This window comes from Ambystoma mexicanum, chromosome 5p (genome assembly GCF_040938575.1).
Source record: "Ambystoma mexicanum isolate Mex_15411 chromosome 5p, UKY_AmexF1_1, whole genome shotgun sequence".
Lineage (NCBI taxonomy): Eukaryota > Metazoa > Chordata > Amphibia > Caudata > Ambystomatidae > Ambystoma > Ambystoma mexicanum.
Genome location: NC_090930.1, coordinates 644,526,959 through 644,599,047, shown reverse-complemented (window position 1 = coordinate 644,599,047; position 72,089 = coordinate 644,526,959).

Here is a 72,089-nt window from a genome sequence, read left to right as displayed (position 1 = left end):
GCTTCCGTGGTACTAACCTTGACTCCAGTAAGGAGGAACAGCAAGCGGTTCATCACAGCTGTTGAATCGAGGGGAGAGCCGATAAGAACCGGGCTGTGGTGAATGAAAGTCACAAAGTGGCAAAGTGAGAAAGAATAAAATAACTGTAATATTGTAAAGGGGAGTACAGCTGAAAAACAGGGCCGTCTGAATGAAACTACAGATACCAGAAGGTTGTAGGAGAGCTGCCAAGATAGGTCAAAGTGGTAATACAGGAGGTTAAGCAAAATCCCGTACCATCGAAAGCATTTGACCTAAGAACTGTGAGAAAGCAAGAGAAGTGAATCCCACAAACATTGAAAATGAATGTGAATGTGAAATTGGCACGAGTGAACCCAGAAGAGGGATGCTGACAAAGAGGGGGCAAATTCTAAAGTCCCAATAAACTGTGTTCACAAGAGTGAAACCGGCTGAGGGATGTCCACTGTAACTGTTAAAAAAGGCATTAAGATTTGTGAAGGATGGAAAAGCCTCAGTGAGCCCGGTGGAGCGAGGCTGAAAGTAAGGAGGGGTCAGCGCCCGGAGTAGGGGACCCATGGGTGAAGAATCCTCATCTTAAATGAAACCAAGAAAAAAACTTTCATATTTTTGAAGGAACTTTTGTTTTTGTTATTTGAATATGTCAGGCCCTCGAAGACAAGAGACTTTCAAGAGAAGCGAGTCTTGGTTATCAACAGCCCTGATAGCTAAAAGTGGAACTGTTGTCTCATGCTGGGGAAGCTCAAGAGTGTACTGTGCTCCAGGATTACACATGGCCATGTGATGAAAACGTGGGGGAGACCCAAGCTGCCGTATTCTGACATATTATTTCTATTTGACACAACACCACTAGGACTGCCTTATTTTCATTTAATGGTCGATGCTTGCTCCCATTTTAGATATAGTTTATATTAGGTGTGTTTTCCAACCTGCATTCAGTTTAATAAACATCCTTGAACTGTGATCACTTGTGTCTGTCTTTACTGTTGCCACCATGAGTTCGTTAGAGTGATGACTTTTCACACCTGGGTCCCCCTCTTCTGGGCTCAGACCCTTCTCAAATATCAGCCTTCCTCCGTCGTGTTCACTACGGCTTCTCAACACAATCCCCTCTGTGACATTCACACATCTTAATGTCTTTCTAAACAGTTCACTGTGGACATTCTTCTCTCGGGTTCACATTTGTCAACACACTGTTCATTGGGACTTCAGGCTTCACCCACATTTTATTGGCATCCCTCTGATGGGTTCACTCTTGCCAAATTTTGCCAATCACACATTTCCTTCTACTTTCTTACAATGCGTGATTCACTTCCCTTAGCTTTTCATCCATCTGCCGGCCAAAGACTTTCGACTGTACAGAGGATTTTACTAGACCCCTTTATGACCATTTTGACTCCTTTCTCATGCCTTTCCAAAGGCCTTCTAGTAACAGTAGTTTCAACAATAGGGTAATCACCCAGAGTTTCCCAAGTGAGCACCCACTTGGTGCCTGACTCCTCTGTAGCTGTATTTCACTTTCGTATTAACAGTACTTCAAATAGCCGTTTGCTACTTTTTTTCAACACAGTTCAGTTTCTTATTGGCTCTCACCTCGATTCACCAGCTGTGATGAACTGCTTGGCTTTTCTTGTTTCTGGAGTAAAGGATAGTACCCCAGTGGCAAGCGTCATTCCCCGGCTTCATTACCAGCAGAGGAGGGCTTTGTGTACCATTGATATCTGCTGCAACATACGTCAGCTATTGTACCGGTCTTACGATTCCTTCCATGGAGGTTGCATGGGCCTGTGTTGGAAAGGTTGCGTCTCTCGTTGTCACCCTTTTGGTTGTGGCCACCTTTCTCCTCCTCTTGAACTGCCGTGCTGGGTTACCTCTCTCATTGTGCGCTCTGCCTTGCTCCACCTTTCATCCCTGTGGGGAAGGGAGAGGGGCATTAGGTGTGTGTGATTCTGGTCAATTGCCTGACTTTGCCTGACCCTTGTGTTGGTACATATCTTGTGTCTGTCCATCGTCTTTTATGGTGTGCAAAAGTATGCATATAGGATTTGTACTCTATTTGGACTCCTCTGAAAGAATTGCTAGGTATCTTATTGATATCGACAGCCATGCTGTTCTTCGGTGTTAAAATGGCATGCTCACATAACCATTCTGTAGATTTACTTTTCTTTTCTTAATGCCTGAATTTCCTTTGTTCTAATCTGGTTCATACAAAATCTCAGAAACAATCTGCTCAATCTTTTATCAGGACATTTTTTTTATGTATCCTCTCACCCCGTGTAATCTCATTGGGGATGTTGGAATAGATGCGGTCAGAGAGTACCTGTTTGCCATGTCCTGCGTGGCAATCCAGTCCAGTTCGTACATTTTCTTAGTGACAGTATTTGGGTTGTTTACTAATAATTCTTCTTTGCAATCCAAGTTTTGTAGTTGTTGATGGTTTTCCTTCTTCCATCCTTTTAACATCTGGTTTGGAATCTTTGGCGAGCTCTTGCTTGATGAGATCCATAGGTTTAGGTTTCTGAGGACAAAGGAGTTTTCTGAACAGCATTAGTGAGGATCAAGCTTTAGATGTTGTGAGTGAAGGTAGACATAGCTCCCTCCTGAGTAGTGCTATTGGTGTTGATTTTGCCAGACTTAAGAGTTAGCAATTCATTGTAGTGTTGTTTCCATAAATCATTGAGTTTTACAGAATTTAACAGACATTCTTTTTTTTTTCTTTTTCCACCCCATCATCTTTGAATTAATTCCACATGACGTGCATATTATTACGTGAATTATTGTTGCAACACTATCTAGTAACTAACTGAATATGTAAATACGGCTGCACACACACAACAGATGTTCTTACCAATCTATGACAACTTTATGACTGTTTTGCACATGTGGATTTGCATAATGAATCCGTTCTTGGATGTCTCAATAGAAACTATATTGTTGATTGTGAATGATTGTCCTAGATGTAACGGTGACTCTTTATTTGGACAATGAATTGTAATTGTCTGACCTAATTAGAGGATTTAATAGACCCTGATGAAGGACACATAAATCCGAAATGCATTGGCCCTATCACGCATCTGCTTATTAAATGCAAAATAACAATTAATCATGAATACAATCAGTGAATAAATTAAGATACCTTTGGAAGAGTTGATTTATTAATTATTGAACATTTTGAAGAATCCAAAACCACTTATGTGGCTATTGGGAGTGTAGCCCACACTGCTGGCTTCATAGCCAAGGTCCTTTTTTTTGCATTTCTCGTGTGCTTTTCATGGAGGCACCATTTTACTGGGTTTGCAAACCACGCAGAGACTTACACTATTTTGGGACCTTTATTAAGGAACCGCAAGCATAACTATTGCTGTGCAAACTCACCGCTCCCCAGATGAAAAAAATGATGACAGAAATTAGGAAGAACCAATTGTAAATAGCAACGGTGCACAAACAGAAACTATTGAAAGTAAAAGTAATAAATAATGCACTCAGATGTCTCAACTACAAAATCAAGTTCTAATTATGTTAAAAATAAGGTGATACATAATATTGATTTTCATTTCCTAAGACACCCGAGGAATCTAAAGGGGTCTGACTTTCGCCAATCGCCCTAAAATGTATTACACACAAGGCCCGTCAAACTCCAAAAATTAGATACAGAATCACAATTTTGAGACATTCGCCACCAGAAAACCACCGAAATACGCCCTCAACAACACATTTCCTACCGTCCCACATTTCCACATGTGCCCCAAAGAAAATGGTACCTTACATGCATGGGTGCACTTACCTGGGCGCAAAGGGAAAAAGATAAACCACTGGTATGTCAAACACCTTGGGGAAGACTGGATTTTTCTGTTTTTACAACCCACAGATATGGGCCTGGGGTGTCTCAGCCACTTAGGAAAATGGGGAACCCCATACCTTTCTGAAAAGAAGACAGACGGGGTAATCCAAAGAGGTCTGCTTTTCGACAATCGCCCTAGCATTTGTTACCCACAGGGCCCGGAAACTCAAAAAAGTGGAGAAAAAAACTCAATGTTCAGACATTTGCCACCAGGACACCACCAAAACACGCCGGCAACCACATGTCCTACCTTCCCATGTTCCCACAGGTGTCCCGATGAAAACAGTACTTCACATGTGTCGGTGCACTTACTTGGATGCAAAGGGGAAAAGTCTTAACCGCTGTTACACCAAAGGGCCTAGGAAGAGGACATTTTCATGGTATTTGGTGTTGTGCACTGAAAGAACAAAGAAATATTGAGGCTGAGTACTACACAGGAAATACACCGATCATGGGCTGAAAATGTACAAGTATCTTTTATTACTGTACAGTTTACAAAGAAACAGATAGCTATCTGGCTCCCAACACCTCACAGTGTGTACCAGCCGACAAGGAGAGGTGAGAGAGTGCTGAACATCGAAACATTTGTACTTTTATACAATTCCATGCAATATTGTCCAGCCTCTCTTCATGTTAATAATTTGTGGTCTAGAGTTTGTGCCTAGTTCACATACAGATTATAGAATATTATGCAAAGGATTACATAGGGTTGTATTTCCATGAAGACATAATGGTGATGTATGTTCTCGAATCCTGCGGTAAGCCTTGTTCCACATTTCTACACAATGCAGTTCAGCCAAAGCATGCACTCGAGGTTTGTTCTTCATTGTCCCAATGTTTATACAAGGATGAGGCTTGTGAGTGCAGACAACACTTGAATGACAGTTCATATGAAGCACGTTGTCTCTTTGCTCATTTTAAACAGTCGGCTCTCGGACAGCCTAAACATTAACAGAACTCAACGGTCGGCTGGCTTGGCTGCGAGTCGAACACACAGACCACCATTTTAGAATATGGAACACAAGTGAAAATCAAAATGGCGGAAAAATCTTAAAATGGTGGTGAAGTTAAACCCAAAGAATCGGAACTTTGCAACGTGGTTTTCTGTGTAAAGCGATTGGGCTTAGACCAATATAAATACTAAGGAGGCGCTATATAATTACCGTTTAACAAACCCTCCTTTTGGCCTAAGCTAATAGCTTACTAAATATATCCGCTTTACTCACAACTCCACGCTTCTATGTCCATACATCCTGGATCATATTCATCAGATATATTGATTGCCATTAGATCCTTGACAGTAATATCTTCATTGGCACAAAATAAATGGAATCATCTACATACAGAGGTCTGTCCTCACTAATCAAATTTGCAATATTGGTACATCCCTTAAAAGTACCCATTGACTGAGAACCATCCCTTTTTATGCAGAAGGAAACAGAGTAGGGGCTGTGATAAATAGTGTAAGAAGGAGGCGTGGTATCCCGGTTGCCTACGGGAGGCATTTTGAAAAGAGACTAACGATTGGAAAGGTTTAGAAAGTCTATCAGAAGGCCTAATAGAAGCAATGTTAAGCGTGCTCCTATTTACAAAAAGAGAACATCCCAGAGGCGTCAGGACTCGCCTTTCAAACTCATTCAAGTTAGTCCCATTGGAATTCCCTGAGATGCTGTCATTCCAACGACCAAAGAATAATGCCTTTGAGAGGCATAGCATACAGTATTTTAAAGGCAAAGGATGAATATACCAGCCCAACCCTTTTTCCCAGTGTTGTGGCAAATGCAAATATATCCATTAATTAATTCTATTCAAAATTACATGGGTTGCATTCATAATTAACAAAGTGTTTTGTTGTAACCCTGTCTGTGTTGGGAATCCCTAGAAGATAGAATGTGCAGATGCACAAAAGGAAAAGACATAATAGAAACACTTATCAGTGGGTATCAAAGTTTCAAGTTTACACCCCCCCTCAATATACCAAAACCTAAAGCGATGATTACTGTTAGACCAATTTACAAACTCAGGAAAAAACAATAAGTGCTCAAGGACCACGATATATATTTTTTTTATGTCCAATGTCTTTGTTAGCCACACAATCGATCGGTTGCTTCTAACGAGTAGGAATAGCGACAGGCATTGTTCCTCAAAAATTCATTTCGGAAAGTTTCTGCGACTGACTCCTTAAGTTCGTTCGTTGGTGATCTCCTGACCATGTGATGTATCTTGATTGAAGATAGCGTTGCCGGTCCCAGGAACTTACTTATGTTTCAGTGAGAGAGTGGCAAAGGACTAGCTCAACAGTTGCTGTGCTGTAAGTCTAGTGCCGTGGATGCAGATCATACCTTAAGACTCCAGGCACTACGTGATCTGCAAACAGAGTGTTGTTGCTTCCGATGGAATTGGTGAAACAGAGGAAAGATTGCTCAAGGGTGCAGAAAGATCTGAAGAACATTTCAAAGACAAAGCAGGTGTCTCCCCAGGCACCACAGGCTCAGAAAGTATCTCCAAAACACCCTTGATGTTCTTCAAGACAGATTGATCACCAAAAAAAAAACAAGTTGTTTCCTTCTTTTCATCTTGGTCAATTGGCAAAGGAAAAGGTATTTTCTTGATGTGTGTCCCATGGATCCAGTGTCTCTTTCCTGCTACTCGTACAGCAGTCTGTGTGGCCAACGGGACCTGGAACAGTCCTCTCCAGCACGGTGCGAGACTGGATGCTCTCTCAAATGACGTCGTGAGCACCCATTCACCTCGTCGAATTCTGTGACCTGGCCCCTCGTATTTAACTAGGAGGGCTTCTCGCACCTGTTGATAAATCAAATACAAGTTTTGAGTTAACTGGTCATGGTATTCAGTAAGAAGCAAATGCTCCACATCTTTTAACACTTTAGGCTTCGGCAAGCTCCAAGTGTTAGCTGGCCTCCCCACCAAGATTTCATCCGGGGAGAGTCCAGTTCTAGTCTGTGGGGTCATCCGTATGGACAGTAGAGCTATAGGTAGATTTTTCTAGCACGTATGTGAGTCGGACCGTGAGCCATTGTAACTATGGCGATGACATATGCATCGGGTAGCATCCATCTTCCTTTTGAACTGTCTACCCAACACCCTTCCTCATCCAAACATGCTAAACCCTCAGCCAGTGTTTAAGCTCGTCTAAAGTGGCATCAGCTTAAATATTCTTTATCGAGTCAATCCCTTCATCTACTGTACAGATATTTGTAGTTTCTTTCCTGACATACATTTCTGAGTATAAATCAATAGAGGTCTATTTAGCTATCTTGTCAGCAAAAGCTTTTCCTCTCCCTACATCATCTACTACCTTTCGATGTGTGGCGCACTCCATGATTGCTAATTGAGTAGGACGTGCAAGTGCTGAGAGTAGCTGAACTATCAAGGTGCCATGTTGGATTTTTTTTCTTTTTCGTGTGAGGTCAAGAAACCTCGTTCTGCCCATAGTCTACCGAAGTTGTGAACCACCCCAAAGGCATACTGGCTATCTGTAAATATATTTACTCTAAGCCCTTCAGAAAGTTCACAAGCTCAAGTCGGTGCAATAATCTCTGCGGCCAGCGTAGAGTTATGCGAAATTCTCCTGGTTTCCACAATCGTGATTAGTGTAGTGATGGCATAAGCAGAAGTGGGTGTACCATCCGGAAGTTTGAAACAGGAGCCATCGCAAAACAGCTCCCCTTGTGGATCATTCAAAGGTGTATCATTTAAATCAATCCTGCCTTTAGTTTCTTGCTCTGTGGTATAGAGGTAGTCATGTGACATTTCATCACTGCAAGCAATATTATAAGCGAGAGGTAATAATTCAGCCAAATTCAATATGCAACACCTTTTAATGTTCTCAGACATTGCAGCAAAGCACATGCAACAGGATCAAGTGTGGAGGAAAAAATAACCACACGGTCCATTCTTCCCCCCATGTTCCTGGGTTAACACAGCCAAAGCACATTCATCACATTCATGCACATACAACACAAAGGCCTTATCATAATTTGGTGTGCCCAAAACTGGTGCTGAACACAGTGCAGTCTTGAGCAGATCAAAAGCTTTCTGGTGTTTCAAGTTCCACGATAGTGGCAAAGAGATTCCATTCTTTGTCAATACCGGTTACCAGACATTTGGTTGAAAAAAATTGGTCGACCAGACAAATGGTCGAACCAATTTGGTCGAAAACCAAATGGTTGAATTTTTTATTTTTTTTATTTTCACCTCTTTTTTTTTTTTTGGGGAGGTCCCCCCCCAACCCCCTTCTTTTTAAAAAAAAAAACTTTTTTTAAAACGAAAACCGGAAAAATATATATATAAATTAAAAAAAAAAATTCGACCATTTGGTTTTCGACCAAATTGCCTCAACCAAATGTCTTTCGACCAGTTTCATTCGATCAAATGTCTGGACACCGTCAATACCAACATTGGTTTTGGGATCCACTATCTACAGTAAGAAGCCATTCCTTTCAAGGCTCTAACCTTTATCTGTGTATTTGGGACAGACATGCTAGAAATGCTTTTTATTCGTTCAGGTGTCAATCTTCTTCCCTCCTTTGACAGGAGATAGCCTAAATAGGCAACCTCCTGTCAACAATACTGAAACTTTTTAATGAAGCTTTATGTCCATGTTCTGCTAGATGAATAAGCAATAACACAGTACCCTCTTTGCAAGCACTTTCTGAGTCTGCAGCGAAGAGAAGGTCGTCAATGTACTGCACCAATGTACAAGTGGAAGGAAACTTAAGTGTATCGAGCTGCTCTTTCAAAACCCTACTATAAATGCTTGGACTCTTCGTGTACCCTTGTGGTGCACGGGTGAATGTAAACAAGCATTCTCCAAGGGTGAACGTGAACAAATATCTACTATCCATGTGTATGGGAATGCTAAAGAAGGCATTCTTAGGATCCACCACACTAAAATGAGTAGCAGAAGCTGGAATCATTGTCAATATTGTTGTCACATCAGGCACAATTGGAAATTGTGGAGCAACAATCTTATTGATAGCATGCAAATCATTAATGAAAACGGAATGGAATCGCCATTATCCTCTTTCTTATATTCTTCCTGCAATTTCTTCAATTACTCCACGATGTACAAAATCGGAAACTATACACTTCAAAGCTTGCTCACCATCAATTGAAATCTTATATTGTAGAATTCGTGGCAACTTAACTCCTGGTTTCAAAATACTTTTAACAGACTCAATTTGTAAAATTGTAAAATACCAACATCATTGTCGTCAATCACCCATTAATACGCCGGAACTTCACTAAATTCTGGCGGCAAATGTCTAGTAAGAAACTATGAGGAAGAAAATTGTTGTGGTGAAATCGTCAAACGCACTCCATCCGAAGAACAATGGGCCTCATTATGACCCAGGCGCTAAGTGTTTAACCGCGCCGTAAAAGGCTGCAACGCCGTTAAACACTTAGCGCCGAGTTACGAGGTCCCTTTGCGGGACCCGACCTTAACGGCTGGTTTGACCAGCCGTTAAAGTAGGGACCCGCAAAGGGACCTTGGTGCTAATTACGGTACCGCAATTTGTGGTACTGTAATTAGCACCTTCCCCATTCCCATTGAGCCCTATGGAGCAAAAATGATAATGGGGAAGGGCCATGGCGGCATGGGGAATTACCGCCCCACCAACCTCTGAATGGGGTGGTAATTCCCCATTCCGCCATGGCGGACTCCGGCATGGACCATGGTGCTAATAGCACCATGGTTTAGCACCAGAGTCCTAATGAGGCCCAATGAATTACCTCATTTAATTCCTTCAACAGATTCAACCCCAACAAATTCTCTCCACAGATTATTGTCAAAAAGAAACAGACAGTAATCCGTAAATGGCCCCAATGAAATCAGTACCGGCAGAGAAATCGGACTAACCACTGGCGTACAAGAAAACCCTACAGAAACGTTATTCTGCACTGACAGTGGAATGTCTGGAACCCACGAATGATAAATGGAACACTTCTGTGCACCTGTATCTATCAAAAATAGATGCTTCCTATTCCCAACCTTCATCTCAACGTAGGGACCTCTCTGATTAACGGGAATAGGCATCCGTTCCAGACCCTGCTTCGGGCTGTCCTAACAAAACAATATATCATCGAAGACAAGATCTTGAGAAAGATAGGCAGTTGAAGGATTATCAAAAATATTTCTGCTATCTATACTAGGTTGCTGATTATCTTGCGAGAATGACTGTGGATTTTGAGCGAACTGGCTCCTACCAGGACCCCCTACCCCAGGGCAGCCTCTGGATCATCTACCCATGACACCATATTTGTTATCCGACCTCTGCTGAATGATCGGGCATTGTGCTCCTCAATGACCCTCTTGTCTGCAATATGCACATTGATTCACGTATACAGGATCCAATTGTGCATTATTCTGTGGAACAGACTGACCTCGAAACTGCGTATTCCCACCTCTAGTCCCTCCAACTATCTCAATCTCAACTTTAAGAACAAATGTCGGAGGACCCTCCCTCATGGGCATCTGAGAAGTAGGAAACTCCGAACATTTGTTGAGCAATAAAGCCAAATCGAGCGCTAAAAGTAGTAGGAGCAGTATCGGGTGCAAAAAGGCTCTCTTATAAACAATCGTCAATTCTGCGGGAAAACAATCTCTTTTTTTATACGTTCATCCTTCAGGTATTCTACACAATTACCTGTAACACTTTCCTCTGCATTTCTGGAGCATACTGACTTTACGTAGCATATACTTCTATGGGAGATATCGACACATTCAAAATCCTTCTAAGCGCATCCTTTGTGCGCTTCCGTGTTTCTTCACTCATTGACTTACAAGGAGGAAGGAACCGTTTCTGCACATAATAAACGTCCAAACTATCACCATCTATTTCATTGTTCTGTAACTGTTCTAACTCCATTCTTAACTCAAAAACCCTCTCGACATGCTCATTCACTTTCTCCGCAGAATCCCTTGAATCGGCTAAAACATTCAAATCCCTCAACCCTTGTGGGACATCTGTGTCTGTCAATCTATTCCACATTACAGCAAAACGTATCCCCATCCCCTCAATAAAGACATTCTGATTGGGAATACTTTCTAGATTAAGGAGTGTAGCTAAGAAAGTAGATTTTTCACCTTTCTCTATACATTGCTTAGCCCGTTCTTTCCTCTTCTCTTTGGAAACCGTGTCCCGCGTTACAACTTTTGATTCAGTACTCGCCCCTTTATCAGCTACAAGCGAAGCAGAACCGCTTGGGAAAGAGAGAGTAGGCAAATCCTGTACAACAGGTAGTGGAGACACTACTACTGGCAACAATGACGGACTTCCTGGAACAGTAACTGTCGGTAAAGGTGGAGGTACAAGTAGGGGAACAACAATAGGAAGCGAAGCAATAACTGGTGGCAGAGGAACAACAGGAAGAACAGGAATTGCTACAGGAGAAGGAGTAACAGCAGGAAGAGGTAAGACAGCATGAATAGGTACATAAGGAGGTGGTGCAGTGGCACCAGGCCTACGTTCATTTAAGAGTTTATCAGTTAGTTCATCTGAGACATGAGCATCTTTAGACGGATATATTTTCTGTATACCAAGTTGAAAAGCCCTATCCATGTTTCTAACAGGTTTTGACTGTTTTTGTTGATCATATAATGATGTTTTTTTTATCTTAAAATATGACGACGTGCATGCTTCTATTTACTCTTAAATTGCTACATAGCTTCTCTTTTCCAATTCTCTATTACATCAAACACTGCAGGTCTAGCATTTTTTTTTCCTTTAAAATATAGTTTCTAAAGTACTCTATTCGGGCAATCTCAAAACTACCATTGACTGGCCACTGAAATTCGGAAACATGTCTAGTTTTTCTGTGTCAAATATCATTGAATACTATACTACCAAATGCCGTTCTTAAAGTACATAGACATGCCGGCGAACCCTCCTATGGCGCCGGTCGGCCAAATATCAAAGATTGTCTTTCTCTGCGGAATAACGCCCTGGAACAGGTCGACAATTTCCCAGGCATGTCAGATTACTGGTGTTACCTGGCATTGTTTGTGCTCATGAGGACAAATCTGCAAACAAATATCAGGATACTTAGGAATTGGGGCACGACTCACCTGATTAAAAAGGACAAAGGAGGTCCGCTGGGATTACAAAGGACAAAGGACCCTCGTGGTTGGTGATTTCGGCAAAACTGCCCGCCTCGATATATGGATCCTCGTCAAGATGCCGTCTCGGATCGCGTGTTCACCGTCCAGGGATCGGATCGTGCAGTACTGTTGAGGTATCGCATCTCATCCAAAAAGGGGCCCCCTTTTCTCACCATCTGATCCCAGTCCAATAGCCGGGTCTTTCCTTCTACAAGGTGGCATCAATCTTGAGGGTCCCTATTCGGGCGCTATCTGAAAGAACAAAGACATATAGAAGCTGAGTACCACAAAGGAAATACACCAATCACAGGCTGAAAAGATACAAGTATCTTTTATTACTGTACAGTTTACAAAGAAACAGATAACTATCTGGCTCCCAACACCTCGCAGTGTGTACCAGCCGACAAGGAGAGGTGAGAGAGTGCTGAACATCAAAACATTTGTGCTTTTATACAATTCTGTGTAATATTGTACAGCCTCTCTTCATGTTAATTTGTGTTCTAAAGTTTGCACCTAGTTCCATACAGATTATACAATATTATGCAAAGGATTACATAGGTTGGTATTTCCATGAAGACACAATGGTGATGTACATTCTCGAATCCCGCGGTAAGCCTTGTTCCAGATTTCTATACAATGCAGTTCAGCCAAAGTATACGCTCGAGGTTTGCTCTTCATTGTCCCAATGTTTATACAAGGATGAGACTTGTGAGCGCAGACAACACTTGAATGACAGTTCATATGAAGCACAAGGCCTCTTTTCTCAGTTTAAACAGCCGTCTCTCGGACAGCCTAAACTGTAACGCTCACCTGGTATCCACGGGGACGTCACTCAGCCTGTTCTGACCTCTTACGACCACAAGCCCTTCCCTGGAGTCTACTCCACTGGAGACTGGGCCTGAAACACAGGATTGGTAGAGTTTAACTCCCTGTTGTCTCTGTTTGCTTGAACCCCTTCTCCAACCCTTCCCTTTGATCCACAGCTCACCTTGTTTTCTTGGAAAGTGTGCTCTGCGTCCTTCTTTCAGCGCAGGGGCGCGTTGATTGATGCAGGCTCGTTGCTGCCTAGTTTCTTCACTGGCAAGAGTCCGACAGGTAAGTATAAAGATTCATTTGAACAGTTCTCTAACTTTGTTCCTTTCCTTCCTTAGATGATGGCCGGCATCCGGGGATGGCGATGTGCTGCTGAGATGAGTAGCGCTGAAGGTGAGTGAGAGCTCGATGCGCGATGCAACCCTTTTGTATTTGTATTGAACTGAGTTCTTTTTCTGTGTCTTTTAGGTGCCGTGACGTTTTCAGCGTGGATGCCGGTTATGAAGAAGAAATGCAGTGAGTAAGCGCGGTATGCAGCGCCTCTAGATGTTTCCACGCTAACCTGGAGTGTCTTTTCCATCTTGCAGCTGGATGAGAAGTTCCGGAGACAGAGTTCCCCCAGAGCGGCTGGGATTCAGGTAAGCGTTTGAAACTCGTACAGTCTTTAAAAATAAGCAAAGATTTGCTGAATGCTTACTAATGCCTTTTTTCTGTTCTTTTCCCTTTTCCTTAGGAAGCGGTGTGCCGGGATGGGAATGACTTGTTCTTGCAGGAGCTGAGCGCAGAAGAAAGATGCAGGCCTACTGGAGACCGATCCAAACACGGTGAGCGTCACGCTGCAGGTGCAGAAAACACAAAGAATGTTTCTCAGCCTGGGCGTGGCTTAAATAGTCTCTGGGTATCCCAGGTGTCTCTGGGCTGAACCACACCCAAAAGACTAGACTGCACATGCAGTTCTGGGAACCGCAATATTTGGGGGCATCCATCTTGTCCCCATCAATCCACTACAAGTCCAATCCCCAATGTTATCCTATGGGAGTGAGAGAATATGGTGCCACAAGCGCCAAGTCTGACTCCAAGTGGGTCTTTGGACGGATGGAGAGGCCCTTGAGGGCCATGTAGGTGATCATGGCCTGGCTCCAGCCTGACATCTTGAAGGGCTGGGGACATTAGGGGCAGGAATCATGACAGCACTCCCCCCCAAGGCCCCTCTCAAGGTGGCTCTTCTGTCTGGTCCTGGTTTGTTTGGATGGTTTTGATGAAATCGTCTAAGCAAGCAAGGTGCATGGATGTACTCACAAGGCTCTCATGTCCTGTCTTGTGGACTATACCCCTTCCAGTCTACTAAGTTGTATAATTTGGATCTGATGTACTTTGAATCCAGGATGTCCTTGACTTCGAATTCTGGCTCCCCGGCGACTACTACTGGCTGCAGTGGCGTTGCTAGCCGAGTCCCAGGTTGAACAGGTTTAAGGAGAGACACATGGAACACAGGATGAATCTGCATGTTTGACGGCAAAAAGCTAGTCTGACCGCCACAGGATTTATCACGGAGGTGACGGTGAATGGACCCAGGTATCTTGGACGGAAAGTTTGGGTTCCTTTAATGGACACGTGTTTAGACGCCAGCCAGACTTTGTCTCCCACTTGGTAGTTGTGGGCCTTTGCTCGGTGTTGATCAGCAAACTTCTTTTGGCAATTCTTAGCTTGAAGTAGGTGTTCAGCTGCCCTTTTAAAGGTTTGAGAAATGGTTGTGTGCAAGGTTTTGACTGCTGGCATTTCCAGGGTTGTAGGAACGTCCAACTCAGAAGTACGTGGGTGCCTGCCATACAGCGTATAAAAGGGTGTCTGCCCAGTGCTGGTGTGTAGGGAATTATTATAACCATATTCAGCTATCCATAATAGGTCGAACCAGCTTCCTTCAGCTTGGTGTAACATTCAACGCAGATACTGCTCGAGCGTCCGATTTGTCCTCTCAGTTTGACCATCCGTTTGGGGATGGTGACTGGTGTATAGCCGGATGTCGATCTGGGCCGTAGAGCAGCATTTTCTCCAGAAGTTAGATACAAATTGAGTACCTCGGTCTGAGACTAAAACTGAAGGAAACCCATGGAGCCGTACGATGCCTTCAAGAAATACCTTTGCCAGAGTGGAAGCCTTTGGGAGCCCCTTAAAAGGAATGAAATGTGCCATTTTTGAAAATAGGTCCACGACCACAAGAATAGTGTTAAACCCTTGAATGGGTGGTAAGTCAGTAATAAAATCGAGGGACAACGTGTGCCAGGGTGCTGGTGGGATTTCCAATTGTTGTAATAGCCCAGCCGGTTTCTGTTTGGATGACTTGTTTTGAACACACACTCCACAAGATAGGATGAATTGGATAATGTCTTTACGCCACGTGGGCCACCAATAATTTTGTTTTACCTTGGCTAGGGTTTTAGCGATTCCAGGGTGGCCCTCGATCAAGGAATCATGATAACCAGACATGACTTGTTCTTGTAGTTCTTGGTTTGGTAAGAATAAACGATTCCTGAAGTAGGGCAACTGATCTTTTATCATGTAATGTTCTCCTTGTGCACTCCACGCTTGTAATTGCTCTGGACTCATCAGGTTTTGGATTTCTTCATGTAATTCTTTCTGAGTTATGGTTGCTGTGATTCCTAGGAGCTTGTCACTCGGGATGATTGCTATTGGGTCAGGGGTCTGATACCCTTGCTCTTCCACCCACATACGGGAAAGGGCATCGGCCTTCCCGTTTTTCACCCCTGGTCGAAATGTAATCACGTAGTCATATTCAGCAAAAATAAGAGCCCAACATAGTTGTCGTGAGGATTGGGCCTTTGCCGTTTTTAGGTACTGGAGGTTCCGGTGGTCGGTTATTACGGTGATTGTGTGTCTGGCGCCCAAGAGGTAGTGCCGCCATTCCTTCAAGGCTAATTTAATGGCCAGGAGTTCTTTGTCTGTGATAGCGTAATTGAGTTCAGGGGGTGTGAATTTACGCAACCAAAAGGCAACAGGGTGTAACTGGCCCGTTTCGGGGTCCTTTTGTGATAGGACGGTTCCCATAACCATGCTTGAGGCGTCCGTTTCCACCAGGTATGTCAGATCAGGGTGAGGGTGGTGTAAGATTGGGGCAGAAGTGAATCTTGCTTTGAGTTCCTGGAAAGCTTCCTCGGCTTCTGTTGTCCACTGGAACTTTTTGTTGCTTTTCCTTAGCAATGACATGATGGGATGCACAATTTGCGAAAATCCTGGGATGAACCGGCGGTAGAAGTTCGCAAAACCCAGCATACTTTCAACCCCCTTGAATGAATTTGGGGATGGCCAGTTCAGGATAGCATCTACCTTGTGTACATCCATTCGGATTCCATTCGGGCTGAGAATAAAGCCCAGGAATTCCAGCTCAGAGATGTGGAATGAGCACTTTTCGAGCTTGGCGTAGAGCTGGTGTTGACAGAGTTTCTCCAATACGGATCGGACGTGTTTAGCGTGGTCCTTCTTTGATGCAGAATATACTAGGATATCGTTGATGTACACTAGAGCACAGACATCAATCAATTCCCGTAGGACATTGTTCATGAAGTATTGAAATGCTGCAGTTGTGTTACAAAGGCCAAAGCGCATTACTTGATATTCGTACAAGCATTATTTGGTGCGAAAAGCGGTTTTCAATTCGTCCCCCTGTTTTACGCGAACAAGATGATATGCCCCCCTCAGGTCTAGTTTTGTGTAGATTTGGGCATCTTTGACTTGATCAAACAATTCAGGGATCAGTGGCAGGGGGTAGCGTTTTTTTACAGTAATGTGTTCAGTGCGCGATAGTCAATGCACGTTCTCAAGTCCCCCTCCTTTTTCGGTACGAATAATAGAGGACTGGCTGCTGGAGACTTCGAGGGACAGATGAACCCCTTGGCCAGGTATTGGTCAAGACAGGCGTTCAGGTGCTGGTTATCTGGTTCCGTGAGTGCGTAAATTCGCCCACAAGGGATTTGTGCGGCGGTTATCAGGTCGATTTGGCAATCGTATGGTCTATGCGGTGGCAGGGTATTAGCCTGTTTTTTCTAAAAGACATCTTGAAAGTCCTGGTATTCACTTGGTAGGGTGCTGATTGCCACAGTCGCAAGCGTGGAGGTTCTGGTGTCTATTGGTTGTTTCTCTTGGCGATAACATGTGTGGGCGCAAGTCTCGGGAAAGGCCAATTCTTTTGCTTGCCAATCGATTCAAGGATTGTGAGTTACCAACCATGACATTCCCAAAATCAACCGGAACTGTGGTGCCTTAATGAGGTTGAAAACGATAGATTCTTGGTGTCCATCCTGGCACAGAAGGGTTAATGCTGCAGTGCATTGGGATACTGGACCAGAAGCTATTTCCGTGCCGTCGACAGTGGTAACAGTGTTGGTGGTTGATTTAGGGCGTAACGGAAGCCCCATCTTTGCCGCAAGATCCTGGTCGGTGTAATTCCCAATGGCTCCACTGTCAATGTACGCTCTTACTGCGTGCATCCAAGATAGATGTTGGTGATTGATCAAGACCACAGTGCAAAATGGGAGGTCTGTAGTTCATTTTCTTCACTCGACAAGTGGACCCCTACACTTGCCGGGCTGGGGAGTTTTCCGATTCCTTGATGGTATCTTCCTTGTCCATGGCCCCTACTGTCCTCCTCGGTGGCTTCACAGGTCACTCTTTAAGGAAATGACCTGAACTTCCACAGTACAGACATAACTGCTGCTGTCTCCTTTTATCCCTTTCCGCTTTAGTCAAGGGGGATCTGACCCCCCCGATTTGCATTGGTTCTCCTGAACCTTCCCTTGTGCGGGCAATATTGTCCTTTGAACGCACATACATAGGGCGAGGGTCCGGTCTGGTTCGATCTGCTCTTCGGTCCTGCAACCTATGATCCAGTTGAACAACAAGGTCAATGAATTCTGAGCAGTCTTTTGGGGGGTTCACTACTAGTGTGAGAATATCCTTGAGCTCCCCCCGCAACACCCGATGAAATAACGTGGTTCTCTTCTCCACTGGCCATTCTGCTTCAACTACGAGTCTATTGAACGTGTCTATGTATGTTAATAGGTCTTGATTCCCGTGGCGTAGGGACTGAAGTTCGTTGTCTAATGCCTGCCCATGAGTACGACGGGCGAACAGCTTTTCCATCTCCTGCTGAAAGCCCCTGAAGTCATGCAGCAAAGGATCGTCTTGGGCCACAAAGGGTACAGACCAGTCCGCGGTGCTACCACTCAGGTAGGATAGTACAAAAGCGACCTGTGATTGGTCATTCAGAAAGGCCCCTGGTCTACAAAGGAAGTGCAAGCGGCACTGGTTCATGAACGCTGCAAACCTCCTGGGATCCCCGTAAATCGTTCGGGCGGGGCCAAGGGAACTGCCCCAGGAAGGGTTATCTAACGAGATTGGCTGATGGTGCTGGCATCGAGGGCACGATTCCCGGCAATGGTGCATGCCCTGCTTGTAACTGGAGAAGTTGCCCGCTTAAATCATCAGTGCGTTTTTTGGCTACTATCAGCTCTCTCCTCAGGGTGTTGGTCTCCTGCCTGGCTGCATGTACTTTGGAACGTAGCTGTCCCAACATGTGGGCTAACTGGTCGGTTTCTGACGTTTCCATGACGCCCAGGTGGATTTTGATGTGAGGCTTTGTGTTCTGTAACGCTCACCTGGTATCCACAGGGACGTCACTCAGCCTGTTCTGACCTCTTACGACCTCAAACCCTTCCCTGGAGTCTACTCTACTGGAGACTGGGCCTGAAACACAGGATTGGTAGAGTTTAACTCCCTATTGTCTCTGTGTGCTTGAACCCCTTCTTCCCCAGGGTCCAACCTTTCCCTTTGATCCACAGCTCACCTTGTTTTCTTGGAAAGTGTGCTCTCTGTCCTGCTTTCAGCGCAGGGGCACGTTGATTGATGCGGGCTCGTTGCTGCCTAGTTACTTCACTGGCAAGAGTCCGACAGGTAAGTATAATGAGTCTTTTAAACAGTTCTCTAACTTTGTTCCTTTCCTTCCTTAGATGATGGCCGGCGTCCGGGGATGGCGACGTGCTGCTGAGACGAGTAGCGCTGAAGGTGAGTGAGAGCACGATGCGCGATGCAACCCTTTGGTATTTGTATTGAACTGAGTTATTTTTCTGTGTCTTTTAGGTGCCGTGACGTTTTCAGCGTGGATGCCGGTTATGAACAAGAAATGCGGTGAGTAAGCGCGGTATGCAGTGCCTCGAGATGTTTCCTCACTAACCTGGAGTGTCTTTTCCCTCTTGAAGATGGATGAGAAGTTCCGGAGACAGAGTTCCCCCAGAGCGGTTGGGATTCAGGTAAGCGTTTGAAACTCGTACAGTCTTTAAAAATAAGCGAAGATTTGCTGAATGCTTACTACTGCCTTTTTTCTGTTCTTTTCCCTTTTCCTTAGGAAGCGGCGTGCCGGGATGGGAATGACACCGCCGAAGATGCCTGCAGAAATGAAGAAGCAATGAATGATGGGCAGAAGCGCTGCAAGGTAAGGCTGTACCTAACAGTGTTCTTGTTCTTGCAGGAGCTGAGCGCAGAAGAAAGATGCAGGCCTACTGGAGACCGATCCGAACACGGTGAGTGTCACACTACAGGTGCAGAAAACACAAAGCATGTTTCTCAGCCTGGGCATGGCATAAATAGTCTCTGGGTATCCCAGGTGTCTCTGGGTTGAACCACACCCAAAAGACTAGACTGCACATGCAGTTCTGGGAACCGAAATATGTGGGGGCATCCATCTCGCCCGCATCAATGCACTACAAGTCCAATCCCCAATGTTATACTATGGGAGTGAGTGAGTCTGGTGCCACAAGCGACAAGTCTGACTCCAAGTAGGTCTTTGGAGGGATGGAGAGGCCCCTGAGGGCCATTTGGTGATTGTGGCCTGGCTCCAGCCTGACATCTTGGAGGGCTGGGGACATGAGGGGCGGGAATCATGACAAAACATTAACAGAACTCAAAGATCGAAAGGCTTGGCTGCGAGTCCAAAACACAGACCACCATTTTAGAATGTGGAACACAAGTGAAAATCAAAATGGTGGACGAATCTTAAAATGGCAGCAAAGTTAAACCCAATGCGGTTTTCTGTGTAAAGCGATTGGGCTTAGGCCAATATAAATACTAAGGAGGCGTTATATAATTACTGTTTAACAGGACAACCCACAGATTTGGGCATGGTCACAGCCCAAATACGGGGAACCCCATACATTTCTGAAAAGAAGACACATGGCCTAGAATGTATTACCCACAAGGGCCGGCAAACTCCAAAAATTCAATACAAAAATGACAATTTTCAGACATTTGACACCAGGAAACCACCAAAACACGCCATCAACATCAAATTTACTACTGTCCCACATTCCCACAGGTGTCGCTACAAAAACAGTACTTCACATCTGTGGGCACACTTACCTGGGCACAAAATGAAAAGACTAAACCACTGGCACCTTCAAAACGCATTGTTTAAGAATGGATTTTGTAGTCTGGACAACCCCCATATTTGGGTCTGGGGTGTCGCAGCCACCAAAGAAAATGGGAAACCCCATACATTTTTGACAAGAAGACATGGGGGGAATCCAAAGGGGTCTGACTTTCACCAATCGCCCTAGAATCTAATACCAGCAAGGCTTGGCAAACTCCAAAATGGGCCGAAAATGACACCACTTCCAACCATTTGCCACCAGGAAACCACTGAAACACACCAACAATATCACATGTCATACCTTCCCACATTTCCGCACGTGTCCTGATGAAAATGGTACCTCACATGTGTCAGTGCACTTACCTGGATGCAAAGGGAAAAGGCTAAACCACTGATACACCAAAGGGCCTAGGAAGAGGATATTCTTATGGTCGGGGTGATGTCCCTGGCCTTGTGCGGCCCTCTCCTATGTGTGTCAACCATACCCAATGCCAGCCTGGAGCACTTGTAAAGGACATGGACCCTGTCGGGGCTCCCTGGAACCGCTGCTGGGCTTGGGGATGGTCGACCCACATACGAGACAGCCGCCCAAGGCCAGGGACATCATCCCCGGCTATCCTGGAGCACTGGCTGGCCTTCGCTACAGCTTCTCCCTCCTGGAAAGTACAGGGACCCTGCCAGGGCTCCCTGGAACCACCACTGTTCTTGGGGACAGTCAACCCACATCAGAGACAGCCGTCCAAGGCTAGAGTCATCACACCCAACCCTCCTGGAGCTCCGGCTGGGCTGCATTACAGCTTCTACCTCTGGGAAGGGATGATGACACCGCTGGGGCTCCCTGGGCATGATCTCCACACCACTCATTCCCGCTCATACCACTGACACTTCAGCCACAGTCCCGCCAACCACACTAAGATTACACTCCCAAATTATAATATAATTATAATAGTTATAATACAATAACAAAAGGACTGTAAATGAAACAAAAAGCATTCATTATATGTGGTCAAACAACCAAAAACAAATCTGCACTATCATGCTTGTATCCGACCCACCCCTTTCATATAGCCATCCCGGGTGGGTGATGTCCCTGGTCTTGGGCAGATGTTTCCCATGTGTGTCGACTGTCCGCAAGCCCAGGCTGGGGCTCTGGCTGGACTTTGTTGCAGGTTTTGCCTCTGGGGAGGAATGGGGACTCTGCCAGGGCTCCCCAGTACTGCTGCTGGGCTTAAGGGTGGTCAACGCACATGGGAGACGGGTGTTCAAGGCCAGGGACATAACCCCTGAACATTCTGGAGCTCTGGCTATGCTGCGTTACAGAAATAACCTCCAGGAAGGGATAGGGATCCTGCCGGGGCTCCATAGGACTGCCGCTGCACTTGGGGATGATCAACCCAAATGCGAGACAGGTGCCCAAGGACAGGGACATCACCCCTGACTATTTTGGAGGTCTGGCTGACCTGCGTTTCAGCTTCTCCCTCCAGTAGAGTACAGGGACCCTGCCAGCGCTCTCTGGTGTGGAAAAGTTGTAACACAGAGCAGTCAGAGCTCCAGGATAGTCCTGGGTGATGTCTCTGACCTTTGGCACCCATCTCCCATGTGGGACGACTATCCCCAAGTGCAGTGTCAATCCCAGGGAGCCCTGGCAGGGTCTCTATCCCTTCTCAGAGGGAAGTTTTGTAATGCAGCCCAGCCAGAGCTCCAAGATAGTGGGCAGCTATCTCCAATGTGGGTTGACTATCCCCAAGCCCAGAAGCAGCTGCAGGGAGCCTCGGGGCTCATAGCTCGGGGGGAGGTTTCCTTTGCAGGTCCTCTCTGGATCAGTCCTTGGGAGATACGACAGTTTTCGGATTAGTGGAGAACTGCAGCAGCAGAGTTCTCTTCCAGCTGGGCTTCAAAGAGCCGCTTCTTCTTGCTAAATTTTGACTTTGCTACTGGACAAATTGGTAAGGGGGGGTCCCCAGATATACACATCTGTCGCTCATTTACTCTGACTGAGCCATGCTTAGTAAGCCAATCACACAATAGGGCATTCATGCAGGCAGACACCCATAACAAAAGATGTGGATTGGGGCAAGTACCCAGCCTTTCAGCACACTACACTGCATTCTTGTCAGTTTCAGGCAGGGTGGTCTCATTCCTTGTGTCACACATACAGAAACCAGACTCCCATAACAGAGAATGTGAGTTTGCTTCAGACTCCATTCATACAGGTCCCCCCCCAAGGGTGCACCCAAAACACATAACACCTGGAAATGATCTGGTTAGTCTGACAGGAGGCAGCCCACGAGCCATATATGATTTTTCCACCCAACAGCCAGTCAGGGGGAATGGGAACAACAGGGGCATATATGGTGTTTCCACCCACCAGCCATTCAAGAGGAAGGGACAGGGTCAGGCCTTCCCAGGACTTTGGGAAACAAGGTAAAAAGCAATAGAAGATGTTAGGAAAGATTTCTTTTTACTGAACCTTCCCTTCCATCTTTATGGAACTCCCAAACTTCTTGCTTTTATTTTTGAATCTGACCTGTACTTTTTGCAGTACAGTGAAACATTAAGCTTCACTCCACTAGACTTTGCTCATATGTTATGGGGAAAATGATATGTCCTTCAGGCTGTCAGTACTGGGAAACCTTGTTTCCCTTAGTCATGTTACTGTGTTACTACTTTTGGTTACTTCTGTATCACTTGTGGTAACTGTTTAGAATTGTGGACAACAGCTTACTCTGCAGTACAATGGGGTGCATTTTTGTTTTTGCCCAAGACTAACAGATGTTTGGTTACTCTAGGTGTGCTAAAAGGATAGGCTGGTGGCAGTAGTGACCTTTCCCCACTTTTGGGGGATTTTTGCTTTAGATTTATTGCATTTACTGCATTTGGCTACTAACTGTAGCTACTGGTCAAACATGGCCGTACCACGAGACCTTTCACCTGTTCTTTTGCCATCTTGTCATTTAGCCTTCTTCCTGCCTGGGAAAGCAGGATCTTTTGGTGGGCTACTGGAGGGCTGTGTGTGTTTGCTGGCAGGATGTGAGCTGGGTCTTTCTGACCCCAATCCACAAACTAGTTTCAGTGTGTCTAAGTGGTATGCATGAACGTTCCTGCATTGGACCACTACTGGTGTGTGTGTGTGGGCTAGTCCTGCTATTGGCTATCTTACCTGGCTTTTAGGATAAGAAGAAGACCCCTGCACACATTCTTCAGAGATCCTGGAGAAACCTAAAGGAGTCAAGTATCCTATCCAGCTGTAAGACCTGCAAAGAAACCTGAGACCCAACTGAATGAGGCTTGACAGCCAACTTCTGCTGCTGTCCTCGAGGAGCCCTGTCTTGCTCGTGATCTTTAGTAGTCCTGTGAAGGAGCTAAAACCCTTGGAGTGGAGGAATTATCCATTCCCGATGTCTGCTTGGTGCCCTGTCAAAAGAAGCCTTCGGAAGTGCCTGGGACTGTCCTATGGCTGGCCAGCTTTGTTTTTTGGGCTACAGTGCTGCTGTCGTCACCATACTGAGTTTTGGCATGAAACCTGGGGGATCCTCAGCTGGCCATACAAGGCTAACCTCTGCAAAATGTTGGCATCCTAGCCTCGAGGTGCCCTGAGATAAAAGGAAAAGTCTGACCACATATGCTAAATACTTTTACGTTGCCCTGCTGCTGTGAACACCATCTGAAATAGCTTACCTGACCCGCGTCCGTTACTGAGATGGGTGCTGCATCAAGTTTTTCTGCATTCTTCATTCAAGAGTCCCTGCAACAGTAAAAGACACCAACTGAAGATCAGCTTGAATATGCAACCCCTGTGAATTGAGCATTGTGACTTTTGGCAGGAAAATCAATTCTGGACCCTCTTTCTTTGTCATGCCAAGTCTAGAACAGAATCAGAGTATGGGGTAAATTACAACGTTTTTAACTTACCCCTATGCTCCCTCTATAAGTCAATGGGATTTTAATAAAGCTTATTTATAACAATATTGGATTTTTCATTGCTTGTTTGTGCAAGACATCTGACTGTTGGCACTACTTTTGGGCATTAGTCTAACTTGAACCCTAACTGGTGTAAAGGTGTAACTTTACACCTGATTACTACTCTTCCCCGTAGACCACCAAAACAAATTAGAATACTACAAATTATCAGCAGAAGCTGCTACTGAACTATGCAGAATTAAAAAACAAGTGAAAATGATCCTAATAGATTAAGTAAGCATTGTTTCCAACCTCATGTTGACTTTAATTCATCTCAAAATGCAAGAAAACCCAAAAACAAACTATAAAGAACTGTATGGAGGAAAACATGTTACTGTTTTCGGAGACCTCCTACAGTTAACACCAGTGAAGGTTCAACCTATTTTCAAAACAGGACACAAACAATGCTGCAATAACCTCAGTAGCATTGGAAATGTAAATCTCTGGCAACATTGTCACTACAGAGAACTAATTCAAAACATGCACCAGTCTGCAGACCTCACATATGCTAACATTTTAAAACATTAGAACTGGTCTGATTACTAAAGATGCAAAATACATCTTAAATAGTAGACTAATCCATGAGCAATATGGACAAAACACATCTGCTTCTGATGTCATAGAACAATTAACTCGACAAAATATAAAATGCATGTCATTAATGCCAACCCTTGCAAGCTATAGTCAAATCAACGAGACAATATTGAAAAAATAAATGCAACCCATACTGCATATCAGCTCCAGAGACAAGCTAGAAGTGCATGGCATGACACTTCCTTTGTGTCAACAAGAAAAAGCACAACTAAATAGCTTCGAAAAATGTTTCTCCAACACAGCTGTATTGTAGAAAATATTGACTTTGTGTCTAAACTGCAGGGTAATTCTAAAATGTAACCTTGCTGTAGAACAAGGTTAGTCAATGGAGCAATCGGTACTGTTGTTGGCTTCCAAACATATCCACATGACAACATTTTTCAGTTTGTCAACATCCACTTTGACAAACTTACAGAAGTTAATAAAATTGGCCAGACAATAGCATGTTTCGCTCTTTCAAAGACATGTGCGTACACAGAGAGCAATTTTCTCTATCTCTAGGATATGCTGTCACTATTCACAAATCACAAGCTCTAACCACAGATCAAGCATTGATTGATGTTGGGACACAGTCTTTAAAGAAGGCATGAGTTACATAGAACGTTCATGTCTGCGTAAACTCAATGGTCTATTGTTAGTTTACTGTGATGCAAACAAAGTCAACACTGACATTCCTTGCATCCTGGAATACAACAGGCTACAGGCACTATACACCCCCCAACTAGATATGTACCCTGTACCTCAACAAAATAAACCTTTTAAAAGACATGTAATACAAACAGAAGCTATAGCAGTTCTTTAACAAGCAACTAAAAAACCACAACCAACTGATTCTGCATCAGACAATACAACCACAAACTGTCTAGTACAAACTCAACTGCACATCCATCAGAAAAGAAAGACACACATGTCTCTTCTTCAGAAAGATCTGCAGGCCCAAAAAATGTTCCACAACAGAACTCTTTGGTCCATTTAAATTCAGCAACACAACTGGAGTAAATTGTAATGCTAATGACTCTTTCAATGGCCACCAATTTTTAACAACATTTACTTAAACGGCTCAGACCAGTTGTGTTTGCAAATGCTCGTCCTTCATGGACATGCCACACATAATCCTGAGAACACTTACAGTGTCTCAGGTATAAGGCGAGAATTGGACTACTGGGCAGGAATGGTAAAATGTACTACACATACATAGAGAGATCCACAAGAATTCCAAATGTACTTACTACAAGTACTGGAAACCAAAACATCTCTATAAATGAAATCTTCCAGAATTCATGCGTATTTGTTTATTTATTTATTTTTACATTTGTATAGCACACTTAGCCCATGGGCATCAAGGTGCTGCTTGTTAAAAACCAGTTACACATAGCAGAATCAGAATATATACAACAGTGATACATTGACGTACATAAGAACGAGTTGCACCAGTGATCGATACAGGAGAATGGTGGTTAAAATTGGTTGCTCTTCTTTGCTTGTCACTCGGCCTCAGGGGGGGAACAGTAGGAGACAGGGTTTGGTGAACAATATTGTTTTTAATGCTTTCCTTAAGGTCCAGTAGGATTATTCGGCCCTGAGGGTGGGAGTGAGTAGGTTCCATTGCTTGGACGTAAATGTTGGAAAGCTGGATCCTCCAGCTTTTTGCCATTTGAATTTAGGTTGGGTGATGCAGTGGTGTAGGCTGCTCTAGTTGGTCTCGAAGAATTTACTTTGATGATTTTTTGAGATAAGTAAGGGGGGCAGTGGGCATGTTTTCTTGCTGCAGTGATGTGGTCAGCTCTATGGATGTTAAGCGCTGCTCTAAGAGCGTTTTTTTTGATGGCTTGCATTTTTTGAATGTTGGAGTCTGTGGTACATGGAAAAAGGGCATTGCAGTAGTCAAGTCTGGACCCTATTGTGGTGCGGGCTATAGTCATGCATTTGTCTGAGGAGAGGAAAGGTCTAGTGGCATTGAGTGGTTTGGTCATGTAGGCAGCACTGGAGGCTATGGCACTCACTTGTTGTGTTAGCAGTCTTGACGCATCCAGATATCCACTGAGTGTTTTCACTAGCAGGGAGACTGGGATTGTTATTTTGTCAATGTTCAATGGGGAGTTTTGAGGCTTCGTTTTTTGATTACTGAGGGGGGCCTATTATGAGAAGCTCAGTCTTCTCATCATTAAGGCTTAGACAGTGTGTGGCAATCCAGGATTGGATTATCAGATATACAGAGTTGAGAGAGGTAGAAACCTCTTTGTAGTTTCCAGAGAGTAGGATCTGCGTGTCATCAGCATAATTTGTATAGGATATGCCAATGGTGTCCAGGAGAGTGACTAGTGGTTTTGTGATTTTGTGGATATGTTATGTAAGGTGGGTGACACAGAGGGTCCTTGTGGGACCCAGCAGGAGATGGGTGCTGGTGGTGCAAATACCCTTATGGATCTGTTTTCTAAGAAGGAGGATATCCAGGCTGAGGCTTCTGGAGAAGTTGGCTGATGTTGTTAAGTGCTGATCTAGGATTGAGTGCACGTCTAGGTCAAATGCAGTTGGGAGGTCTAGGAGTAGTAGCAAGGTGGGCTTGCCTTCATCCCTTATTTCATCTATTTGGATTTTTAAGTCAATGAGGGCCGGTTCGGTTCCATTGCCTGGGTGAAAATTTTAAGTAGGAAAGGGACAGTTGTGGTTGGGCGGTAGTTCGTAGGGATTGTTGGGTTAGTGTGGGTTTGTTGATAAGTGGGAGGACCCAAGCTTCTTTGAGGCATGTAGGGACTAATCCAATTGAGAAGGACAAATGGATGAAGGCAGTAATGAGCAGAGTTAGGTGGTCTAAGCAGTCTTTATGAGACTTACAGGACAAATGTCCCCTTTGCAGCGGTACCGCTTGAGGCCCATGAGGATGGCTATGACTTCATTCGCAGAAACATTGGTGAAGTGGAACAGCAGAAGGTTATGGTGGATGTTGGTGGGTGAGGTCTGGTCAGTTGGAGGCCTTAGTAGCAGTTGGATCATGTCTTGTTTGTAGTCAATGATCTTTTGCAGTGTTTCAATTTTAGTAAGCATCTTTGGTTAGGCTGCTGGGCAGGGTGGTTGGTGTCTCTAGTTCTCTGAGAATTGTGAAGATCTCATGAGTGTTTAAATTTGCATTTGTGATATGGGTATTGTAGGTAGAAGATTTGGCAGCAATGATGTTTTGTATCGGTTGGCTGCTGTTGTGTACTGGAGCTTAATGGACTCAGTTCGTGATTTCTTCCAGTTAGCTTCAGCTAACCGCTTTTTGGTGCAAATTGTTTAGAGTTCCGGGATAAACCATGTGTTTTTGTGTGCCGAAGTTTTAAGTTTATGGGAATTTAGAGGCGCTATATGTTCATGGCTGCAGTTAGTGTTTCCGTGTAGAGGTTGGCAAGGGTTTTTGGGTCATTAGGTAAAGGAGGATAGGGTAGCAGTGAGTTTAGCAGGTGGGCTAGGCTTTCTGTTGTGAGGTTTTTGGAACTATGGGCTGAGGTAGCAGGCAGGAGTTGAGGGTAGGCAGTATTTGGGTGGCTGGCAAGATGCAAAATTGCACAATGTATTGGTCTGAACATAGCCAGGATATTTTAGAGAGGAGAGATACCTGTGAATTAGATCAGTGATCCAGTCAAGAGTCCTTCCTTTGTTGTGAGTGGGGCTGTTGATAAACTGATTTAAGCCAATGGCGCTAAGTGAGTTAGCCAGAGACAGGGCTGCTGGGTCATCCGGGTCATTCAAACCAGGATTGAGGTCTTCCTTAAGGATAGTTTTAGAAGACAGTGTGATGTGAGCATTCAGACAGTGAAGGAGGTTCTCTTCAAAGGTCTTGGATGGGCCTGGAGGTCGGTAGATGTTGTGAAAAGTGATAGAGATAGAGTCGGTCAGTTTTAATTTCATGGATAGTAAGCCCTGTTTGCAAGGGCTGTTCTGAGGCTGGACTGTGGCTGGACTGTGGCTGGACTGCTGCGTTTTTCCTTCCCGTGGATTCCAGGACGTTTTGTTCGCTGCTGCAAAATATAAAGAGCACAGTGACATTCATTCATCAAAGTGTCTTTATTGGTATTACCCAAATTGTTTGTTTACAATTGTTCGAATGAACAATTGACCGATTTTAAAGGTCACAATTTACCTTTTCACAATTGACCGTATTTTAGCACCATAAGTGCAGAGTTATTTGAATTTTTTGCTGCTCCCGGCTCATTCACTTTTTACAACGGACCTGGGTGGATTTGTGCATTATTTTGGCAAAGTCCTTCAGCCCCCGCCCCATTTTCCGACAATCCCCATAAATGAAGTGGTGCTTGCGCCTGTACGCGCACACCTGTAAGTAAGCCCTGTTTGCAACGGCTGTTCAGAGCTGGGCAGGACTGGCAGGTGATTTTAGGTCATTATGATCTGTGTATTTGTTGATTGCTGGTGAATTATATCAATCATTGTAATTGTGTAAAAGCAAGTGTTGCAGTGCATGCAAAAAATTATGACTGTCAATCTGTATACTTTAAAAACAAGCATGCCTTCTAAACTTGAAACACTGAAACTAATTGAGCGTTTAAAATGGATCCACTGTAAAAATAAACACTACATATCAGTTAAAGGACACTATCCCAAAGAGTAAAGAAAGGGTGTATTCAGCTTCTGCTGACATACGCATGTTCTATTCTAAAAATGACACAGGTGAGAGTAAAGCAGTGGCTGAATTCCCTGCTGGTGTGGTGAATTCTGTGGCTGACTCCCCTTTAATAGATGTGAGTGATCATAAGCTGGCATGTATCACCGCCTTAACAGAAGGAGCTACGCGTTTGACTCCATCAATTGAAATAGAACAATATGGGACTCCTGTGTAGGTCCCACCAGAAATGCCAGCACATTTATAATCATCCTCCTTGGGTTCTAAATCATACCAAGTGACTAACTTGGCGAATGGTAATATGCTTGTACATAGTCGTCGGCAACAGGACATTTTTACCTTTAGTAATTTACCAAATGTGGAGACAATTCAGGCTGAAGCTCGACTCAATCTACCAAATAACCCTGGTTTAATTATGGAAATTAGAGAACTCCCTGAAAGCCAGCATAGTCAGCAGGGTGATTGTCAATATAACACAGCAGACAGTGGGTGTGTGAATGAAACTCTGTGGCCCATTCCTTTGTCACAATCTCCAATTTGTTTGCTACTGCCTTTGCAAACTAATCTCCTTTATCCATTGTTTTTTCTGATCATACACAAAATAAAACAATGGAGGGTGACAAAGCTTTGCTGCATCTTTCCACTACTAATGCATTATTAAAAACAGCATTGCCTTCTATGAATCTTGCACTTTCTTATATGAGCAAACTCTATAACACTCTTCAACAGAAACAGCTCTCGCAATCGTTATTGTTAGATCAAATTCTTAGGCATCAACTAGAAACTAAACAACTACTATTAGATACAAATTGTTGACATTGCAAGAAAGAGTGTTTGACTCCAGAAATATTTTTAATAGAGTAGTCTGGGCAACTTAGCACAAATGCTGTAATCGAAATTACAACTGGTTTGAAGGAGAAAATATCTAACTCCGCAAGTGATGTGGTTGTAAAAAAGCCACTGGTCGATGATTCTGTCCAAATATTTGAGACTGTAGATGAAGCTACACGTGGCGTAGAAACAATCACATCACCTGTTCGGTGTAAGATAAAACCGATAACAGAATTTTATATATTCTCTAATGTGTCTAAAAAGCAAGTTTGCAAACAAAAGACAACCATACAATTGAACAAGACCAAGAATATAAAAAAACTTTGCCCACTGCTACGTCTGCTAGAACAAAGCAATTTGTAAAAAATCTCACAAAACCAAGTAAACAAAAACAAATTGCAAGTGATGCAATAACTAATAAGTACAAACAACTAGAAAAACAGAATCAAATGGGGAAAGTTTCTGTACAGTTAACAAGAAGTCAATCTATGGTGCATGACCCATAAGATGAATTAGTAATAGTCCTTGAATTACAAAACGTAAAACAATCGCAACAGAAAATACAAATATAATCGCATACTCAGAAGCCTGTATTGGGATTAATTCCTCCTAGCCAATCCTCTGATGCAGTAATACAAATATTTGAAACAAGATTAGCTGACATGGAGAAAGTTATACGACGTTCCCTTATTGTAGGATCCACAGTGTCAATTCTGAAATTGCAAGTCGCATCCACCAATGAGATTCCTAAAAATCAAAAAAGTCAGCAATCTTACATTGACACCTCTAATAAAATGGTTCAATGTATTATGTCCTCCTTGCAGCCACATTAGCACACCGTAATTACAAGTTGTCGATCTGACAAATCAGAAAAATATGACCTAAATCGGTCGTCTATTCTGAACATTTTTGTAGAGATACCAGCCTTAGAAGGCTTGTCATCTATTGATATAGATCAAGTTGAATTTTTGCATGACACTGATTTAACCTACATAAGGTTATGGATTCAATCAGGTGCCATTTTGAACTTGATCTGGCAATCCCATTCCTTGATCTTTGATATAGGTTTCACGCTTGAATATGAGTCATATGAGCAATATAGCACAGTCAAAATGTTGAAAAAAACAGCTGATATAAATTTAAGTTCTGATGTTGGTGCAAAAGCTGGGCAAAATAGAGTGTATTCTGACATAGTCATGCATTCATTGCGAAATAACAACACCCACACCTATTTGCGAAATCAGCAATGATGTGCGATGGACACCTGACCTATACACACAACTTTGAAATTGATCTCGTGGAATACCCATGGCCACTCGCATTTATTTAATCAAAATGATAACAAGCTTAGTGATTAAGATATCATATTATTACCGGAAACCTGGCTGACGCAATGCCCAGTTTGGTAGGACCATACGACCATACTATCCTCATCAATCCGGCCATTGTGAAATCTAGAGATAGACCCTTTGCAGGTCTTTGGTGGCCACGAAGAACTCCACAGGGTTAGTTTTAAAGGCTTGGACCATGACAAATTGCTATGTTCAACTGGTAAAGATTCGATTTCAATGCCAGTGTATTGCAGTCATCAATCTTTATTGGAATCATTTGAGCATGACTGATGAAAAATTCTTTACTGATATGAACAAAATGCTTGATCTCATTTCTATAGATAAAGATGTTACAGCCACTATTATAGCAGGAGATCTAAACCTACACAGTTTACATAACTCCAAACAATCTCATTCAGTTAGGGCACAGAGATGGATTAATCTGCTGTATAATCGTCAAATGGTGATGCTTAATGGCAGCATTGAAGGTGACTTTCCTGCCAATTCTACCTGGTATTGTGACCAACAAGTATCCATTATCGATTATATTTACATGGACTCCATTTTATTTAGGCATGTAAGTAGCTTTTTGGTTCATAACCAAAGTGTGAGTGATCATGAACAATTGTTGGTTACATGGTCTTGGCTCTCTGGGGAAGTTGCAAACAAGCAGTCTCGTTACAATGGGGCTGTTATGGTCAGTAATGTTCGTAATTGGCTTAATTGTAATCCGAAAAATTACAAGTATTGCTCATTTCCCTACAAGTCCATAGTGAAAATGTAACATCTTCTTGTCCTTATCAGAAGGATTACACTTCAAGCTTGTACTTATTACATGAGACATTCAGCTCAGCCAATAAGACAAAAATCTCACAAAACCAAGTAAACAAAAACAAATTGCAAGTGATGCAATAACTAATAAGTACAAACAACTAGAAAAACAGAATAAAATGGGGAAAGTTTCTGTACAGTTAACAAGAAGTCAATCTATGGTGCATGACCCATAAGATGAATTAGTAATAGTCCTTGAATTACAAAACGTAAAACAATCGCAACAGAAAATACAAATATAATCGCATACTCAGAAGCCTGTATTGGGATTAATTCCTCCTAGCCAATCCTCTGATGCAGTAATACAAATATTTGAAACAAGATTAGCTGACATGGAGAAAGTTATACGACGTTCCCTTATTGTAGGATCCACAGTGTCAATTCTGAAATTGCAAGTCGCATCCACCAATGAGATTCCTAAAAATCAAAAAAGTCAGCAATCTTACATTGACACCTCTAATAAAATGGTTCAATGTATTATGTCCTCCTTGCAGCCACATTAGCACACCGTAATTACAAGTTGTCGATCTGACAAATCAGAAAAATATGACCTAAATCGGTCGTCTATTCTGAACATTTTTGTAGAGATACCAGCCTTAGAAGGCTTGTCATCTATTGATATAGATCAAGTTGAATTTTTGCATGACACTGATTTAACCTACATAAGGTTATGGATTCAATCAGGTACCATTTTGAACTTGATCTGGCAATCCCATTCCTTGATCTTTGATATAGGTTTCACGATTGAATATGAGTCATATGAGCAATATAGCACAGTCAAAATGTTGAAAAAAACAGCTGATATAAATTTAAGTTCTGATGTTGGTGCAAAAGCTGGGCAAAATAGAGTGTATTCTGACATAGTCATGCATTCATTGCGAAATAACAACACCCACACCTATTTGCGAAATCAGCAATGATGTGCGATGGACACCTGACCTATACACACAACTTTGAAATTGATCTCGTGGAATACCCATGGCCACTCGCATTTATTTAATCAAAATGATAACAAGCTTAGTGATTAAGATATCATATTATTACCGGAAACCTGGCTGACGCAATGCCCAGTTTGGTACGACCATACGACCATACTATCCTCATCAATCCGGCCATTGTGAAATCTAGAGATAGACCCTTTGCAGGTCTTTGGTGGCCACGAAGAACTCCACAGGGTTAGTTTTAAAGGCTTGGACCATGACAAATTGCTATGTTCAACTGGTAAAGATTCGATTTCAATGCCAGTGTATTGCAGTCATCAATCTTTATTGGAATCATTTGAGCATGACTGATGAAAACTTCTTTACTGATATGAACAAAATGCTTGATCTCATTTCTATAGATAAAGATGTTACAGCCACTATTATAGCAGGAGATCTAAACCTACACAGTTTACATAACTCCAAACAATCTCATTCAGTTAGGGCACAGAGATGGATTAATCTGCTGTATAATCGTCAAATGGTGATGCTTAATGGCAACATTGAAGGTGACTTTCCTGCCAATTCTACCTGGTATTGTGACCAACAAGTATCCATTATCGATTATATTTACATGGACTCCATTTTATTTAGGCATGTAAGTAGCTTTTTGGTTCATAACCAAAGTGTGAGTGATCATGAACAATTGTTGGTTACATGGTCTTGGCTCTCTGGGGAAGTTGCAAACAAGCAGTCTCGTTACAATGGAGCTGTTATGGTCAGTAATGTTCGTAATTGGCTTAATTGTAATCCGAAAAATTACAAGTATTGCTCATTTCCCTACAAGTCCATAGTGAAAATGTAACATCTTCTTGTCCTTATCAGAAGGATTACACTTCAAGCTTGTACTTATTACATGAGACATTCAGCTCAGCCAATAAGACAAAAATCTCACAAAACCAAGTAAACAAAAACAAATTGCAAGTGATGCAATAACTAATAAGTACAAACAACTAGAAAAACAGAATAAAATGGGGAAAGTTTCTGTACAGTTAACAAGAAGTCAATCTATGGTGCATGACCCATAAGATGAATTAGTAATAGTCCTTGAATTACAAAACGTAAAACAATCGCAACAGAAAATACAAATATAATCGCATACTCAGAAGCCTGTATTGGGATTAATTCCTCCTAGCCAATCCTCTGATGCAGTAATACAAATATTTGAAACAAGATTAGCTGACATGGAGAAAGTTATACGACGTTCCCTTATTGTAGGATCCACAGTGTCAATTCTGAAATTGCAAGTCGCATCCACCAATGAGATTCCTAAAAATCAAAAAAGTCAGCAATCTTACATTGACACCTCTAATAAAATGGTTCAATGTATTATGTCCTCCTTGCAGCCACATTAGCACACCGTAATTACAAGTTGTCGATCTGACAAATCAGAAAAATATGACCTAAATCGGTCGTCTATTCTGAACATTTTTGTAGAGATACCATCCTTAGAAGGCTTGTCATCTATTGATATAGATCAAGTTGAATTTTTGCATGACACTGATTTAACCTACATAAGGTTATGGATTCAATCAGGTGCCATTTTGAACTTGATCTGGCAATCCCATTCCTTGATCTTTGATATAGGTTTCACGCTTGAATATGAGTCATATGAGCAATATAGCACAGTCAAAATGTTGAAAAAAACAGCTGATATAAATTTAAGTTCTGATGTTGGTGCAAAAGCTGGGCAAAATAGAGTGTATTCTGACATAGTCATGCATTCATTGCGAAATAACAACACCCACACCTATTTGCGAAATCAGCAATGATGTGCGATGGACACCTGACCTATACACACAACTTTGAAATTGATCTCGTGGAATACCCATGGCCACTCGCATTTATTTAATCAAAATGATAACAAGCTTAGTGATTAAGATATCATATTATTACCGGAAACCTGGCTGACGCAATGCCCAGTTTGGTACGACCATACGACCATACTATCCTCATCAATCCGGCCATTGTGAAATCTAGAGATAGACCCTTTGCAGGTCTTTGGTGGCCACGAAGAACTCCACAGGGTTAGTTTTAAAGGCTTGGACCATGACAAATTGCTATGTTCAACTGGTAAAGATTCGATTTCAATGCCAGTGTATTGCAGTCATCAATCTTTATTGGAATCATTTGAGCATGACTGATGAAAACTTCTTTACTGATATGAACAAAATGCTTGATCTCATTTCTATAGATAAAGATGTTACAGCCACTATTATAGCAGGAGATCTAAACCTACACAGTTTACATAACTCCAAACAATCTCATTCAGTTAGGGCACAGAGATGGATTAATCTGCTGTATAATCGTCAAATGGTGATGCTTAATGGCAACATTGAAGGTGACTTACCTGCCAATTCTACCTGGTATTGTGACCAACAAGTATCCATTATCGATTATATTTACATGGACTCCATTTTATTTAGGCATGTAAGTAGCTTTTTGGTTCATAACCAAAGTGTGAGTGATCATGAACAATTGTTGGTTACATGGTCTTGGCTCTCTGGGGAAGTTGCAAACAAGCAGTCTCGTTACAATGGAGCTGTTATGGTCAGTAATGTTCGTAATTGGCTTAATTGTAATCCGAAAAATTACAAGTATTGCTCATTTCCCTACAAGTCCATAGTGAAAATGTAACATCTTCTTGTCCTTATCAGAAGGATTACACTTCAAGCTTGTACTTATTACATGAGACATTCAGCTCAGCCAATAAGACAAAAATCTCACAAAACCAAGTAAACAAAAACAAATTGCAAGTGATGCAATAACTAATAAGTACAAACAACTAGAAAAACAGAATAAAATGGGGAAAGTTTCTGTACAGTTAACAAGAAGTCAATCTATGGTGCATGACCCATAAGATGAATTAGTAATAGTCCTTGAATTACAAAACGTAAAACAATCGCAACAGAAAATACAAATATAATCGCATACTCAGAAGCCTGTATTGGGATTAATTACTCCTAGCCAATCCTCTGATGCAGTAATACAAATATTTGAAACAAGATTAGCTGACATGGAGAAAGTTATACGACGTTCCCTTATTGTAGGATCCACAGTGTCAATTCTGAAATTGCAAGTCGCATCCACCAATGAGATTCCTAAAAATCAAAAAAGTCAGCAATCTTACATTGACACCTCTAATAAAATGGTTCAATGTATTATGTCCTCCTTGCAGCCACATTAGCACACCGTAATTACAAGTTGTCGATCTGACAAATCAGAAAAATATGACCTAAATCGGTCGTCTATTCTGAACATTTTTGTAGAGATACCATCCTTAGAAGGCTTGTCATCTATTGATATAGATCAAGTTGAATTTTTGCATGACACTGATTTAACCTACATAAGGTTATGGATTCAATCAGGTGCCATTTTGAACTTGATCTGGCAATCCCATTCCTTGATCTTTGATATAGGTTTCACGCTTGAATATGAGTCATATGAGCAATATAGCACAGTCAAAATGTTGAAAAAAACAGCTGATATAAATTTAAGTTCTGATGTTGGTGCAAAAGCTGGGCAAAATAGAGTGTATTCTGACATAGTCATGCATTCATTGCGAAATAACAACACCCACACCTATTTGCGAAATCAGCAATGATGTGCGATGGACACCTGACCTATACACACAACTTTGAAATTGATCTCGTGGAATACCCATGGCCACTCGCATTTATTTAATCAAAATGATAACAAGCTTAGTGATTAAGATATCATATTATTACCGGAAACCTGGCTGACGCAATGCCCAGTTTGGTACGACCATACGACCATACTATCCTCATCAATCCGGCCATTGTGAAATCTAGAGATAGACCCTTTGCAGGTCTTTGGTGGCCACGAAGAACTCCACAGGGTTAGTTTTAAAGGCTTGGACCATGACAAATTGCTATGTTCAACTGGTAAAGATTCGATTTCAATGCCAGTGTATTGCAGTCATCAATCTTTATTGGAATCATTTGAGCATGACTGATGAAAACTTCTTTACTGATATGAACAAAATGCTTGATCTCATTTCTATAGATAAAGATGTTACAGCCACTATTATAGCAGGAGATCTAAACCTACACAGTTTACATAACTCCAAACAATCTCATTCAGTTAGGGCACAGAGATGGATTAATCTGCTGTATAATCGTCAAATGGTGATGCTTAATGGCAACATTGAAGGTGACTTTCCTGCCAATTCTACCTGGTATTGTGACCAACAAGTATCCATTATCGATTATATTTACATGGACTCCATTTTATTTAGGCATGTAAGTAGCTTTTTGGTTCATAACCAAAGTGTGAGTGATCATGAACAATTGTTGGTTACATGGTCTTGGCTCTCTGGGGAAGTTGCAAACAAGCAGTCTCGTTACAATGGAGCTGTTATGGTCAGTAATGTTCGTAATTGGCTTAATTGTAATCCGAAAAATTACAAGTATTGCTCATTTCCCTACAAGTCCATAGTGAAAATGTAACATCTTCTTGTCCTTATCAGAAGGATTACACTTCAAGCTTGTACTTATTACATGAGACATTCAGCTCAGCCAATAAGACAAAAATCTCACAAAACCAAGTAAACAAAAACAAATTGCAAGTGATGCAATAACTAATAAGTACAAACAACTAGAAAAACAGAATAAAATGGGGAAAGTTTCTGTACAGTTAACAAGAAGTCAATCTATGGTGCATGACCCATAAGATGAATTAGTAATAGTCCTTGAATTACAAAACGTAAAACAATCGCAACAGAAAATACAAATATAATCGCATACTCAGAAGCCTGTATTGGGATTAATTACTCCTAGCCAATCCTCTGATGCAGTGATACAAATATTTGAAACAAGATTAGCTGACATGGAGAAAGTTATACGACGTTCCCTTATTGTAGGATCCACAGTGTCAATTCTGAAATTGCAAGTCGCATCCACCAATGAGATTCCTAAAAATCAAAAAAGTCAGCAATCTTACATTGACACCTCTAATAAAATGGTTCAATGTATTATGTCCTCCTTGCAGCCACATTAGCACACCGTAATTACAAGTTGTCGATCTGACAAATCAGAAAAATATGACCTAAATCGGTCGTCTATTCTGAACATTTTTGTAGAGATACCATCCTTAGAAGGCTTGTCATCTATTGATATAGATCAAGTTGAATTTTTGCATGACACTGATTTAACCTACATAAGGTTATGGATTCAATCAGGTGCCATTTTGAACTTGATCTGGCAATCCCATTCCTTGATATTTGATATAGGTTTCACGCTTGAATATGAGTCATATGAGCAATATAGCACAGTCAAAATGTTGAAAAAAACAGCTGATATAAATTTAAGTTCTGATGTTGGTGCAAAAGCTGGGCAAAATAGAGTGTATTCTGACATAGTCATGCATTCATTGCGAAATAACAACACCCACACCTATTTGCGAAATCAGCAATGATGTGCGATGGACACCTGACCTATACACACAACTTTGAAATTGATCTCGTGGAATACCCATGGCCACTCACATTTATTTAATCAAAATGATAACAAGCTTAGTGATTAAGATATCATATTATTACCGGAAACCTGGCTGACGCAATGCCCAGTTTGGTACGACCATACGACCATACTATCCTCATCAATCCGGCCATTGTGAAATCTAGAGATAGACCCTTTGCAGGTCTTTGGTGGCCACGAAGAACTCCACAGGGTTAGTTTTAAAGGCTTGGACCATGACAAATTGCTATGTTCAACTGGTAAAGATTCGATTTCAATGCCAGTGTATTGCAGTCATCAATCTTTATTGGAATCATTTGAGCATGACTGATGAAAACTTCTTTACTGATATGAACAAAATGCTTGATCTCATTTCTATAGATAAAGATGTTACAGCCACTATTATAGCAGGAGATCTAAACCTACACAGTTTACATAACTCCAAACAATCTCATTCAGTTAGGGCACAGAGATGGATTAATCTGCTGTAGAATCGTCAAATGGTGATGCTTAATGGCAACATTGAAGGTGACTTTCCTGCCAATTCTACCTGGTATTGTGACCAACAAGTATCCATTATCGATTATATTTACATTTACATGGACTCCATTTTATTTAGGCATGTAAGTAGCTTTTTGGTTCATAACCAAAGTGTGAGTGATCATGAACAATTGTTGGTTACATGGTCTTGGCTCTCTGGGGAAGTTGCAAACAAGCAGTCTCGTTACAATGGAGCTGTTATGGTCAGTAATGTTCGTAATTGGCTTAATTGTAATCCGAAAAATTACAAGTATTGCTCATTTCCCTACAAGTCCATAGTGAAAATGTAACATCTTCTTGTCCTTATCAGAAGGATTACACTTCAAGCTTGTACTTATTACATGAGACATTCAGCTCAGCCAATAAGCCAAAAATCTCACAAAACCAAGTAAACAAAAACAAATTGCAAGTGATGCAATAACTAATAAGTACAAACAACTAGAAAAACAGAATAAAATGGGGAAAGTTTCTGTACAGTTAACAAGAAGTCAATCTATGGTGCATGACCCATAAGATGAATTAGTAATAGTCCTTGAATTACAAAACATAAAACAATCGCAACAGAAAATACAAATATAATCGCATACTCAGAAGCCTGTATTGGGATTAATTCCTCCTAGCCAATCCTCTGATGCAGTAATACAAATATTTGAAACAAGATTAGCTGACATGGAGAAAGTTATACAACGTTCCCTTATTGTAGGATCCACAGTGTCAATTCTGAAATTGCAAGTCGCATCCACCAATGAGATTCCTAAAAATCAAAAAAGTCAGCAATCTTACATTGACACCTCTAATAAAATGGTTCAATGTATTATGTCCTCCTTGCAGCCACATTAGCACACCGTAATTACAAGTTGTCGATCTGACAAATCAGAAAAATATGACCTAAATCGGTCATCTATTCTGAACATTTTTGTAGAGATAGCAGCCTTAGAAGGCTTGTCATCTATTGATATAGATCAAGTTGAATTTTTGCATGACACTGATTTAACCTACATAAGGTTATGGATTCAATCAGGTGCCATTTCGAACTTGATCTGGCAATCCCATTCCTTGATCTTTGATATAGGTTTCGCGCTTGAATATGAGTCACATGAGCAATATAGCACAGTCAAAATGTTGAAAAAAACAGCTGATATAAATTTAAGTTCTGATGTTGGTGCAAAAGCTGGGCAAAATAGAGTGTATTCTGACATAGTCATGCATTCATTGCGAAATAACAACACCCACACCTATTTGCGAAATCAGCAATGATGTGCGATGGACACCTGACCTATACACACAACTTTGAAATTGATCTCGTGGAATACCCATGGCCACTCGCATTTATTTAATCAAAATGATAACAAGCTTAGTGATTAAGATATCATATTATTACCGGAAACCTGGCTGACGCAATGCCCAGTTTGGTACGACCATACGACCATACTATCCTCATCAATCCGGCCATTGTGAAATCTAGAGATAGACCCTTTGCAGGTCTTTGGTGGCCACGAAGAACTCCACAGGGTTAGTTTTAAAGGCTTGGACCATGACAAATTGCTATGTTCAACTGGTAAAGATTCGATTTCAATGCCAGTGTATTGCAGTCATCAATCTTTATTGGAATCATTTGAGCATGACTGATGAAAAATTCTTTACTGATATGAACAAAATGCTTGATCTCATTTCTATAGATAAAGATGTTACAGCCACTATTATAGCAGGAGATCTAAACCTACACAGTTTACATAACTCCAAACAATCTCATTCAGTTAGGGCACAGAGATGGATTAATCTGCTGTATAATCGTCAAATGGTGATGCTTAATGGCAACATTGAAGGTGACTTTCCTGCCAATTCTACCTGGTATTGTGACCAACAAGTATCCATTATCGATTATATTTACATAGACTCCATTTTATTTAGGCATGTAAGTAGCTTTTTGGTTCATAACCAAAGTGTGAGTGATCATGAACAATTGTTGGTTACATGGTCTTGGCTCTCTGGGGAAGTTGCAAACAAGCAGTCTCGTTACAATGGAGCTGTTATGGTCAGTAATGTTCGTAATTGGCTTAATTGTAATCGAAAAATTACAAGTATTGCTCATTTCCCTACAAGTCCATAGTGAAAATGTAACATCTTCTTGTCCTTATCAGAAGGATTACACTTCAAGCTTGTACTTATTACATGAGACATTCAGCTCATCCAATAAGCCAATGTTTAAGCACAAGCACAGTTTTGACCTACAGATCAAGGAAAAGAAAGCTGAATTGCGGAAAGCAGTACGCCATGTGGCAGCGAATGACAAAGATAGAGTACACAAAATTAAGATCCTAAGAACTCATTACAGAAATTGGGTAGCCTCTCGAAGATCGCTATCATACCAACATGATGGTGAAACAATGCTTAGTGCAGTTGCTGCAAGAAGCTCAGGTGCAATATGGTATTTTCTTAATACCGGCACCCTAACTTCTCAAGTATCCTTGCAGGTTAATGCCGTATCAGAAAGCATCTGCGTCGAGCACTTTACACATCTTTATGCAAAGGAGAACTCCATAAAATCTTATTGTCTATCTGTTCCTTTTTTGTATCCACCTCTAGAATTTGACAAAGAGGATATTAAGATGTTCATAGGTAAATTGTCACAGTCCAGAGCTGTTGGCCCAGATGGTTTATCCAACTATCATTTCAAAGCAAATCCAGATGACTGGGCTAATATACTATTTGTAATATTTCAAGAAGTGATGCAAAGCAAATTCTGCTAAATTGGAAGAAGTCGATTAGTATACCAGTATTTAAAAAGGGGGTACTTATAAATCTGGGAAGCTATCGTCCTATTGCATTGTTAGATGCCCCAGGGAAATTGTTTTCAAGGCTAATATTGAGAGATTTAATTGTATGAATCAATCAAAATAATCGTTTCGATCCTTAGCAGAACGGATTTATTCCTGAGATGGGTACCGCAATCAACCTGCTGACTGTGTCAACCTGCTGACTGTACAACAATACATTGATTCATTTAAGCAACCAATATATATGGCTCTCATCGACTTTAAATTGGCGTTTGATTCAGTCAGCAGGGCACTTTTGTTTCATAAATTGGTGATGGCGGGATGTCCGGCAAACTTGTTAAATCTAATAATTCACCTTCATAGAGATACTTCGATTATGGTACGGCTATCTTCAGATGGTAAGCTTTCTACCTCAATAAGTACTGAGCGAGGGCTGAAACAGGGGTATGCCCTTGCATCCATATTGTTTAACTTTTTTATTTATGATATGGGTAAATCATTCTCCTCCATAATTTCTGATCCTCCACGCATAGGGAAAACCCAATAGCCTGGCTTTTCTATGCTGATGATTTGTTATTGTTATCTAAAACTCCTATTGGTTTACAAAAGCTTTTGAAAGAATTGGAAAATTATACCGTGTTCTAATTTATACAACAGCGAGATGTAAATGTATGTAGGAATGGCAACTTGATGGTAATGAACTTGATGTTGTAGTGGAATATAATATCTCGGGATCAATATAAGGGACCTCAATTCAGATATTGCTTACATTCGAGATTTACAGTTAAACATGCAGACTGCTATATCCCAGGCTCTGGTAATAAAACATAAGTATGCTAAATTTTCCTATGGTTCATTGACAAATTTCTATTCACAAAAGGTAACTGTGATCATTCTATATGGTTCCGACACTAGGAATCCAAAGACACAGCAGTTCTGGTCACACTTTGAAAGTAAATTCTGGAAGAACGTTCAGGGCTTTCCACAGTGTATACCGATGTTTGCCATACGACATGAATTAGGACTGTTGTCCTTATATGCCTTGTTCTGCTGCAAGGTTCTAGGCCTTTACAGGAAATTAATTGTGACATCTCCTAGTCAACACTTGATTAGTATTCTTGCTGAATACATGCTTTTATCGGATCATAATTTTCCCTGTAAGTGGCGACAATTTGTAACAACAGTAATGGCTGATATCACGGCACAAACACTAATGACCAATCCAAACAAAGCAAAGATGAAGCTGTGGCGAATGGATTTGATCCGCACTGTTGAACAATGCAAACAGCTTAAAAGCTATTATGAGATTGCAAAAATAGACAAATCATTTAAAACACCAGAGCAATATTTATTGAAATTTCCTACACCTGAATATAGACACATTTATTTACTTGTTCGATTCAATGTGATTAAATCAAATCAAATAATGGCACAAAGTCACCTGATAAAAGAAGAGCAATCGTGCTGCCGATTTTGCAATATTCCAACATGCAAGGAAACACTATACCATCTTCTTACAGAATGCAATACTTTAATGATTAAGCGACATTTGTTCTTCCAACCTTATTTTGAACAGTATTCTATTTTAACATCTCAAAATCTATGGAAGAGATTATATCATTCAAAGTTAACTATGATTCAGGTGGCAATAGCTAAGTATATAAAACAACTGGCAATAGGAACATGGTCTAAGTAAATCGATATATGTCTTGTTGGTGAGCTGCAGTAATACTTGCAAGATGTTGTAGATGAACTATGAATTGTTATTATTTTTGTTTTGATATTGATATTGTATAAGATGTAAATATTGTTATTTTATGATTTCTTAACCTTTGCGAAAAGTTCATGTGGACTGAAACACAATAAAAACAATTTTAAAAAAGTATGTCAATGTTGTTAGGGAGGGAAGTGCTCAATTGTCTGATTGGTAAGGTCTCCTTGGCGATCAGTGCTGCTACCCAGAATCTGGCCACTGGCCTCAACCACCACAATACAAGTAACTATATAACAATTAGATACCATACACTGTCAACTAATAAAACTCACCCTAACCCCCCCCCCCCACCGCAATCAAAATGATGTCCGTGGACACCAAAATTGACTGCAGACTTGGTGGCATTTCAAAACCCTTTTCCACATATAAAAAGAGCTCCACATCACCTTTATTTCACTTCCCTACCATTTCTATGCCCTCTTCCAGCCATCAAATAACCCTAAATGTCTTTTCCAAGCTTTTCGTTCACGCCCTGTCTGCGAAATACCGCAGTGTGTGTGGACAACTACAACATCTGCCTAACCTTTTTTAACCAACAAAATAGCTCCCTATCATCTTTTTTCTACTCCCCCACCCTACCCAGCCTCTCTTTCCTCCACCAAATAACCCAAAATTTGATTTGACTGTACTATCCGAAGACCTCGGCTGCTGTCTGTTAATCCAACATGGCGGGCGTTTCCAAAAATGTGACGCCCCTCATGCTGTTCACCATCCAACCAGTGGGCGTGTCTGAGGTCTGTGGACATCATGTCATCCTCTCGGCCAATCGGAGGCCCATCTGTGGACCAAACAGGGAAGTGAGTCCTTGGTTTAAACCCAGATATCACTAATTTTTTGTAACTACTTTTGTTTAAAAAAGAAACTACTGGACATATTTACACCAAATTCACAAAAGAATGATTTCAGGACCAAGCCGCTACTCCTGCCACAAATTTGGTGAAAATCCATCTAGCGGTTTAGCCTGTAGGCGTGAGTCCATTTTCTTTTCCATTGTGTCTATGGGAAAAACCACACATTATGGGACCCCTCTATAACTTTGCCCCCCTTAACGAAAACATTACCAAACAGGATCAATCTGACAGGACCAAATACAGTTTTTGCAAAGTTTTGTGAGGATTCATTCAGGGAGAATCTTGTTTAAATGAATTTGTAATAGCTTTTGGCTCATGCCATGGATTTGGCCAAAAATGTGGACGAAATATTGAAGTCAATTAGGGGTGCGCAAGCCCTCACATGCTGCAACCTCTAGACCAGGTCTGAAACAACTTAGGCACAAAGGGTTGACTTGAAGATTTTTTGTGGTTGGGGTTATTCCGTGCAGTCATTTTTCTTTAAATATTTGATGGAGAAGAAGGTGCCCGCTTCTCCAAAATAGGTAGTTATATCTCGGGTACATTTGCAAAGCAGTTTTTTTTCGAAATGAAATAGCCATCATCTTTGTTTTTCTCGATGTGAGAGATAGCCGCAGATATAGCCAAGGGTATCGAAAAATAAAACACAGGAAAAAATAAATTTCCAAAGAAACATGCACATGCCATCAGTCTAGAGGTCGGGGGAGTTAAGAGGACAATAAGTGAAACTTGGGAGTTGAATAGGGGTCTAGAAGCTGAGTTTGCAACATATAGCTTTTCAGTAGCCTCGCCGATGGATAGAATAGCCGTGAATAGTCAACATTTGAAAGCAAAGTGCATCACAGAAACAGCGTGTGTGTGGTGGAATGGGAGGAGGCAGGAGCAGTGAGGAAGCCACCATGGGTGTTTGGGGAGCAGACACAGAGGAGGGGTCACTTGGTGAGGGGCTGGAGTGGCAAGAAAGCATTGTTTTCCAGTTGTTTTTCTGATATTCGTGGTTGCAAAACGACTACAGATAGCTGAGGGTATCTGTAGTTCTATACTTGCAGCAATAGAAGAAATAAATTATATTTATACAGCTACAGGGGGGCTGAAGGCCATGGCCAGTGACACAATAGCAATCCAGTGACCAGGACAGAACTTGCTCAGCTTCAAAGCAAGGAAGGGGCCAGCCCCCTCTGGCAATTTTGGTTTGTAAATGAGCTCAAGTTAGAAGACCACTTAGAGTAATATTGCCTGAGGAGGCTGTCCCATTCATTATTTTGAAGCTAAGCAGGGCTCAGGCAAGAGTTTTTGAAATCCTGGACACATGAATGGGTTACAGTCCACAGTCCCAGATGCCTTGCGTTTTCTTAGTTTTAAATATCTCGTAACACACTAAGAAAATACACAGCTTCTGCATTCTTTTTTTTTAACCTGTGCTACTGCCAGTAGTTGAATGTTTTGCCCTCAGAGACTATTTTCTTTCCTTTTGCTGAATTGCATTCTGGTATTTGTAGCCTCCCAGTTAAGATGGGAGGAATGATGCCACAATTGTATGTGTCACTTTTAAGTTATCTTTATAAAGCAAATAATTGTTGAAAGCCAGACATAGGGGTATGGAGGGGAAATGATATGAGGGCAAGAAAATCATGTTATTAACCACGATGTGGCAAGAGAGTTTGAAATCCTGGACATATGTGCAGTTATTTCCCCCTGATTGCGGCTGATTTTCGAAGCACAAGTAAAGGACACATGTGGGTGGACAGCGTGCAGGTGCAACCACTTGTTTTTGGCTTCTAGGATGTTAGTCAGGTTTCCATGTTCCCAGTGCAGACGCTCACCCCCAAGACCACAAGCAATTGTTTCATCCTGGGATTTTGTTTTCCAGGGAATATTTCATGACAGATTGCTGGGTTTAAAAGATGAGCACTTTTTATACTTAGCCAGCATATATACATTTTTTATTCTTTATTTGCATATGGTTTATAAAAATACACTATATAAACAGTTTATATATACAATTATAAATGTTTTACCATTCCTTGTGTTTTACTCTATTTTACAGACTTTGTTTTTACAAATGCTTGAAGTCTTAACTTCAAAGACATCGAGTTCCAGTGTATCAGCGTTAACCAGAACCAATCTCTCTCAATCCATTCCGTGTTTACAAAATCTCCAAAATAATATATATACATATATATATATATATATATATATATATATATAAATAATGTATCCTATTAGACAGGAGCTCAGGACAAACCACTACCAGGTGGAGTAATTATTCAATTTCCCGCTGGTTAACAGCATTAACAGCGTGAACCAGAACCAATCTCTCTCAATCCATTCTGTGTTTACAAAATCTCCAAAATAATGTAACCTATTAGACAGGAGCTCAGGACACACCACTACCAGATGGAATAATGATTCAATTTCCCACTGGTTTTTACAATATCTACATATACCATATACCACTTCTTTTTTATTTCAAATACAGTTTATTTCTTTTGATGTCATTACATTGAGTCTAAATCTTATGAACCCAATTTTTACTTTCTTACTTGGGAATTTACACAGGTATGATTCCATTACACCGGGAATTTTTTGTGGTGAAACCACATAACCATAAATATGACGTTCCATGTTCTCCAATCTATTCCTCTCCCAATCCATATACATATTGATTGTTTTAACCTTCATCGGGTTAGTTTTCAATAACCTCATGGATAACACAAGATTTTGCAAGAAACTCCCACAATCTCCCTTTAGACCCTTCATGAACCCTACTGTGTAATTTGTTCCCAGTAGTGTATATAGAGTCCCCTTGCATGCGGTCTCACACTTACAAAGCAAGCATAATTTCCTCCACACCACTAGGCTGGCAATAGATTGCAGCCCGATCTCATAGCAGATTACCTGCAATGGCACACATTTAGGGAGAAAGTAAAGAATACATCTCCATATCTTGCTTTCAATGCCACCATATTCCGCCTCCAGTTCTTTTGGCCAGAATTCTAATTCATAGCAGATACTAGGAAGAGCTTTACTTCTATAGAATTCTCTACAAGGGATCAAAGAAAATTTCCCAAATTTGCGGTCGAGTTGCTTCATTTGATTTCTCATTCCGCTTCAGATTTCAGATCATTTTTATAAAATATTTTCTTATATTTTGCCACAATGGGATATCCCTAAAATTGCAGATTATCCTTTACTGTCATCACATTGTTATCCCAAGTCCACTTTAGCTTTCTCAACCTGTTCTCTTTCCTTTTAGCTATTCTCATTATAACTGTTTTAGCCGGATTGATTTTTAACTTCATAGATGACATATTCTCCCAAGGCTACAATTAGGTTTTGCAGACCCACCGGGGTGGCGTCAATAAGCAGAAAGTCATCAGCATATGCTGCCCAGTTTACTTTTAGTGCCCCAATTTTAGCAGAGGCGAAGGTGTTTTGATCTAACTCATCCCCAACATCCGACACATAGAGGTTATATAAGGTGGGTCCCAAGATGTACCCTTGCCTTATTCCTCGAGCCGTTTGACATTCCCCGGATAATAAGCCTTCTGAGTTTAAGCTAATCTGAATTTTTGATTCTTTATGTAGATATATTACCATGCTTAATAAACGCTTTGTCATTCCGTAGTGATCCAATTTCGTCCACAGGAGATAGCTATTAACCATGTCAAAAGCTTTACTAAGTCCATAGATGCCACATATATTACTGAGTTTGTTGATGACCAAGCAGCATTCTGCAAGCAGCTCACCAATAATCACCCACAATCCATGCCAATGACTTTTACGAAAACCAATTTGCCTGTAGTCCAGTATATTACTGGACATACTACATTCATTTCTATTTTCCAACACAATTGAAGCAAACATGTTTGAGTCTGCATCCATTATTCAAATTGTTCTGTAATTTACTGTTGACAGTCTAGAACCCTTCTTAAAATGGGAACCATATACGATCTTCTCCATGAGTCAGGTATCGTATGGGTATCCAATATATCCCAAAATTCAATATGTAAAATCCTAGCCCACAACCCTGAATTTTGCTTTAGAATTACATTACTCAATTTATTGGGCCCCGCCGCCCCTGATGGATTGGAATGCTTGATTCTTGCTACAATGTTATCCACAGAAATATCTAAATCCCACACTTGGTCCAGGTCCCCACTGTCGAAACTGGCATCCTTCCTTACATTTAAAACTCTCCTCTATGTACTGAATCTGAGTCTCCTCTAGTAAGGTTCCTTAGTACCAGCAAATATTTCTCCCAAAAAAAGCCCTAGCAGTTTTTCCTTTAATGCTTTCTAGCATTCTTTCTCTGTCGTCCTGGGTCTGTCTTACATGTTCATACTTCAGCCAATTTGTATATGTTTGTATTAGGTGCCGGATAATCTCTCCTTTATTCGACCCATTCTCCTTAGACTTTGAGATTTTTCTATTCTCCCTATGTAGTACGTTTTTCTGTTCTTTTACTTCTATATTAAACACATGTCTGTTCTTTTTATGGGGTTGAGCATTTTTGCATCCATCTAACATCAATTCCCCAAACAGTGGTTCAAGTTATTCCGGCAAACCACTTATAGAGTATCTTTCCACTTTCTCTTCCAATGTACTTGAATAAAATTCCTTCAACATAGTAGAGTTAAATCTACTCACTTTCTTATCAGACCATCTAAGTCGGTTTCCCCTATTATTCACAGTTAACTCTCTCAAATCCCTATCCCACACTTCTGAATTAGGCACCCAATCTAACTGCACCCACAGCTGTGCATGATCACTAACTTCTGACTGTTTAATATCATATGTCCTTGTGCTTGAATTCAGGTTAGTTGAAATAAATATATAGTCTATCTCCAAAGACAAACCCCTTGCAGCCCATGTTGGACTCTCATTCTCCAGGCAAAACGACTCCCAATTTTCAGCAAAACTTAATCACATGCCCTTCTGTTGTTTTTTTGTACCTCTTGTTACCTGTGCATAGTCAGTTATTCTGTCTATGCCATCAATATTACAACTGTCATGCACGTCTCCTTCCAAGATCACGTCCCCCCTCATGCACAGCAAACCATTCCTCCAGTTTCTGACTTAATTTCCCTATCACTGTCTCCAAGTTGAAATGATATGTCCTGTACATATTAATTAGTAAGATGGAATCTATTGCATTCACTCCCTTTACTTTATTCTCCATTCTTCACATCTTTCTAAAGCCTTCCCCATTTTTACTGCTGTAGTCACCCCACCTTTTGGTCTACCTTTAGCCCCTTGGATGGCACATATACTTGACATATTATATCCATCTCATGTTAGTTTTGCTGTTGCTCACATTTCTTGGAGAAATATTACATTTTTGATTTTAATTTCGTCACATACTTTTGGATTATCCAACAGAAGTTTATTTCCCCTAGAATTCCAATTTAGGAGCTTCAATGTACAGGTTCTTCTAAAGTGGTTGACTCAATGATTTTAGGTGTTCAATTGATTCTTTTACTGGGAGTACTAACCACCTCCAGTTCGGCCCTTCACCTACGTTCTGCTTTGATCTCCACTGGTCACCATTCCCTCTACCTCGCTCTTAAAAATCACAGTCCTCCTTCTCCATGATTTCCTCTTGCTTATACATCTCATTAATAAAAAATCACAATGTCATAGCCATATTTTTGTAAACTTATGGCTTCCTTCATTATTATATTCCTTACCAAATGTGAGGGTATTATTAGTCTCACGTGGTCATACCTGCATGACCTGTATATACCTGTATACATGGCTGTATGAAGTCAACCAATTCAATATCGGCCGAGGTGATTAGTCTTAAGGCAGGAATTTCATCAAATAGTGCCAATATTCCTATCCTGTGCAGTGAATTCGGGCCACCTTCGTTGAATAGGTAGTTCAGGATCAGACTGGGAGCCTCCTGGTGTTTTAGAGGTCTTAGTTTTGAGAGTTAAGTCGGTGTCTCTCCCAAACCCTCCCCCTGTGATACCCTTCGTTAACCCTTTAGGCCCTCCACCTTCTAAAGGGTTAACATTCTCAATGTGCTCCATACTCTCTTTTCCTTTACCATGATCACAAATCACTTCCTCTTCCATTTTTTCCCTTGGACTTGTCCTACCTCTCTTTCCTTCAGTATATTTCTTACTATATTTCTAACATCCTCTTCAGAATAGGGGAGGTTTATGTTTGTGTCATCACCTAACACCTGCACATCCTCTTTCTCCAACCACTTCCCTTGTTATCTGTCTTCGCCCCCCTCTAGTTCCCTAGATGTGCTCGTTCCTTTTAAACTCAATTTCTGCACTCCTACATTTTGACACTTTTCTACCACCCAAACACTTTTCAAACTCATCCTTTGAGTTGAGAAATGCAAACTCGGGAGCATAGTCTATAGATTCAAGGGTTGATTAAATATCACAAACAATTATACACCTTCATCATCCTTGTTTTGAATCATTTCCATGTAATTCTCTCTTTTTTTCTGTTTAAGTACATCTGCTAATCTCTTTTCAGCATTCAGATAATCCTTCTGCTTCCCACCTCCATTTTTATTCTCTTCTAGATCTTCACTTCCAATAATCTCTCCCTCCTTACTCGCTCCCAAATCTCTCTCTTCCTCCAGAATAGCCTGTTTGGAATGTATCCCCCTTCCCTCTTTACACAAACATTTTAGAGAAGAGGCCTTAGTGTTAATTAACTCAGCTGCTTTTAACAGTCATTTTCCTTGTTTCCCTTTTGTTTGAATTTTCTGAGGAGACAATACAGAGGGGATCCTCTTCTTGCCTTTCTTTCCTTCTCTCTTCAACTTCCTCATCATGCACCACAATTACCTCCTCCGCTCCTTCCTCTTGTTTTTTGCCATTGTCTTTTCCCTTCCCGGTTAACAACCCTCCCTTTTATTGAAACGTTCAACATTAACTGACAGCTCTATTTTCACCAACCTCTCCATAATACTTCTTAGGCAGCAAGTTTTATCCTTTACTTCTTTCTTTACCCATGATCTTGTTTCTAGTAGTGTAAGTAATATCAACTTTCTGCTCGAATTACCATTACTCAAATCCGACCCTTCCTCTTCATGGTTTTCCTCCTCCCCCTCTCCCTACTCAATTGATTTAACCATCCTTGCCATTTGAGTTATTACATCTTTTGGCCATATCGGCGGGGTATCCAATAAGGAATTGTATGGATCACCCTTCGCCTCCCCCACATCTCTCGCAAAGTCTCTCCCACACCTCTCCTATTCTGTTTCCTCTGTCCCGCCCCCCCTCCTCTTCATAAAGTGATTGAGTGTATTCGGGCACACCTTCCACTGCTCCCTCACTACCCTCTTCTGTTTCCGGCATGACCTCCAACATTTGTGCATCCGTTCCCTCCACCTCCACCCTGTCCCCTTCTGGTTTCTCCAGCGTGGGTTTGATGTTGAGATTGAGGGAATGGCGTTGTCAGTGCTCTGGCTAACGTACTCTTCCTGGTTGTAAAAACCAGGGGAGCAAGAAGTGTATCCTTCCTTGTGATTATTATTTTTTCCTCATTCCTTATATCCTTTCAATATCTTGGTTTCCCTTTTTCTATAGCACATTTGCACAGGTTCAATTTGAGATTTATATTCACCTTTCCCTCTATTATTGTCTCCAGATTTTGTACCATACAATCCACTGGTTATCACACTGTCACAAGGTACCACACAGTACAGACACAGTGTATATTCTTGAAACCTTGTATACCCTTGTTCCCATTACCAAGAGTCCATTCATTAACAGATTTCATGAATATGCTATCATTTTCACGAGTGGGAAAGCTTTCAACTCAACGTTAATGTTTATGCTCTTTCACTAATAAAAGAACAGATGATCAAAATCTGCCTCTATTCCACAGATGTACTGCAGTCTTAACTATACCAGAGACCGTGGCACAATAACACCCTTACGCCTTCAGTAGATTTTAATTCTGTATCCCCTTTCCCTTGACAACCACACTCCTACCTTCCCAAACCTTACAAATGATTACTACAGTACAGTACAGATTGTGTGTGCAGAGGTCCCAAGTGAAACAAACTAAAACTAAAACAAAGGAAGTAACTGGCAGTCCAACAGTAGGGGTAGGAGCCGAATATGGCATGTGTCATATGCCAGTGACACGTGCCACTGCGTGTCACCACTACAAGTGACACGTGACACTGGCAGGTGTCACATGCCATGCCCCAAAAAAGGTTTCACGTGTCACGGTAAGTCTGTCTCTTAGTTTTTCAAATTATAATCCTCCCTTTTTAAAAATAAAAATACGAAGCGCCAATAATAATCCTTCTTTAAAAATAAAATTGAGAGTTTCCATGGCGGATTTGAACTCAAGACCTCATGCTTTTGGGCCTAGCTCCATTAAGCATTACTCCACTACGTCTCACACCAGATACAGGTCAAATTCTATCTCCAATGTGAACTGTCCCATGGTTCAATGATGCTCTCTTTTTTATTTTAAGTTACATCTTAAAATAAACTGCATGTGTGATTCTGAAAGTTTGAAGGATAGAAACAATTTACTGAAAGTATGTGCATCTTGTGCTTTTCTTGCATAATACTAAAATTTAAAAACAGTTCAATCCAAAACCTATTACTGTGTAATGCTTTAAATGTCAAACATGTATTGTATACATGTTTTCCAAAACAGTATGGACGCAATATTAAAGTGTGTGTGTTTGTACATTAATTCATGCATTTCACACTTGATTGTACGAACTGTGAAAAATACAGTACAACCATATCCTACTGATAATATTTATAACTTATATATCAGAGTATATGCACGATCATGAAAACATAATTTACAAATGTTGCTAAATCTTCCGACTTAGGGCCCAATTCATAGAATCCAGCACAGAAGCAGAGCAAGTGCCGTACGCCGAGAAGGAGCATGTGCCACACGTGCACCAGCTGTGGCGCAAACTAGCAATTGTGCGGCACGCGTATTCATGGATTTTCCGAGGCATCAGTAGCCGTGGCGCAATGAACACCAAGCAGCACCAGTAACACCCCCAACATTCCCCATTGTGCAGGCAAAGCCAGTGAAATGCCCAATACGGCACAAGGCCCGCACCATCCGTGACCCAGCACACAGCCCACCCATCGTGATCGCGTGAAAAATCAGAGCGTAACCTGCTCCCACCAGCCAAATCGCGTAAAAAGGCCTGTGCGTAACCCATCCGCGCCCCAGCTAAATCGTGTACCCCGCTTGCATCAGCCAAATCATGCGGGAAGGCCCGAGCGTACCCCATCTGCACCCCATTGAACTCACATACCCCACCCGCACCAGCCAAAACGCATGGGAAGGGCCGTGCGTATCCCGTCCGCACACTAGCGAAATCACGTTCCCCGTTCGCGCCAGCCAAATCACGTGGGAAGGCCCACGTGCACCCCGTGATACACAACTCCCCTGGAAGCAGACGCCTCCTCACGGGACAGCCAGACAGTGGACCATACCCTGCAAGCAGCCCACACCACATGGCCCCCCATCACCCATGACCACACCCTGCAGGCAGCCCACACCACATGGGATCTCCACCATCACCCGTGAACATACCCTGCAGTCTGCCCACACTACATGGCCACCCCATCACCCATGACCACACCCCGCAGGCAGCCCACACCATATGGGACCCCCACCATCACCCGTGACCACACCCTGCAGGCAGCCCACACCACATGGGACCCCCACCATCACCTGTGAACATACCCCACAGGCGGCCAACATCACATGGTTCCCCCATCACCCGTGACCATACCCAGCAGGCAGCCCACACCATATGGGACCCCCACCATCACCTGTGAACATACCCAGCAGGCAGCCCACATCACATGGGGCCCGCACCATCACCTGTGAACATACCCAGCAGTCAGCCCACACCACATGGGGCTCCCACCATCACCTGTGAACATACCCCGCAGGCAGCCCACACCACATGGCCACCCCATCACCCGTGACCATACCCCGCAGGCAGGCCCCGCCTCATGTCTTCACCCCCCACCAGTGACGGCAACCTGCAGGCAGGCCAGCCTCATGTCACCACCCCCACCAGTGACGGCAACTTGTAGGCAGGCCCTGCCTCATGTCCCTACCCCCCACCAGAGACAGCAACCTGCAGCAAGGCCCCACCACAATTCCCCACCTGTGACGGCAACCTGCAGGCAGGCCCTTCCTCATGTCCCGACCCCCCTACCAGGGACGGCAACCTGCAGGCAGGCCCCGCCACATGTCCCCGGCCCCCACCCCAAAACACATTGGACCAACATACAATCACGCAGCACATGCCAACTAAAAAGCCACCACACGCTGCATCCCCCTGGTGCTCCTCAACACCCATCCATTGGTCATGCTCCCTATGTCATGTGAATCCAAATATCACATGTTCATGCATGTGCACACATATGAACAACATTGGTGAACAGCAGAGACACACAAATGAGTCATGGAGGAGTGAAATATGAACTAAACTGTTGAGACCACATACCACTTCGATTTCAATGCCAAAAAATTATATTAAAATACATATAAGTCACACACAGTAAAAACAACAAATTAAAAATGCATGAACCAAATCAAAAACCAAAAGAAAGTGAAAACTAAATTCAATGTGATTTAAAAAATGGAAAAGTCAAAAATGTGGTCCTTGTCCATTAACGTATGTGCAAATGAAATCACATATCATGTGAAAACCATTCCTTCATGGTTAAAATAACTGTTAAAATTAAAATCCAAACATTTACAAAGATCCAGGCCAGGGTCCATGGTCCCAAAGCATGTAGAAAAATCTTAAAAATACAATACAAAAATAACTATATACAAGGAACTCTGCCCGCCTCTCTGCCCGATGCAGTGAATTCTCTGCCCTGGCCATGGTGAGGTGCGCCTCCTGTGCCCACTGCCGCTCTGCCCCGATTTGCTGGGCCAAACACTCCAACACAGAAGACATCCTTGTCGTAAGGTCCACGTTTGCCTCCTGCCCGATGGCCCATACCTGCCCCTCTGATGATGAAAGCCTGAGTCCTGTTGCATACTACCCTGAGCCTGCTGCTGCCAAAATGCCTGGTGCCTGCACCACAAGGACATCCTCCGGGATGATGACACCACCCGGGGCCGTCATGCACGTGCCCTACTGCTTGGTGCCTGCACTTCCTCCATTGCCATAGATCCTGTCGCTGCAGTGACAACCTCTGCTGATCCTCCTTCGACTCCCGACTGTGGCAGGGATGTGATCTACACCAGACGGGCTGCCAGGGTTGGGACAGCAATGCAGGAGGCCCTGGTGGTAGCTAGGGCAGAAGACGGCAGAGAGGATGACTGATGCACAGAGGAGGAAAAGGAGGAGGGGGGGTTGCAGCAGTGGCCAGCACACATACCAGATTTGTGATCAGGAACTGAGCTAGCCAGTTAATGAGGCAACAGACCTCATCTTGATGATGTGCAAGCCCCTGATTGGAAGCCTGCACATCATCACGAATGCTGGCTGTACGCCTCGCAATACCGGCTAGCAACGGTTACACCCTGTCACGAATTGCTTCATCCGCAGGTAGTGGAAGATCTATTTGTGTGGATACATCTGCCACATGCGGATGGGTCCGTCCTTAGGCTTGCCCGCAGGTGCACAATGGTGCAGTCACAGTTCCAGGTACAAGATCAGTCACAGGCCCCTCCACAGTGAGCTGCACTGCCTCCGGCTCCTGATCCTGGACTGCACCAGTCACACCTACCTCATCACCCTTGCTGGGCCCCATGGGTTGGGCTGATGTGGCCTCCTCCTCCTTCACCAACCTGGATGACTCTCCACTGTCCTCCGCATCGGACTGCCCCTGTGAGGGCTCACCTGTCCCTCCCACTGCCGAGGTGCCCACAATCAACTTCACCCTCTTGGGCCTCCCCTCAGCAGCTGCGGCCGTTGTCGTGGACGCGGCACCAGTCTCCTCACTACAGGAAGATAACAGTACCTGGGAGGAGGACTGGGCCCTGCGTCTGTGCCTGGTGGAGGCATCCCTGCTGCGGTGCTCCACAGCGCCTTCTCTGCCCTCTTCTTCCATCGTTGCTGTGGATAGAGAAACATAGAACACAAACATCAGGCTACTGAACACATGTGGGTATGTGTGTTTGTCACAATGCAAATGTACATCAGTGGCACTGTCAAAGGTCACAACCATCATCACCCTCCAATACACACAGGGAAGTGCCATTCACACATATTCACAAACATGTTTGTCATTCACAACAGGCATTCACATCCATGGACAAGGCACTGACACCAGATCATAATTGTGTATTCAGATCACACACATCATGGGACATACACATCTCATTCACACACATCAACTGACAGTCCTGAGGCAGGCCATGGAGCTATCACGTCACAGTGCACTCAAGGGCAAATTGGTAGCGGGAGGCAATCACAAATCAAGAACTCAAGTAACGTACATGCTGAGTGTTGGGCAGTCACACACACTCACTACTCAGACACATGCACATGTACACCATGCATGTCCATGATGGTGACATAAGCACCCATGTGTCACACCTCTCGCATGCCCCAGACCAGACACAGGTATGCAAACATGTGCGCATCGTTACATGCCGTGCGCTTCATGCATTGCAACACAGACACCATCGATGTAGGACACGCTTGAATGGATTCACATGCAGCACTGTCAGGGACATGCACACAGACATCTGTACAGGATGCATGCCAGCCATAAGGCCAAGGTGCACACTCCAGCAACACGAAAACATGCACATGCACTATGGTGGACAGGAACACATGAACACTTACCAGTCAACTCCAGACGGAGCACTAACTCCAAGACCTGGAGGTACAGCGCTGGGTAGAAGCGCTCCAGGACCCTCATCACGACGGTGGTCAACTGGCCCCGGCAATTTGCTCGATCATCAACTGCCTTGAGGAGGTGTCAGGCCTTGTTGTGGGTCCTGGACTTGAAGTCTTCACAGAGCTTGTGGACATGATGGTAGTCGCGGGGTGCCACCCCCTCAACGATGATGGCACCCACAATGTCCTCCCAGATCTTCTTCCGTCCTTCATTGCCGACTTGCGATGGGCCGTGGAAGAGGGCATCATGATGCCCCAGGACTTGCTCCACCAGGATGCCAACTTTCCTGGGTGAGAGGCTGACAGTCCTCTGCCTCTCTGCCGGGGGGTTGCCACTTGCCTCAGATGGTGTGGTGTCAGACATGGCAACACCCGAGGCAGGTGTGGGTGGGCAAGGTGGTACTGGGGCTAGGCTGTGGAGCGGTGGTATGGCAGTCGTGAGTCTTCAGGATCAGCAGAGGTGGTCACAACAACAGGATCACTGGCAATGGCTGATGAGCAGGGCATGTGGGCAGCAGGCACACAGAGTGGGCTAGCATCAGCAGATGGCTCGTAGGAGGCAGCTTGGGAAGTTGGAGGCAGCTAAATGACCTTGTAGGCAGGAGCGTGGGTTTTCCGCGTTCTTTTGCGTGGCTGGCCGGAAACAGCGCGTTAGCGTGTACTCAGAGGAAAGGCCCTAAGCGCATAAGTTATGAGACACTCGCTGGATGTTGGGCATTGCCGTTCAGTATGGGTTAAAGGTCTGCATAGAACAACAGTGCACTGTATGTGCTTTTCGTGGGGACGGACGCGTGAACTTCATATATTTGTGGGTTCACGCGCGAATTGTTCACTACTATGGCAGTGCGTACTTCTTGTTTTGGGAGGAGAGTTGCCTACACGCGTTTTATTTTTTTTCATTCTACGAGACAGAAGGTGAGTCTTGCATGCATTTTACCCTCTGTGGTTGCCCCTTTGTGTCCCGTACCCCATTTTCGAGTTCATAGTAGCCTATGTGTTCCTCGCATATTCATTTTTTGTGTTGCTGGGTGACACAGCGTATTGCAGGATGTTTTTTGCTGACACGTGGGCTACCGAGCAGTCACGTACATGTTGATTTTTGTGTTTGGGGTGCCTGGGCATTGCAAGAGCCGTTTTTTTTCCCCAGGGGTCACATAGAGCATTTCTGGAGCACAGTGGTACGTTTTCCATCACATACCCTGCCCCCTCACTCCAATTGCCCAGGACAATTGTTGGCTGCACCTCCCATTGCGCTAGTACATCAGTACCATGACTGGGAGGGCAACAAGTGGGAAGGGAGGCAAAGGTAGGTGACTTGCCAGAGGTGGCCAAGGTGGGCGACATGGCCAGGGTGGCCAAGGTGGCCAAGGTGGGAGACATGGCCAGGGTGGCCAAGGTGGGCGACGTGGCCAGGGTGGCCAAGGTGGTCCACATGGGCAAGGTGTCCAGGACCATGCAGGGAGAACTATGCCCCCCACCCAACCAGGGCAGGGAGATGCAACAGCTGTTGACATACCCAGTACCCGTGGTCCCGGACAAGCAGTGCCATCTGCTTTCCAGAGCAGCCAGGGTGTGGAAGCTGCAGGGGCAGTTGTGGCTACCACTATCCAGGCTCAGGGTCAGCCAGCCCGGACTGTAGTGGTCCTGGCACAGGGACAGGGTGACTCAAAGGCTGATTTCCATGTCCCGAAGCCCAAGACTGGTGCGGTGCAAGTTCCAGGCACCGGCACCCGGGGATCTGGAGCAGCGGTGTCATCTGCTGTTCACACCAGCCAGGGTCTGGAAGCTGCAGGGGCAGCTGTAGCAACTGGCACCCTGACTCAGGGTCACCCAGCCAGGACTGGATTGGTCCCGGCCCAGTGTGACTCAGGGGCCAAGTCCCTTGACACTAAGACCAAGACACGTGTGGCGCAGAAGCTGACCTTCTGTAGTTACATTGGTGGCTGTTTCCATAGGCCATTCCACCTGCACTCCAGCCCCTACCGGCCAGAGTGGTACCACTTAGGGTGTGCACCACCTCACAAGAAGCAGAAGCACGCTCCAGCGGTACAGGCTAAAACCCCAGACACGGCACAGGAGTCCCACACGTCGAGAAAGAGGAGTTTCTGTGATGAGGAACTGGACATGCTTGTGGACTACATGTTGGAACACGGCTGTGACATGCTAGTGCAAGGCAGGGAGCACACATACACCTGCTCAGCGTATGACCCACTGGCAGTGCCTCGCAGACCATATTAGCACCTTGGGCTATGAGAGGTGCACAGCTGGTGATGTTGTGAAGCGTTGGAATGACCTCCGACACCGAGAAAAAGACAACTTGGCTGCAAAGTTCACCTCTACTCTGGTGACTGGCAGTGGGTCACCACCAGAGGACGATGAACTCACTGGACATGAAGAGATCACTAGTGATTTCATTGCAGTGGAGCAGATCCAAGGCGTGGGAGACCTGCCTACGTATGAGGGAATGTCCGGTGAGTGGTGACGCGTGTGTGTACAGGCCATGTTTATGTTGCTTGGGTGATGTGTTATGATTGTCTGCCAGTTCAGGCTACATTGTCATGCCTGCCATGTGTGACCCATGTGATGTTGGACTGATACGTGCTTGTTGTCATGCAGACTGCATACAAACCATGTGCTACACACAGAGGCAATCCTCATCACCACACCTGCTATCCTTCCATGACACTCTCTGTCCAGCCTCTCTTGGGTCTATTCTTGCTCGAACCTGTGGTCACGGATACCCTGTGATGATCTTCCACTCAACAATCACCTTCTATCGTCAGATGACTGACGTCTCTGTGAGGTCACCCTGTAAGTTACTCCTCCTCAGAGGCATTCTTCCTTTCATCTCCATCCCCCAGCAGCTCACTGTCTCCAGAGGACTGCTAATTCCTATGGTGGACTACTGCAACAGGCTTAACCAGGATTTCTGTGATTCTACACTCTTCCCTCTGCAACTCTGCCAGTCCTTGACTGTGTGAAACGTCCTTTAGGCTTGGTGCAAGGTAGCTCTCTAGGACTGTGATGATGGCACAGGCTCACAGTGGCTATGAGTGTTCATTCCTGAACCCTGTGCATTCTTAGCAAGTCCCTATGGGTCCTGGGCCAGCAATTCCTTCAACTCCATCTCCAGTATTTACTTCATTCTCATGGTCTTTGATCATCCCTTTCTTACTCCCTAAGGGTCAGTTGCTCCTCATGGAAATCAGTTTGTGGTTCACGTCTGTGTTGAGCTGGGGCCTCCCTCTGGTACAGCCTCCCTGCCTCTATGTAACTGGAGGCGTAGCTTCTCCAGGTCTGCAGGCACTTCTGATGCTTTCTCATGTGTTGTGCTTTCTGTCCTCCTCTCCCCTGCTGTAGTCCCAGATGACTGAGTGAATGCATTTGCCACCTGCCCACACTGTCTGCTACGACACGGTCCTCTGAGCAACCATTGTAACCCATGCACTGCCTCCCAGCCACCCTCCACCCTTGGGGGTGGGGTTTACTGTATCCCTACAACCCACTACCAACACCTTACACATGATGACGGCACTTACCCTTACAGTGCCATCAGGCCACGACATTGACACTACTGGATCTGTGTTTTTATTCATAGTTGAGGCCGTACCCAGGTACGGCATTGCACCCACACACTTCTAAACCCTGTTATCCCCTTCACTAGGCCTATTCACTTGCGTGATGTCAATGTGACCTAGCATTATTGAATCCGTATTCCTGCCCTCACTGTATTACAACACCCTAGCATTGTTGCACCCTGTGACACATGTGTGTTTTCTAATAGTAAATTCCATGAAATGTCATCTGACATGTATTGTACATGGCTCATGGTCAGTAGTATTCAACTTCCATCTGAGGCTGGTTGACAATTCTGGCATGGCTATGCTATGTGCCATCTGTGTGTTGGCATCAGTCATGTTTGTGGAAGGACTATGCCAGTCACATGCTTGTGTATGATGCAGGTGCTATGCATTTTATGTGTTATTTTGCCCTTTGACACACATCCATGTCTGCTTTCAGGTTCCCCTTCCCTTTCATTGACACTGTGTGCGTGCCTGACTTTGTGTCATGTGTGACATAGCCGGTCCATGTGTTGGCTGACAACCTTGTAATACCTATGTGTGTGGCCTAAGCTATTAAAATTTGTATTCATGTTTTTTTTATTTGTGCAGGTGATGAGGCACTGTATGCATTGGAGGAGGACATGGTGTGGTAGCCCATGAGAATCCATTGGCTCTAAAGACCATCCTGGCTAGGGGTGTCTCTGAGTACACCTCTGAGGAAGCCTAAACCTCTGGTGCTGAAATGTACATGAAACCCTCATTGCTGTCGCAGGTGAGTGATTCTACTGTGGATGCTGTTCAGAGGTCGTTTGGAGCACACCACAACTGAAATGCAGCCAGACAGTCAGGTATTAGTGAGGAAGAGGAAGAGGCGTAGGGTAGCCTGAAGGAGAGCTGTGTGTCATCCATGTAACACTGAACGTTGGAGGTGAAGGTGGCTATTATACGGGGCAGGAGGGCCATGTAGCCATTGACAATCCAGGGGGGTATGTCAGATCCCTGGGGGAAAAAGCAAGAAGAGGATGTGATAGGGGAGAGGAAAGACCCCAGTTCCACCTGGGATGGGCTCTTGGAGTGAAAGGAGGTTAGCCATACCAGGACCTGATCAGTGATGACCAGGGTATCACAGAGATGTGCGATGAGTGTGTTGTGGTTCACCGTATCGAAGGCAGAGGAGAGGTCAAGTAGAATGAGGACAGAGGGAGAATTAGAACCAAGGTTTGAGAGCATATCTTCCTGGGTGTTCAGAAGAGCAGTTTCCTTGCCTCTGGATGGTCTAAAACCAGAATGGTGGTTGTGGAAGGAGCCAACAGATTCAGTGTGGGGGGTAAGCTGGGAAATAGCAAACTTCTGCAGGAGTTTGCCCAGGAAAGGAGTGATAGAGATCAAGCAATAGTTTTCCAGGAGAGAGTGCACAAGGGAGTGTTTATGAGCAGTGGTGGAGAAACCTTCCGTGGTGAAGGAAAGGTTGCAGAGGTCAGCCAAGGCTGGAGCGAGAGAGTCAATGTTGTCCTTGATGATTTTGGAGGGACAGGGGTCCACCTGTTTGGAGGAGGATTTCATAGACCAGACTTGTCTAGTAACCTCCTCAGGTGTGACAGGGGAGGCAGAAGGGGAGGGGTTGAGGTGGACAAGGGTGGTACAAGAGATGTTGCTACATGAGGTGGTGAGGAAGAGAGTGAGCATAGGATATCCACTGTTTTTGAGGTGAGTGTGCAGCCAGGGCCGAGCAAATTGCCTGGGTGGGTGCAATGGTGGAGGAGGCTGCGGTAGGGTTGGCTAATTCCTTGCAGACTTTGAAAAGTGTGTCCATGTTATTGGATACCACAGAGATGCAGGCTTGTATAAAGACTCTTTCCTGGGAGCAGAACCAGATTCTATACTGCCTTTGGAGGAGGCGGCAGGCCAGTTTGTCAGAGGGTGCACTAGAGGAATCCCATTTACATTTGGCTGCCCTGCACTTGTGTTTAACAGAAGCTGATTTGGAGTCATACCAAGAGTTGCACTTTTTGGTAGGCTTCAGTCGTACCCTCATGAGAGAAGAAAGAATATAAAGAGTATTGGAAACAGAGAGGTTAAAGTTTGAGAGGGCTGTGGCAGGGTGGGAGTCAGTCGCAGGAGTGGAAGGAGCATAATAGGTGGAGGCAAAGGCAGCTACTGAGACTCTTTCCATGGGTCGGATGACCTTGTAGACGGGAGGCAGTGCAAGGCTTACCTATGCAAGCGGAGAAGAGAGCTTCAAGTGAGAAGAGAGGAAAAATGATCAGTCCAGGAGAGAGAAGCAGTGAGAGGGATAGATAGCGGAATGTCAGTTGAGAAGAGAGCATCCAAGGTGTGGCCAGCGTTGGGCCAGACGGTAAGATGGAAAGAAAGGGAGAGTCGAAAAGGTTACATAAAGGTCTTAAGAAATCAGGTGAGTCGAGATGGATATTGGGATCACCCAGTAGGAGGAGATGAGAAGAAGAGGAAAGGAGAGAGGAGGCCAGGTCAGCCCATTATGAAAGGAAGAGGGAGGGCTGACCATGTGGCTGATAGAAGGTGGCCAGCAGGAGTGAAGAGCTAGGAGAGAGGCAGAGCCTGCAGACCAGTCACTCAAAGGATGAGTAGGCCTGAGTGGGAATGACAGACACAGGGATACACTCAGGGAAGATCAATGCTACTCCCCTGGTCTGTTTGGTCTAGGAAGAGAGAGTATTGTGTAGCCTTCTGGGAGAAGTGTATCAAAACTTGTGACAGAGCAATCCTTGAACCAGGTTTCAGTGATGGCAAGAACATCACAATCCAGGAGTTCAAGGAGTTTGCAGATGTCAGAGGAGTGTTTGACGGCTGAGTGAGTGCTTACCATGGCAATGTGGAGCAGATTGCAATCAGTGAAAGACTTACGGGGGATGAGGGGGCAGTGGGGCCCCCTAAGTGACGATAGTGCCTGAGGGACAGAGGTAGAAGGGGATAGAGGAGCCAAGGCCGGTAAGGGAGCCGGCACCATAATGGGTGAGGAGGAAGCCAGTGCGGGAGGCACCACAGGGGGAAAGGTAGCCCCAGATACAGTGTTGGTGTATGACTGGTTCATCCAAGAGGAGAAGGCAGACAGGGTTGTCAATGTGTGGGGTGGTGGCAAGAATGCCATGGCGAGGGTAGAAGGGTGGTTAGGAGGTGACAAGGGAGCCAAGGTGGGCACAGCTGGCATGGGACCCAGGGCAGCTGAAGGAGCTGGTGCAGAAGGCGGAAGGAGGTTGATAAAGCGGGGGAGGAGCCTATCAAAGAGTAGAAAGTTGGGTTGAGGACCCTGGACCATGATGGTACCATTGCAGTAGACATTGATGATGACCCTGGAGGTGGAGAGCGCAAGAAAGACCTCCCAGCGGGTGCCACCATTGATGGGCGAAGAAGAGAATGGAGAGAGAAGAACAATCATATGGAGAGTCTATAGGACCGGTGAGGGAACGACATAGAGAATGTCTGTGAGAGTCTTTCTGGCAGAGGCAATGACGTAGGTGCCTGCAATTGGAAGGCCTGGGCTAGAGCTCAGTATGACCTTCTTTAGGTTCTTCCTGACAGACTTATTTAGGGGTGAAGGATAAGAGATAGAGAAGCAGTTTGAGAAGATAGGAGAGATAGATTGTGCCATAGCAAACTGCTGAGAGTAAGGTACACTTAACCAGGCTGAGGCCACAGAGGCGCAGCGAGAGCAATAGGTAGGGGGGGGAGACAAGGATCAAGCATGGGAGAAAAACAATGGGAGCTGAGGGAGGTAATATGCACAGAAAAACAGTGAACATGCAGAGGAAGGGGAGGTAGCCGATGTAGGGCTGAGGGGAATAACAGCACAGAGGGACAATGGGACTGAGGAAGGGTGAGGGAACCGGTAGCAGACTAGACAAAGTAAAGAGGGGTGGACTTGTTAACACATTCTCATGAAAAGCAGGTTATGCACAAAGCTAAAAACAAATGTAAACAGGAGCAGGACAATCAAGATGGGCACACAGCTGAAAATGAATTTAAATAGCAGCAGGCATTCAAAGTGACATATATTTTAGAGGAGTCATCGATCTGACCATGCTAACCAGAGCTTTCACCTCAACTTCCACTGCCTTTGATGTTGACGCCCGAAGACCTGGATAACCCAGCAGGCAGTCCATGGGGTTACCAGCCACTGCATCGAAATGGACAGTGACCATGTAAGTAATCTGACAGTTGCAGTTATGAGCTCTAATGAGAGTGGTGTACGAAGAAAGGACCTTGGAAAATTGACAGTAGGGGTTTTGGGTCCATCACGATCATGATAGGATGATGAAAAATGTAAAGGTGGACATGACGACACCACAACAGACCAAGGAACACCTCACACTCTATTTGTGAATGTCACATTTCTGTTTGTATCAATGCGTTGGGAGCCCCTACTCTCTGCACCCCCTATTCCAGGGTAAAGGCCTTCCTTCTTTCCGTATGTGGCTCCTGAAATGCCTGGCCTGTTTAATATACCAGGGGACCCCAGGCTCCATCTAGCTCATGCGTCTCTAGAAATATTGTTTTTAACTAAACCCTGTCATGCTTTTCTTCTATTCTTTGACCCACTGCTGAGATCCCACACAGTAACATGTAAAATGTGACTCGGAAGCAATGGGCCTTACAAAATGAACGACGTCTCAAAATGCAACACATCACACACATCTATGACTCCAAGAAATCAACAGCCTACAGAAGGACAAACATATAATACATAGATTTTAAGACAAAGCTATATTTCACATGGACCTGCACTATAAGAATATTGTTACTCTCTTGCCAACATGGACTAGGGGAAAGCCATATAATTGCTGCCATTTCTTCCATAAAGTTGTGGCCCTGAGGGCAGATGTCCATTTCATGCATGCCTTTGAAGGACAATAGAGGTTGGGCAGAATGTGAGTCTTATGAGCCACAGTGACATTCAGAGGGACCAGTCTGTTGGGAAGTGTCTGGATTTTCCTCGGGCTGAGGCTTAAGGAAAGTAGACATTAAGGTGAAGTAGTCCATCCATGAAGCCTAGAAGCCTATCCCTTGAGGATGAGCGGGGTCCGCAGCACTGACCTGGTAGTGGTGAACTTGCACATTAAATCAATAAGAGAATTGCAAAGTCCTCTCCTTTCCTGGTGCAAAATTAAAGAAAATGAAAGGTCTGTCTTAGAAACCATAAACTGTGCTTCATATGAGACTGCAGGATGTGGTTTCTAATCAAATTTAGAAGCAAAGTAAGAATATGTCCTGTCAGACACTACAGTCATGTTTGTGTGCCAGAATATGCATGTCAGACCATCACATGAGCTGTGTAGCCTCTCGCTCACCACCTGTGGTGAAATTACACACATGATCATCTAATCTATCCCATTTATCCCTCTTTATCCAAAGTTGCCACTGAGATCAGCTGGAAATTCAGCAGTCAAGGAGTACAGGACACAGCTTAGCCCCAGTCAGAGCAGCATGTGCTGTTGAGTGCTGTGTTCAGCAGTGTGTTACTTACTTCAACCCAGTGTTGCCACAAACAAAAGGAACTGTCTGAGGCACAGCTGAAGATCTTTGCAGATGTAGAAAGAAAATCCTGCTCAAATATGAGAGTGCAGGTGTCTGTCTCCTTTTGCTAGAGACTCCCACGATTTTAGGGAGACCTGGCAGCTCTGTTGACAGAGAAATGTAGGGGGCACTCCATGACACGATATGGAATACATTGCCAGAAAAAAGGGACTAGCCAGAAATGCTGTCTGGTGGTAAACTCCGAGGCAGTTAGTACTGTGGTAGAGCCCAGATTGTCCATACTTACTTTCAGGAAAGTCATGATTCTATTAAAGAAACAGAGGCTCGTACTATGCACACTTTTCTTAATTAAAACTCAAGCAGCAATCTTAAAAAAGAAAAAAAACATTACAGAAAAATCAAAGAAAAAAACATTTTCTGTGACAATGTAGTCTTTGCAGTTTGAAACTCTATTGCCCTCAGACATGACACATGTCCTAGTCCATGAATCACAAAGTTATGGTCCCATCACCTCACAATTCCTCATCCCCAAATCCTCTTTTTTTTTTTACTGTCTCACTGTAGCTTCCTAATGAATGACTCCATCTCGAACAGGGTATAATGAAGAATAAAACATACAATGAACCGCCTCCAAATCTGTCTGGGATCTGCCCTGTGTTGTCTGCCTGTTTAGTGACCGCACCTGCTGTCAGGTCTCCTTGGAGGTTCAGCAGATTTCTTCTTAGATAAGTAACTGTAAAATGACTGACGAATGCAACTTGTTATGCCATATGATTGATGGAAAATTGATCAGTTAGTTAACAGAACTTTTAAACAGAAGAGGTGATTGAGCAAACATAAGACTGTCAAGTAAAGTTTAGTCTTTAATGGAAAGTCAATACTGTGATGTTTCAAAGTGTCGTTCATTTTCTACAGGGGCAGAGATAGTGCCCCGGCTTTGAATCTGTGATAAACCGCAGGAACTTCATTCTCTGCTGTGGCCTGGTCTCGGATTTCTCCCAATTGATGAGAAAACCCAGCTTCTCTAGGAGACCCGTCATTGGGACCATTTGCTCTGGCAGCCGCATCCGATCTTGCGCCATGAGACAAATATCCTCGATGTATAAAATCAGTCTCACTCCTGAGTAGCTTTGTGAAGCACCACAGTGCTGAAGTTAGTCCGAAAAGGGAGACACATGAACTCCCACCTTTGCCATCACCAGAGGAATTCTAAAAATTGCTGGTGCATCTCAGGAATGGGTACTGCTAGATAGGCATCCCTCAAATCCAGTGCCCTTTCTACAAAATGTCCCTGAAGAGATGGATTTTCTCCATTTTGCAGTGTTGGTACACGAGAAAGGCGTTAAATTGTCTGAGATTATCACCGGCCTGCCCTTTTGCTTCAGTTTCACCAGTAAGACATTGCTGCGCTGGCCTTATCACCATTTTCTTTAGAAACTCTCCTACTTCGTTGTCCACAAGGCTTTGGTCCTCCTCTGTATTAGGGAGAATTCTCAAAATGTGCTAATTTCCCTTACCTTTTGAGACCCCCAGCAACTTTGATGGATTTCTAGGATTTGATTTTTCTACCTGAGAAGAGTGTGAGCCTTTTTTCCCCTACAGTTCCATGTATTTTGATGTGTGTTTTACTTTTGTGTTCGTTGGCTATGGTGTTTCTTTGTGTCACACAGCACCTTCAGTACAGTGGCACAGGGGTGTCTTTCAGACTCCCCAAGGTTTAAACACTTTCTCTGGGACTGACTACCGTCTCCCAGAGCATGTAAATTTAAATTGACTTTCCTAGTCTCTTTATATTTACTGACCCAGCACACACTATCTTCCTATTGAGTGCTGGAGGGGTTGCCTAGCATCCCCTGAGTCAAAACACTCATGTAACAGTCAAATGTTACCCTTTCCTACTTGTGGTTTAGATCAAACTACCATGATTTTACCCGGCAGCGAACAACGGTAGCAAAAAATCGGGTCAGCCATGTTTTTTAAGATGGCGCCCAAGACCTATCTGTAAAAACAGACTCTGGTTGACTTTTTCGCCGTTTCTTTTAGGAAAGGTCCTTCTTGTGTTTAACTCTGCATGGCAAACCAGGTTTAGTCCCTTTGTTAGTTGGCCTTTGGCGGGTTTCAGTGCTGAAGTGGGGTGGACAGGATGTGAGGGAGGTGCCTGAAACTCCCTGTGCTTAGTCTCCTAGGAGACCTGAATGCACTCTTGGCTTGACTCTTGGATTGGATGGCTGGCTGTCCGGCAAGGACAGCCACCCTGCTGTGTGAGTGACAGCCAGGATGGAATGAATGGGGAAAAAACATTTAAAAGCAGGTCTCTGGGACTTGGAAAGCAGAGTCGACCACTGGAACGAAAGAACCAAATATGTTTTGAACTAAAAAGGCTTCCCCTCAAAGGATCTCTGGTGGAGTAGCAGGTCTGGATGAAAGGGGTCGACCAGGGAAATATCTCTGCATTTCTAAATGCTCTTATTGTGCCTTTTGCACGGTTCTCCTTCCTGAGGAGTGGCCAAGCTCACAGAAAGGTGAGAACTCTCAGTGCTGCTGGAATCCCATTCAGTGCCCTTTTGGTCTTTCTGTGGGCTAAGGGGTATGCATAGCTCTCAACCATTAGTTTTGCAAAGGCGGGTGAAATCAAATGATTTTGATTTTGGCGGGTGAGACACCCATTGGAATGAATGGGCGCGCAGAAGGCTTGGTGGGTGAGTAAGCCCTTTAGAGTTGATAGCTATGGGTATGTCACCTTGTTCCTTCCATCACGCCTTTCCCTTAGCATGCCACTATTTTGTGTGTCCTTTGCATGATTCGGACAGTGGTTTGCCACTGGACTTACGTTCCTCCTGCCATTGTCTCTTGCAGGCTCTGGGCCTCACAGTTGTCAGCCCTTGCGAAAAGGCGACCCAGCCCAGGAGAAAGTCCAGTTTATGGGATAACGGCCCCTCCCCCTGCCCATGCTGCTTTCTCCATCAGCTGTCCCAGAGAGGGGTCCTGCAGAATGTTTGAAGGCCCTTCTCTGCTTTACTTGCTGTCAGAGGATTCTACTTCTACCCAGGCCATATTGTGTAATGCACAGGAGACAGACAGCTAGCAGCCGCAAGGTGACGCACAGGCTTTTTATTATTAAATTTGATTTATAACATCTCACAATGGTTGTGAGGCTATTTCATCACTTGTTTAATGTCTTTGAAGTCATTTAAACTGCACATTTTACATCAGCTAGTCCCAAGATTGGTGGCATGCTGGAGTTCCAAGTGCTTTCAACTATTCAATTACAGTAAGTTATGAAATATAAGGCAAGAGCCTAAGAGGTGAGATGCCTGAAGTAATTTTGAAGCAATGAAAAAACGGATTTGAAGCAGATATAAAGACATATCTAGGTGGCATGCCATGTTAGAATTGACACTGAAAAGGGACTTGCAGACCCTGCTTTCTTTTTAGGTCATAAGAACTAGCACCAGAAATTTCCAATCTAAAGCATCGGTGTAATGGTAAAACTTCCAACTACAGTCCATGAGGTTGTGAGCTCAAGGGAGCTATAGGATTAATTAATTTCTTTTTTTAAAATTTGATTTATAACATCTCACAATGGGTGTGAGGCTTTAGATCACTTGTTTAATGTCTTTGAAGTCATTTAAACAGTAAATTTGCCATCAGCTAGTCCCGAGAGCAATGACATGCTGTTGCATGCTGGAGTTCATAGTGCTTTAAACCATTCAATTGCTGTAAGTTAGGAAATATAAGACAAGAGCCTAAGAGGTGAGATGCCTGAAGTAATTTTGAAGCAATGAAAAACGGATTTGAAGCAGATATAAAGAAATACCTAGGTGGCATGGCACGTTAGAATTGACACTGAAAAGGGTCTTGCAGGCCCTGCTTTCTGATTAGGTCATAAGCAGGGGTGTTGCTAAGTCTGGAAAAGACCCGGGGCTACGCTGATGTCAGATCTGTTGGGACCGGGGGCTAGCTAGCCTTTTAGCTGTAGCTCCTGAGATTCTATCCTGGGCTACAACCAAAAGACCAGGGGCTATAGCCCCCTTAGCCCCCCCCCTAGCAATGCCTCTGGTAATCAGAACTAGCACCAGAAACTTTCCTCCTAAAACGTTGGTGAAGTGGTAGAACTACAGACAATGAGGTTGTGATATCAAGGGAGCTATCCGAGTTTAATTAATTTCTTTTTTTTAAAAATTTGATTCATAACATCTCACAATGTTTGTGAGGCTTTACATTCACTTGTTTAATGTCTTTGAAGTCATTTAAACAGCACGTTTGCCATCAGCTAGTCCCGAGATTGGTGACATGCTGGGGCATGATAAATGCTTAAACTATGCATTTGCTGAAAGTGTTTTAATATATAACAATCCCACAATGATTTAGAGGGTAGCTTTCACTTGTTGAATGTGTTTGAAATCCCTTAAACTATACATTTTACATCAGCCAATCCAGAGATTGGTGGCATGTTGTGGCACGCTGTGGCATGTGCCACATGTCACATTCGGCTCCTAACTCTTCTCCAGTCCAACCTTTACAGAATCCTTGTAAACAATTCGTTCAACTTTATTGCCACGTGTTTTTAAACCTTATTGCGTCACTAATCCTCCTCATGAGCCATATATTGCTGTCCTTCTCAGAGCCAACATGTCTAATACCTTTCCCCCACTCCGATGCAGTCTATCTCCGCATAACTCTCCTGATGTGCCGTTCATTTTATTATCCCAAACGTAGCATTCGAGAAGGCATCACAATCACAGAGTTTTTACTCGTATTACATATTCACAATTCAAAGAGAAACTCCAAGCGAAGCGAACTTGCCGACGTATTCTCCCTCCGCACGTCACCCCGTCCAGTCGCCCTGAAAAGCTCCCCGGCTTCAGAAAATTGGGGTTAGAAGAATCACATTACCGTTTGACAACACAAGACATTCATCTTTCCAGGCCAATACCTGATTTGATCCTTACTGAACGGTGGCATTTTTAATTGTGCCGACTACATGAAACAGTACACATGCCTGCCCGCCGCACTTCTTGGTGTGTGCGCGCAGGTGCGCATGCCTGTGCCTATTTCAGGTGGATTATGGCTGGTGGGCAGGGCTTGCCTATATGAACAAAAAAACAGTATATTACATCTCCTTATACTGTTTCAACAGCGTATACCATAATATACCATAGTCCCCTTCCTTTGTGGGCACCGAGAGATATTCACGCTCACCTAAGATAGCAATTCAGTAACGTATAATAGCGAAAATGCCCGCAATACAGGGAATATCCAAGTCCTTCCTCACATGCCATTCAGGAAGCTTCCCAGTCACAACAGGCACTTTTGGGCACTTCTTGGTGCGTGTGTACAAGTGCGCGCGCCTGTGCCTATTTCAGGTGGAT